Here is a 72089-nt window from a genome sequence, read left to right as displayed (position 1 = left end):
TTAGACCATGAATCACTACAGGGGTCCTCTAGGAATAGATACAGAGGGCATGCACAAAGAAACTGATTTAAATCAACATCAGATTAACCCATTGAATGCTAACACCAAGAAACTAGCTACCTCTGCTGGATTACCCTTCCATGCATCCACTATATCCCATGAGTTAATCATGACACCTACCTTAATAAGTAAGCCCTTAATATCCGGTATGTTCTGTGTAGTGACACCTCAGAGAGTTTTATTTTAGCACATTCATTTTATTTTTGTAAATGTACTCCAATGGTTTCAATTCTTGTGTAGTTCTATGTATTTCAGTTTAATTTTTAATGCATGGCTGTCACTTTCACAGACCCTTCAATTTACCGTTATATACACTTAAATTTATGTAACTGTGAGCACAGATAAAAAAAAAAAAAAACAATACACCTGTTAAAACCCAATTTATTTGCATTCCAATGGGAAACGGTATGCCAACATTTTTTTGTGTATGTTAATTTTCTTCCTATTATCTTACCTCTGTCTTATTGTTTCTGATTCATGTTATTTAAGGGTGGGTGAGGGAAACAACGTCAAGACAGGATAATGGTTAGATGATGCTGGCCCTGCCACAGACTACCACCAGTCTCAACTTCCATTATGTGAGCTATATATACATACAGTATATACACACAATATGGACAGGGAATTTTATGACATTGTATTCTAAATACATAGCCATTAATATGTAGTTGGTCCCCCTTTTTAAGCTATAACAACTTTCTCTTTTTCTTGGAAGGTTTCCACAAATCTCTCTTTCCTTTTCGTCCAGTAAAGCATTTGTGAGGTCAGGCACTGATGTTGGACAAGAAAGCCTGGCACGCAATCTCTGTTCCAATTCATCCTTAGGTGTTCAATGGGGTTGAGGTCAGGGCTCTGTGCGGGCCAGTCATGTTCTTCCACACCAAACTAATCCAACCATGTCTTTATGGAACTTGATTTGTTTGCTGGGGCACAGTCATGTTGGAATAGAAAAGGGTCAACTCCAAACTGCTCACACAAAGTTGGAAACATAGCATTGTCCAAAATGTCTTAGTACGCTGAAGCATTAATATTTCCCTTCACTGGAAGTAAGGGGCAAAACCGCCCCTTACCATTATTCCTCCTCCACCAAACTTTTCAGTTGGCATTATGCAGTCAGGCAGGTAATGTTCTTCTGGCACCCTCCAAGCCCAGACTCAGAATCAGAAGTGTGATTCATCACACTACAGAACATATTTCCACTGTTCCAAAGTCCAGTAGATGCGTGCTTTACACCACTCAATCCAAAACTTGGCATTGTACTCAGTGATGTGAGGCCTGCATGCAGCTGCTGTGCCGTGGGAATCTATAACATAAAGCTATATGAATGGTCGCAACAACTAATCAATAAATTCGATTAGTTGAATTGATTTTACCGAATATAAGATGAGGGTTTTTTCAGACCGCAGCGCTGCAGGGGACCTGGATCCTCCTCTCTGGCAGCCGGTGGATTTCCGCGTGATACGCGTAGACAACCTCCGCTGCTTCCGGCACTTCTGCTAGGGGTTTCATGATGTATGATATGAAGGTGTTTAGAGAAGATTTTTTGGTCATTAAATTATTAAAAATAAAAAAAAAATTGCATTTTGTTGTTTTTATCTGATAATCAAAAACATAATCGGCCAACTAATCGGTTATGAAAATAATCGTTAGTTGCAGCCCTAGTCGTACATCTGTTTTTTTTAACAGATGGGTTTCAATGATTTAGTGAAGATGGACGCATTACATTATTCTTGGTGAATTCTGTCCACAATAAACCTTTCATTAGGGAAATGGTCTCCTTAAGGATTAAGATGCAAGTATTGTTTTTGTGTAACACATTGCAACAAAATAAATCCTTCTTCTGTTTATCTAGTTTACTGTGATAAGATTAGACCTCTTGTCATATGGAGATGACACCTTCATCCTCTACCTTTTAGTGATGGAGGATCTGCCCATTCCAAAAACTCTCCCTGTGATGGATATACAACTATATTAAGGGTAGTTTACGTTTTCGTACTTACAGTGGGGCAAAAAAGTATTTAGTCAGCCACCAATTGTGCAAGTTCTCCCACTTACAAAGATGAGAGAGGCCTGTAATTTTCACCATAAGTACACTTCAACTATGAGAGACAGAATGAGACAACAAAGTCCATAAATCACATTGTCTGATTTTTAAAGAATTTATTTGCAAATTATGGTGGAAAATAAGTATTTGGTCAATAACAAAAGTTCATATCAATACTTTGTTATATACCCTTTGTTGGCAATGACAGAGGTCAAACGTTTTCTGTAAGTCTTCACAAGGTTTTCACACACTGTTGCTCGTATTTTAGACCATTCCTCCATGCAGATCTCCTCTACAGCAGTGATGTTTTGGGGCTGTCGCTGGGCAACACGGACTTTCAACTCCCTCCAAAGGTTTTCTATGGGGTTGAGATCTGGAGACTGGCTAGGCCACTCCAGGACCTTGAAATGCTTCTTACGAAGCCACTCCTTCGTTGCCCGGGGGGTGTGTTTGGGATCATTGTCATGCTGAAAGACCCAGCCACGTTTCATCTTTAATGCCGTTGCTGATGGAAGGAGGTTTTCACTCAAAATCTCACGATACATGGCCCCATTCATTCTTTCCTTTACATGGATCAGTCGTCCTGGTCCCTTTGCAGAAAAACAGCTCCAAAGCATGATGTTTCCACCCCCATGCTTCACCGTAGGTATGGTGTTCTTTGGATGCAACTCAGCATTCTTTCTCCTCCAAACACGACGAGTTGAGTTTCTACTATATGGTCAGTTTCATCTGACCATATGACATTCACCCAATCCTCTTCTGGATCATCCAAATGCTCTCTAGCAAACTTCAGACGGGCCTGGACATGTACTGGCTTAAGCAGGGGGACACGTCTGGCACTGCATGATTTGAGTCCCTTGCGGCATAGTGTGTTACTGATGGTAGCCTTTGTTACTTTGGTCCCAGTTCTCTGCAGGTCATTCACTAGGTCCCACCGTGTGGTTCTGGGATTTTTGCTCACCGTTCTTGTGATCATTTTGACACCACAGGGTGAGATCTTGCGTGGAGCCCCAGATCGAGGGAGATTATCAGTGGTCCTGTATGTCTTCCATTTTCGAATAATTGCTCCCACAGTTGATTTCTTCACACCAAGCTGCTTGCCTATTAAAGATTCAGTCTTCCCAGCCTGGTGCAGGTCTACAATTTTGTTTCTGGTGTCCATCGACAGCTCTTTGGTCTTGGCCATAGTGGGGTTTGGAGAGTGACTGTTTGAGGCTGTGGACAGGTGTCTTTTATACTGTTAACAAGTTCAAACAGGTGCCATTAATACAGGTAACGAGTGGAGGACAGAGGAGACTCTTAAAGAAGATGTTACAGGTCTGTGAGAGCCAGATATCTTGCTTGTTTGTAGGTGACCAAATACTTATTTTACCGAGGAATTTACCAATAAATTCATTAGAAATCCTACAATGTGATTTCCTGTATTTTTCCCCCCATTCTGTCTCTCATAGTTGGTGAAAATTACAGGCCTCTCTCATCTTTTTAAGTGGCAGAACTTGCACTATTGGTGGCTGACTAAATACTTTTTTGCCCCACTGTATGAAGCCGGGAATATAAAATGGGCAAAATAGGTTGAAGGCATGACCTACAGCATGTTAATACATCTGAGATCCTTTTGGGAATATCCAGGACGCTGAAAGATATCTGCTTATGGTGGTCCAGGAGCACCCACTGCATTATTTGCATCAGCAGCTGTTAATGTTCCAGACCTGTAGCTTAGCTGTTTTACTGTGATACTGCACCATTAGTGTTTCTTATTTATATGTTAAGAATTGATGGAAGTTAAGATATTTTACAGATTTGTTTGTTTTCACTATCACTGTTTTTTCTCTCTCCCTTTACATATACTGCCAAATATATTGTGCACAAAGACTTTTATGACCCTGATTAAGTCACTTTCCATGAAAAAAAGATCTCACAACACTTGTGCAGCATGTTCAAGACACACTACATGATAAGGACATTGCATGTTGATCTACAACACCTAGATCACAGAGTCACTGAATTAGTGCAAGACTTCCCAGACGACGTCAGGGTCCACGACAGGCGCCATGGCGGCATCTCTCCGCTGCTGTCATGGCGGCCAGGAACAGGAGTGTGAGTGTGCGTATAGGAAAGCTGACTCAACCGTACACATGCCACAGTAATTTTTCATGTCTCAGGTGATAAAATATATTTGAGGATTTAGATGGTGTAAACTGCTATACCAAATTCTTACTTAACAGAAACTATGAAGCAGTTTGGGTCTTTCCAACTTTCAATACTACCACCATTCTGCTCTACTACCTAGGATTGTTGAGTAGGCTCTGTGCTACAATCTCATGCGCAAATTATGTGACACTGCCAAAAAAGCAATTTATGTTCAGAACATCCTCTACGTACAGTAATCCCACACATACATAGATTTTCTTATATTCTGGGAGTCCAGAAGTTCCCCTGTAAGGGATCTGCTTAGCAGTTTCAAAAGTCATGTTTGAACAAAAAAGTCATGTAACTATATAAACTACAGAAATCTGTTTTCGAAAGCCGTCCCTGCACTCACAAGGTGGTCCTGTCAATGTTTTCGGCTTGTAAATTAAACATTTGTGAGTTTCCTGTGGATTTCTAAACTGTAGGGGAGGGGATGTTATTTTGTGCATTCTATATATATAACTTGTTACCAACATAAAAATAAAATAGAGCAGATTAACTAATGGGGGAAGGGAATGTGATTATTAGCAAGAGAAAGGAGGACCATAAACTGAAAGGGAATTATGTTTTGCTTACTTTATAAGATTTCAAGCTTTAAGGATATCAGCTTTAATGGCACAAAAGTGCCATTAAAATGGTTATTCATATAGCCAATGCCGTATTAATGAACTTTGTACCCTGAAGCAATTATACAGGAAGGGCAACCTTATCTGGATTTCCTGCTTTTTTTCTGTGTATTCTGCCTCTTGTGTTTTCTGACCCCTTCTGTTCTATTCTGTCTTTCTTTCCTCCCTCTTTGGAAATTTTGCCGTACAATTTGCTGACATGTTTTCCTCACTTTTTTTCTATTGTTTCTCTTTTTTCTTCAATCTACCCTTTACATTTTTCATCCTTTTTCTAACTTTTATTCTGCCCCAACCCATACATGCTGTATGTATATATCCACACACATACATATAGTTCCCTCCACAAATATTGGCACACTTAGTAAATATGAGTACAGAAGGATTTGAAAAACAGTCTTTATTGTTTAACCTTTTGATAAAAAATAATCTGCTCTGAATATCAAACAATTGCAAACACAACACAGGTTTATGCAAAAAAATAAAAAAAAACTTGGGGTACTTTGATATTGTGGCAGGCTAAACAATATATGGCCATATAGTGTGATGGAATCCCCAATATTTATGCCTTAGATAGGTGTTTTTTTAACCATATTCACTGGGCATGCGCTGAATTCTTACTTTGTTTTGTGTACTTGCTACACTGTCTCTGCAGATCAAAAGGGGACTGTCAGAGTCAGCCCTCCTTCTGACCCTAGCATCACTCAGACATCCTCACAGAGCAAATGAATGTGGGTCCAGTGAGTGATCCAAAAAGGACGTGTGAGTAGTGATCAGGGCTAGCTTTAAGTGTTCAGGTGCCCTGTGTGTGGACCACCCCCACGGTGCCCCTCCTACATCATCACCTCCAGAGTCATTTTGTTCCTTCCTTCCCTGTGCCACGTCTCTTTTCCTCCCTCATGTTTGTAAAGATCAACTGAATAAGACATACAAACTCTGTATTCGTAAGTATTAATAAATAACACATGGAAACATAACATTGCAGGTATAGAGCAACAGAATGACACACAAACTCAACCTTGCAGGTATAGATCAACTGAAAATCACATGTAATCTCAGCAATGAAGGTATAGATCAAATAAATAAGAAGCTTGTCTGTACCATCTTTGTTCCTAAATGGCTTTTCTCTGATGTCTTTCTCCCCCAAACATCCTGCCTGAGCCATCTTTGTCCCCCAAACAGCTTGCTTGTGGTCACATAACTTAATGTGACCCTTCTGTGTTCTTGCTTTCCCTGGATGGTAAAAGGGAGGATGCGCAACACATAGATAACCTGTGCGGAAGTGGTCACAGGGGTCATGCGGGCCCTCTAGAGTCACAGTTGGCACCCATGCCGTGGCTTTTTGCGCGCCCCTTTTTCACCGCGTGAAAGATGACCCTGTATCATGTGCAGATATATGATGGGAGAATTTGGCTTGGCTATTGAAGCTCAGTGAGCCCAACTAAAGTATAATCCACCCCTGATTCACTCCATGTCACTGACTTGTTCACACACCCCTAGTACAATCTATAGCCTCTTGATCTGCACAGACTGATATTTTTTCATTTATTATTTTTCTGAGGCAAACGCTAGTGATAGCACATCTGAGATATGTATTCTTCTGTTCCCGGACAGAGTGTAAGTAGATAGAGCCTCATACGTTCTCACTTTTTCCAAATAACCTGTCATTCTGGTAACTGCCTTTGCTTCCACATACCTGAAAACCACTGGAGTGTTTGGCCTGTTTTAGTTTGGGTTTTGATTTATGTCTACATGTTTGCAGTTGGTGCACCAAGAAACTTCTAATGTAAGGTGGCATTAAACTTATTTTTTGAGTAACTGGATCACTTATGTGAGTTTATACATTTCACTCACTGCAGGACACATATTTAATATGTGTTATTTTCTCAATATGTGAAATGTATGTGTATCCTGTAATAATGGCTGAATGTGATCACTGCACCCAGGGCTGCTGACACATTTGCCCCTTGTTGCAAACAGTCTTGTGTGTAACTAGGTAGGGCATTCAGAAAAATGAATAGGAAAGAAACAGAGGGACAGTAATAGGCTGCTATAGAAGGACTGTCCGGTCTGAACAGAGGCAGTTAGAAGGTGTGTTTGATGGCGTACCAGTGAAAAGGTAATTGACCCCCTAAGGGAATGGTAGTGGGAAGGGCTATGCATTGCTCCCCCACCACCCTCTAGTATTGGAGAATACTACTTGCCCTGAGGGTTGTTAGATCTGTAGGAATTGAAGGTATGTAGGATTGGCTCTCTAGTTACATTTATGACATTCCTCTCTGATATTTTTAAATATATATTTTAAAGAAAAATGAACTGGCTTTTTGAAAAGATTATAAAAAAAGGTGTTTCTTTATTATCAAAAGTCCCCTTGCCTTCATCTAAATTTTAGCAAAAACCTTCTAATGTGTGCTTTTATTAAAACTAGTTTGATTTTGGGCTTACTAATGAAAGAAAGATAACTATTTTCCCACATTTTGATAATCATTTTCAATTAGCAAGAACCCTCATAGTCTGACACATTTTGATAACGGTAATTAGCGTTGGTTTCGCTCCATCTTTAGGGTTTATATTTCAGGGGTGCTCTTCTCCACAAACTCTGAAACAATTATGGTGGGTGGAGTGAATAACAATGCATTGGGCGAGGGAGCTTGTTTTACCTGGTCTTCAATGCCAGAACATGTCTACCTTTTTAATTTGTGAGTTTTACTAAAGTGTTTTGTTGATGGCTACACTCACCTGTGGAATCTAGTTTGCAGTGGTTTAAGTATGAAATGTTCTTAACTAGCAGAGTCTACATTTTATGCGTTGTATTGATTTAATTACATTTATGTGTCCGGTATAATGTGGATTAAAGGAATGTTGACACGTTATCACAATATAAATGAATACAGGCATTTTGAATGTTGCTGTTATGATGAGATTGTTAAGAAAACTGTAGCTGTTTATTACATTTATCCGCATTCTCTTATATGGTTTAACCCTTAAAGTTGCACTACAATCAAATATAGATTGCAAGGCTTTAAATGTAGAAAAGGACAATGAGAACAATTCAGTTTTAGGGCATTCATAGCAAGGGTGTTAATAAGGAAAATCAATGAAATAAGTCAAGTATTAATTTCACTTTTACTATTCCGTTTCAAGGCAGCTTTTTCACTTCTTCCTGCTGCAAGGGTGCGGTCATAGTACCCTGTTTTTCAAGCCTCAGCTTGAATTATTTGAGCTGTAATAGCTGGTCTGAAAGTGATCCCACGCTGTATTAAGCAATAATGGTTAACTCTTAGGGAGTTTGCAAGGGAAATATTAACTCATAGGTGTTCCATCATATAGGTTCTGCATGAAGGTTTCTCGCCGTGTTCTCAGACTTCATTAACAGCATATAAAAATTAGTGAAGTAGAAAAAGGTGCACGTTGCTGTGTACAATTGTTGAATTATATAGGTATAGCCAAAATGTTAAATCATTTTAAAATTCTGCTTTAAGAAAGGCGCAAAAAATCAGTCAACGATCCAGCTTTTAAATACTAAACAATAATTTATTAAGGCGTTTGTCATCTCAATTAGGCACCATACAGTATCTTGCATACTCATTTTGTCGCCGTTTAGCAGCTAATTGTTACAGCATTTATTGGTAATCCCTGTGTTTCTAGAGTATTGCACTGTAGTATATTATGTATTGCAGTATCTATCTAGGGGCAGTCTAGTATCCAAAACCCTTTTTTGTATGCTTTGTAATGTATGTCTATTTTGTATGATTCCTTTTCTAAGCAGTTATTGTAACTAGAACATTTCCTTTTTTATGTTGAGTGGTTTGTCATAAAATATAATCTCTTTGTTTTAGATCTCCTCGAAAACCTTGCAGATGCTTCTAAGAACGCAGGTGGGTGAGGTGTATTTACTTCTGAAAACCCTCAGATATAATGGGGAGGGGAAAGCAGGAAGAGCAAGAGGTTTATTTGTATAAATAAATGTTCAATCTTAGCCAGGGAATGCAAAGTATGCTGCAGGATCTGAAGACAAACCACTTTGTGAAACAGAGGCCAGAGTTAGGGAGGGGGAGAACCAGGAAAAGGGAGGAGAAAGAAAGATGGTAATAGTCTCATTTGGGGTGGGGGTGGAGAGTCTCATGCAGTTTTTAGCTCATGGCGTGTAATTCATATACATCTACGCTGGATTTCCAATGTCAGCCATGTGAGCTTAATCAAAACCAGACTTGGTTGGAAGCCACTGAGGGTAGTGATTAACCTCCAGCTCAGTCAGAAAAAAAGATATACAGCATCCCTCCCACCAAACTGAAATTGCAGAGAGTAGAAACCTAGAGAGAACAGATTAGTACCATATGAGAGTAGTTTCACACAAAGAAGAAACTATGGAAAAGTTGACACTCGTACTCTGATCTTTTTTTCCCTACAAGCTCTTCAATCAGAAATCAAACTGCATTGTATAATATTTACAACAAACTAAACAGTTACAGTTTAACATTATGGATGCAGGAAGAACTGCATAATAATAATTAAATCCGTGATAGTTCTTCAGATTCTTCTTACCTATTGTTTTTGGATTATCCATTATACAGGCCCAGCTCAGCTCTATGTTGACCCTTCATAATGAATAATAAAGTGAGGCAGTTGAAATCACAATTCTGCTAACTATCCTTTTAGTCAATAGACTGCAGAATGTGATGTCTGCTCAGGCAGTATTAAAGGAGTAAGTTGTTGCTTTGAGAAGATGTATACATCAAATTGGCCTTGTGTGTGGGGTTTGCATCTTTAATTGACGTTAATATACATTTTATTTGGCCAACATAGAAAAAGAAGTAATGTTACTTAGGCTTTGAGAAGTCTCTTCTTCAGAGGGACATGTGAGGTTTGCAAGTTTCAGCTGATGAACCTAAGCGAAGGCCGCTGTTTGTAGCAAACATCAAAACTACCAAGTTACTAACCATTTCAGACTTAAACATGGCTTTCTTGGTTATATGACTTGATGCTCTCAATATATTGGGTCCTACACTAAAAGAGACATTGTTAGGGTGCCATCCTGTGTATGATAATCACCCTATGTTTTGCTCAGTCTGGGTTTGACATAGTGCATACTGTGAAGCAGAGAACGAATGATGGTCTACGGCTTTTGTTTAAGGTTTGGGCTAGACCCCTTAGTTTCATTTAAGGGTAAGATTATTGAAACAGCCAGGGCTGGTTTTAATGGCGCCTGATGACGTAAGTGAAATGCTACATTAAGCTGGAGGGGCAAATGGAGCAGCAGATCGGGTGATACTGCCAGCCAAGTGCTGGATATGCCTGGCTGAGTTCTTAAAAAAAAAAAAAAAAAAAAAAAAAAAAAGTAGCATGTGGCTGCACATTTTAGACAATTGTATGCTACCAACTTTCCAACTTTTTGGTACCAGTTTGGGGAAGGAACTTTCCTGTTTCAGCATGTGTCCCTGTGCACAAAGCAAGGTTTGTAAAAGCATTTTTTGAGTTTGGTGTGGATCAACTCAAGTGGCCTGCACAGAAAATGGGCACACTTTGAGCTGACCTCATGTGGAGCAATCTGTGGGATACATGCTCAAATAGTGTAAGAATGGTGTAAAATGCAATTGCATTTGTGTCATTTACATTTCTGTCTGAGAAGGAGAGAAGCTATTTTCTCTGAGAATAAATACAATTAAAAAAATATATTACTGTAGTGGTCTGGTCAATATAGCTGCTAACCAAGGAAATGTAAAATACTAAAAGGACCAGAAAAAAAGCCTGCTACCATGCAGGGATTAGGGATTGTGAAATCCAATTTTCACCCGAACCAAACACAGGAACAAATATTCATGACGAACATGGAGAGTCTAGTTGGTACGGTTGTCAACAGAAGCAAAAATAAGAATATTGTCCTGGTGTCTTACGATAGAAATGTGCCGTGACACCATACTGAGAAAAATAAAGTTTATTATTATTGTTTTATATAGTGCCATAGCAGCGCTGTACAATGAGTAGACAAGACATAAGTAGCTCAAACAAATTTACAGTCTATGCATATAACTCCTTTTTAAAAAAGCTCCCAGATTTCACAAAATCTGTTTGCCATATAGTATAAGTAACCTGATACCCCGCAGGATGTGGGATATATACTCACAGAAGGGAATCTGTTACCCAACTATATGTCCAGCCGTGAATTGGCTGCATACCACAGAATTGTGAGAGCGTGGCCACATGTATACTGTGACTGGCCCTCATACATCATCTTACCAGGCCTTAAAAGTTTAAAGGGCTGATTATACTTCTCAATCTGTTCCTATTCACAGGGTAGTACTTCACATGTTTTTGTTAAAATTAAATACGTTTGTCCTGCAAAAGCAGCCTATAGTTACTATAATGGCGACATCAGTTATGTTAACGGGCCATCAGCATGACACCGCTACTGTGATAAGCAGATAGATATTGTGTTTGTGCAGTTTAGGTTAAAAGTTACTGTTTAGCACTTAAAAGCGCTTCTCTGCCCTGGCACTGCTACTGTCGGTTGCTAGTATTTATAACATTATACTCCTTAGAATGCAGGTAAGTCGTACACAACTCATGTACTTTACTGACTGAGACCTGTGCCTGTTCTGAGGGACGGGACTAACACCGATGTGAGCGTGGCTATCTGTGATGACGCACCTCCCTTTGCTCAGGTTGGCGGGAAGGCAAGAGGTGGGAACTGGTTCCTAAGGCACCTCCTGTTCCTGCTGAAAAGCAGCTCACTCAACCAATAAGAGTACGGTATCCGTGCGTCACCAAACCGGTCGCCATTTTATGTGTATATGAGGCGGCTTCCCTGGCTCGTTTGGTTATTGCGGCGCCTCCTCTCCGTGCCGGGTGGTTGTTGTGTGTGCCATGGAAGGGTAAGTGATCGGGTAGGTAGGGTAGGAAGTTCGAGGGTTTAATAAGAATCTTCTAAACGTATATGTCTTTTTATTTACTTATTCAAAACGGTTTCTGCACTTTTTCGATATGTGGTGAAATAATATATATTTTATGTGTGTGGCGATTAGTTAGGTTTTAAATAACGTATTAGCGTACTGAACGTAAGAGGCAGCTTACTGGTGTTTGTCTTGTAAACTTTAAAGCCTTCGCTGTGTTAGTGTCGTGTATGTGTTGAGTTGGCACTGGGTGGGGCGTTTAATGATGTGGGGCAGGTTTTAAGTGTAATTGTCGCAATCGTAAGGGTATACTTGACTCTCCATCTTTAACGCTACTCTAGGAGGGGGTGACTTGAGGTTTCCTTCCCGGGCCCCAGCCCGCGTGCTTTACCTGTGTGTTCAGAGTTTACCTGGTGCCCCCTCTGGCTGCCCCTGCATCTAGATCACAAGCCTCGCCCTCCCCCTATGCTGACTGGTTTACTTTTCTCTATGCGTGGTCCTAGAGGTTGTCTGCGTGAGCTGTTTTGGCCGCTTTAATTTCTGCGCGTTTTCGCAGGCTTTAAATTGTAGAAAGCCGCATTAATCGTAGTCAAGGAGGCGCTAGAGTTAAGGCTGTGGATTAAAAAAAAAAAAAAGTTTATAGTTGGTGTTTGCCTGCGTGTACAAAGTTCAGGTCTCTTTAGAGTCGCTCTTTTGTGGCTTCCGCCTGACTCCATTGTCTTGTGAATATGCCTCCTCCTGCTTCACAAAGGGGAGTGAGTTTAACTCGTTGGAAACTAGGGAGACGACGCTAGCGGACTGGCTTTATTTTTTGTTTGCGTCTATTTTTTCTGGATGGATTTTCTTTGTGTGGCTTTCACTAGAGCTGCTTTACATACGAATTTGCATAGACAGTGTTCAAGGTTTTATGAGGAATTTAGCCATCTTGTTCTCCCAGCAGATGTTCCCTGCTGGCTTTTGCATGTGTCCACAACGCATCAGTGCCTGTGTTGCCCATGTTAAGTGCCCATCCTCTATGATAAGGTTAAAAAGTGGACAGATTAGATGATTCACAAGTTCTGGATGCCATCAAAATCTGTTTTAATACTTAAAATGAGCTTCAGAACCGAGCCGGAATCCCGGTGTCAACAGTTATGTCGTGTTGCCTTGTCAGTGACTGCTTTTATGCCTTTGACTTGTCATGGTATTAATGCGTTTTCAACACAAGAGCCAATGCACGCAACTTTATAGACTGCTAATGTCACTTTTAATGTGTGTTGTGACAACTCCAGTTTTGTATATCTTATGTGACTTCATCATAACAGTAAACTGTATGTACATATATCTGCTGTCTATTGGGAAATCAATCCAATAGAATTTGGCATAAGTGGTCCATAACATCGGAATATTTTGTCTTTAAATTGAATAGAGGTTTGGAGCCTGTACATGGCGTAATGCATTTGGTTTGGGCAAATAGTTCCCTGCTTTCATTTTAACAACTCTGGCATGGCACACCTTTACTTTTTGTAGCATGTAATGTCAGTTGTACTCCTTAATACTTTGACTTCATGTGTTTATTATTAATGCTTGGCATTTCTGTGGAGTATGACTTGCTTCCACAAATTATATACTTTTAAATGTCTGGCCAGGCGTGAAGCTGCTGAACAGTTCTTCATATCCTTTATCTAACTCTACTAGTGTGCTTCCATGTATACAGAGGTGGTTTAAGACAAACACGCCTTCCATTTTGTGGTGGTGTGTGTGTCCGTTATAAACGATGTGCATGTTTAAAACATCCCTGTGTGAGCAGAGAACCTGTTTGACGAGTACTCTGTAACATGGATGACAATAGCTTGGCCAGGAGCATTTCCTGTAAATTTCAACACACACTGCTCTGGCTGCTGTGTAATGTTTCCTGCGCTTGAGGCCCTGGGAGCAGAGCTTTAAACCTGATATCGCATTACCCCCATGTTTTGTACTGTTCTCTTGCTCTACTATTGCAGAGGGTGACCCACCTAAACTGTATCAATCTATGATGCTTTCAGAGTGATGCCCTCCGCTGTAACATTACATTTTCTTTTTCTTCCACAGAATTGTCCAAGATATAACAGTTGGTACAAAGGTAAGACCTTTCCACTTGTGGCAGATTATTGGTTCAGTAGTTTTGTAACCTTTCATATTCTTTGTACAAGTCTGTTTTAGTTTGGATGCCATAAAAACCTCAGTCCCCATGTGTAGCTAACCAAACTATATTGGGAAGGAAGACCTGAACTGTAACTTCTGGCACACATACCTATATTGGAAACAAAAAAGCAGTTTCTACTCTCTGCAAAACTGCACTTTTTCCCTTCTCTTTCCTCTTGGTAAAGGGGGTGGGGGTGTGTGGTATTTAAGGCTGCCATCCTTCACCCTGGTTGTGTTTACAGCACAAAACTGCCTCGTAGAGTGATGACTGGCCCTGTTACCGTGGCATTGGTAATTATCACTTCGCTGTTTGCCAAGCTAGTTCTTCGCTAAAGTAGTACCGGCATGCATGCAGTTTGAGAAATGCATTAACGCACTTATGCTCTCCCTGCAAGTGTGAACCCAGCGCTGCCAAGGGTAAACAAAAGGTAGGGTTTAACCCCAAAGTAGTGTTTACCAATAGAAGCAGTATTTCAGTTTAAGTTGAATGATCGCTTTCTTCATTCTAATGCAAAGTCCTGTAGAATTGTTCTACAAAGTTTCTTTCGGATGATAATGGCCCAGTTAATGAAGTGTTATGAGGGCGTTTTGTGTGGGAGTGCCTTAATTACAGCAGACGTTTAATCTTGGTTAACTGACACACATTCCAGACTGCCCCACCCTGTATTTATAGCACCGGTTTATTTTTCTAGGTGTTGCCATAGCACAGCCTTAAGGGGGGAGGTGCACCATTAAAGTTTAACCACAGCCTTAAAGTTGCTTACCTAACACTACAACACAAATTCTGTTTAAAATGGCAGAAGCCATATTAACGTCTGTCTGCAGAACCTTCCTTGAGTATTCCGTCCTTAACATTTCTCCTTTGATAGATTGGTGCTCTAGTTCAGGCAGTCTGTGGTGTGTGTATAACAGAACTTGATTGCATGGACCAGTGGTGCATTGAGACACAGATCTCTGCGTCAGTTAAGTCCTTAACTACAAGAGCGTGCTACATGGAGTTTATTAAAGAAATGTATGAGTAGTAACAGATGGGTAACAATGGTACTTTACATGTTAGAACTCTTTTTATTCTGTATCTCTTGCATATATTATTTCTAATTGTTCCTGGTTAGAAATTCCATACTAGACCTGTAACAGATGCTTTGACAATGGCTATATGTATCTTGCAACGTAACCCTTGTAGGAGAAGTGTATAACCTGATAGGGTATTGTTAGTCTGTAACTTTATGCCTGTTCTGTTATCTGTGTGCCTCTGGTGATCTCATTGAGAATGGATTGTAAATAATTAAGGTGCTGGATTTTGCCCTAGCTTGTATGTGATGTTTACTAATTGATAAGAGCGCAGTATATTTTAACCCCTTCTTCACTGAGTTTTGTGCCCCATAACCTGAGACTTTCTAGCACCCTTACACTGTCTAATTTGGACCAATTGGCTGCCCACCAGCTCAAAATACTCCCAAGAAAGTTGATATTTTTGTAGAGCAGACAAAGAGATGTAACATGTTCGTTGCATTCCCCCCCCCCACCAGCCATGACTTGTTTAGAATGTTTAGGGGAGTGCACAGGTTACATGTAACTGCTCAGAAACCCACCAAAATGTATTCAGCTGCATCTCCTGACTACAGAAATACCCCACATGCATCGGTTTTTGTATGTTTTAAATCTACAGGGCATGTCAATATCACTGCATCAGCTCACAGAAATTAAAGGGTTGAGTAGTAGTTCACTATTTTCTCAAGAATGCTAGCCTTTGCTTCTCGTGCATCTACTTTTGTGGGTTACAACTCCCATTACCCTTCAACGTGACTGAGGGTCCAGAGCCATCAGCCCATTAAAAAAAAAAAAAAAGGGGGGGGGGGGGTAATGTCTGATCCCCCTGCATGACAAGAGGGGTCAGACGGTTTTTTCCAATGTTCCAGCCTATCTGCCTATAGATCAGCTGGCAACCTGTAGGCACATATTTTGTGTGGCACTTGTTACACATGAGTGGAAGTCTTTTGTAATTGCACAAATTCTCCGATGTGAGGGAGCATGATTGGCGGTTCCTGAAGACTGCCTTGAGTGCGAGGCGGTCCCCAGCAACAGTCAATTTTTGTTATTTAATAAACTTTATGTAGTATCGTGTACGGTCTCTGACTCGGCTGCACTTACTAAACATGAATGGATACTCTCATCATTGAGAACAAGAGATGATCCATTTATAATGGAAATAACAGTGTCTGTCCCTGCTCAGTGATAAATGACTCCAATGCAGTAAGTGGACTTTGTCCCCGCTGGCACGTGGGGGTATAATTTGAGGTTCCTATTGTACACTGCCTTTACCTCAAACTTTTTTGTAAGTATTGCTTTAATCTGCTAGTCAGCAGGTAGTTGCAATACCAGATGTTATAATTTTTTTTTTATTTTTAGGTCCATCTCATTCAACTCCTTTTTATCCCTCAACCTTTTATAAGGCTTATTTTCTTATCAAAGATGTAACACCTGCTTACACTAACAGCACTTTTTATTATTATTATATATATATATATATCAAGTAATTGCTTACATTTAAAATCTATATCTTTTCTTTTTCTCCAGCGGGGATCTGACGAGCTTTTTTCTTGTGTTACTAACGGACCCTTTATCATGAGCAACTCTGCTTCTGCAGGTAAAACTTCCTTTCTCTTTGGTGTACTTTTCAGCTTCTTCATAGCCTCTAATCTACATGGTTGTGGTATTTTTTTGTCTACTTCAATGGTACTTGGCTTTTTACTATACAATCGATCATTTGCAAACAATAAAAAAAAAAAAAAAAATCATTCTCAATAGGAGTAGGTATTGAATGCTGGCATGGTATTCGTGGCCCTGTAGGGTTCTCAATGGCATGGCAAGCCATGACCATTATATGGGATGACAACTGATTAATGGCATTTGCTGATAACATACTTTAGATCACTTCACACTCTTTAACATTTAAGATACCCTGACCTGGCAAGCAAGTTTTCTGAAGTATCTTACTACTTGCATTGATAAAGCTTTTCTCACTTAGTGGGAACACTTCAACAATCATGTTCATTTGAATGCATGTGGGGGCAGGACAGCATTTAAAGAGTAAGTGCCATGGGGAAATCTTTGACTGTAAAATAAAGTTCTGTATACTGCTATATAATCTTTGACTGAAACCTTGCATATATTTTAATAAACTATATGCATGCCTGGAAATTGCTGTTGTCACTGGTGATGTTTCGAGTGACTTTCCCCACTCACACTGAACAAGTGCTGTACTCTCCACCAGGCAGACTTGTGTGTGTTCCCATATGTTTACAGGGCCAATCTGAACTTCAGCACGGATGTTCTCTTGTATTAAATGAATGCGTTTTTTCTTACAGCTAATGGGAATGATAGTAAGAAATTCAAAGGAGACACCAGAAGTGTAGGTGTTGGCTCTAGAGTTATACATGTCCGCAAACTACCAATAGATGTTACTGAAGCTGAAGTCATATCCCTTGGGCTTCCCTTTGGTAAAGTTACCAACCTCTTGATGCTCAAAGGCAAAAACCAGGTACAAATTGACAGCAAAATCTTTGGATACCATAACACAGTTGGGGTAGCCTAACTTTCTTGTTGGAGCTGCTCAGTACTCTTCAATAAGTTTGTTTGAATTCCTTTTATTCCTATTTATATTCTTTAGGCATTCCTGGAAATGAACACAGAAGAAGCTGCCAATACCATGGTGAGTTACTTCACCACAGTCACTCCAGTCTTGAGAAGCCAACCCATCTACATTCAGTACTCAAACCACAAGGAACTGAAAACGGATAACTCTCCCAACCAAGCGGTAAGTAAACAATATTAACGTTTGGAATACCGTATTGGCTCGAATATAGGCTGCACTTTTTCCCCCCACTTTAAGTCTTTAAAGTGGGGGTGCGGCCTATATTCGGAGTCTAGCGCCTGATGCCTGGTACATGCAGTCCCGGGCGGGCAGCGGGGTTAGGATACAGACCCCCCTCGCAGCGGTGCAGGGGACCTGTATCCTTCTCTTGGATGTGCCCAGACAGCCTCCCCTGCCAGCACTTCCCACGGGGGGAGTGCCGGCACGGGAGATTGTCTAAGCGCATTGCGCAGACGTTCACCGGCAGCGACGATGCGCGTTAAGAGCCTCCGCTGCCGGCACGTCTGACGTGCCGGCAGCGGAAGTTGAATAGGTGTTATGTGTAGATATCCCCCGTGGAGTCTGCACCGGTAAGTCTGGCGGGGGGGGCATCTTGGGAACAGAGTGGCAGCATATCTCGGGGGGGGGGGGGGGCAGCATATCTAAGGGGGGCCAGAAACTTTTTTTCATTAAAAAAGCACCTAACTTTTAGGGTGCGGCCTATATCCGAGCCAATACGGTATATCAACCAACAAATTTTTACTCTTAAGGTTTCCCATCTATGCAACCACCATTAGATTTAGTCATATGTCTTAAGGACAGATTTAAATGGAGACTACATTCATCATGCATGCTCTAATGGCTTTGTTACAAGTGCTCTTGCATTGAGGGGTTGTGCAGTATTCCCCCAGCTACTTGGCTTGTAGAAGATGCGTTCGGCCAAACACATCGCCTTTTCTGGCCCTGAGGTGTTATCTCAGTCTTCTGACACAAGTGCTGTCATAGTGTAATGTTTAAAAGCCAGCCTTTTCTGTCATTTTCTTATTCTCGGTCTCTTGCACACATTCTTGCTTTGTCTGTCTGGTGTGCATATTCTCATTTTTGTTTTTCTCTCATTCAAGAGGGCACAAGCGGCTCTGCAAGCTGTGAATTCTGTCCAGTCTGGAAATATAGCATTGGCTGCTTCTGCAACAGCGGTGGATGCTGGCATGGCAATGTCAGGGCAGAGTCCTGTATTGAGAGTTATTGTGGAAAATCTCTTCTATCCAGTAACACTGGATGTATTACATCAGGTAAGATTGCTAATGATTGATGTGCCAAGAGCTATTTTAAAGGTTATATTTTCGATTGGGAATCTAAATATTTTACCATTTATCATAGATATTCTCAAAATTTGGCACTGTATTGAAAATAATCACATTCACAAAGAATAACCAGTTCCAAGCGTTACTGCAGTATGGTGATCCTATGAGTGCCCAGCATGCCAAAATTGTAAGTATCTAAACTTACCGCTTAAATTTGTATCTTTTTGTATGACTATAGGTTGGTGTCTAATTCACAAAGAGCAAATCAGAAATGTATTTATGCAGCTTTAGAACACCTTACTGCGCTTGTCATTCTTTTCTAACGTATTTTCTCCCTCCTCAGACACTTGATGGACAGAATATATACAATGCGTGCTGCACGTTACGAATTGACTTTTCAAAACTAACAAGCCTTAATGTAAAGTACAACAATGATAAGAGCCGTGATTATACACGTCCAGATCTTCCTTCTGGGGATGGACAACCCTCCCTGGATCAGACCATTGCTGCCTTTGGTTAGTGAATGTGCACTTTGTTTTTCATTTTTCAAACTTGCACGTCTTGTATAACATGCTTTTTAACTGTACGTATTTTAATCTTATTCCATGGTACCAACATACTTTTCATCTCTGTACACCAACAGGAGCCCCAGGGCTGATCTCTGCCAATCCCTACGCAAGCGCTGGTTTCCCTCCAACATTTGCTTTCCCCCAAGGTAATCATCTGAATTTGTATGTTTTGTTTACAATGTGTTTCAAATTACATTGTTCACTGGACCAACACTGGCAGCTTCTCTGCAGTATGAAGGGCGGGCAGGCTTGTATAATTCAGCAGCAGATGGAGGAATTGTCCTTTCACAATGTGAAGTGAAGGAGTTGAAACACAACTACTCCAAATCCTCCCTTTAGCGTGTAGACACCATTCCCCCATATAGCTGCCAGTTTTTCCTTTTTTTTTTTTTTTCTTCCAGAAATCCACTGCACAGATAAAGGCATGCATTCATTGGCTCCCAAAATATTTCTCGCCAGGCTACAGAATTGAAGCCGGGTAGATTAAGGCTCAACAAACCCTCAGGGTTTTGTGTTGCTGCCATCATGAATCCAGTGTAGTGGGTGCCTTGAGGCGCCCAGCGGGTACACAGTACCCTGCTGGTCACCTCATGCCTCTTGCTAGTGTCTTACATAGTGTTGGTGTATGGCAAGACTGGACAAACACTGGTGCCAGGTTCCATAATAAAGTGTGTGTATAAAGGAAAGACTCCTAGGTCCAAGCCAAATTTGTTGACCCCCCCTGCAGTTGAAGTCCATGCACTTCAATAAGATGCTATCGGTCTGGCAAGGCTAGAACCAGACTGCTTAGTGTTTCATACACTGCAGAGCTCTAAATTGGTAAAAGACCAACTATATGGAATCTTTTATTCTTGGTATTGACTTGGTTATATCTTTTGAAGGGAAACATAGTTACTGAACCAAAGGTATGTTAACGAGAGGCTTGAGCTTCCTTTAAATAAGGCTTGCTGTAGTATTGTAAATGGAATCTAGAAATGTTTCTGCTATATAAAATTGCTATAACTGTGTACCTCTGCCCTAGGTGTACATGGTACTCTTACACCACTGACCTTGCCCAGTGCTGCTGCAGCCGCCGCAGCTGCTGGGAGACTGGGTATTCCTGGTCTAGGATTACCTGGGAACGCTGTTCTGCTGGTTAGCAATCTAAGTCCAGAGGTTAGTAGTCTTTTAACTTGAAGAATTTACTCCAGGAAATGAGTAAAGTACCATTTTGCTTCTACTGTAAATGATTTCTTTTTGCACTTTGGTGTTAGCTGTCCTTGTTTTCACTCTGTTTCTGGCCTTGCCACAAACACTCACACGCTAATGTTCTCCAGTGCTTTTAATTACTTTTGCAACTAACATATTTAACATGCCACTTTAATAGTAAATGTGAACCCAGTATTATGTGGACAGAATGTGATGGGGTTTTCTTTTTTGTTCCTGCATGTCTACAGCTTACTCTATTCTTGATTAAGCATATCCTAGCATCTACCATTCAATTCTTCAGAATACATTTCAGCTTTAAACAAATGTGGGCTGACTAGTTTGCTGGCATGCATGTTGTCTGAATTTCTTGGTAGCTTGTAATATATACTGAAGCCTGTCCATATAAGAAATGCTTCTGCCTCTGGGGAAAAAATTGGCATTAAGTGCCAAATCTATAATCAAGAGATGTTTATTGAAATATATGCAGTGGACCCTTGAAATTAAATGTAGTCCCATTCTCAACTGCTAATTAAGGGGCGTGGTGCATTTATTTTGAGGGAATTCTACCCTGGAAGTTACTGAACTATAATGGCTTTGGTCATTATTGCCCACAAAAAAAATTCCTAAGTAGTCTTAGTTGCGAGGTTAAAGAAACAATATTGACCTCTCACAGGACTTTTAAAATGGAAGCATGGGATGTTGGTAAAGACCCTTGTCATTTTGTGAAGCATTAATCTGAAGTGGTGCATTGAAAACCATTTATTCTGCATGAATATTTTCTGTTCTACAAACTTAAATTCTTTTCAGTGTGTACAATTCTTCATCATATTAAACAGTCACTGTCTTAATACATTAGAAAGCTTTTAAGCCCTTTAAACTTATGAACTCTACATATTTCTTTTTATATATTTACTGACTTGTGTTTTGCAACTTTTTTTTTCTTTTCCTCCCATTCCTTTTTTTTTTTTTTTCTCTCCTTGATCCGGAATTTCTTTGCCAACTGACTGCACGGCAACCTCTGCTTCCTGTTGTGCTTGAAACAAACAAAAAAAATATAAACTATCCCTTCCAAAACAAACCCAAACACCCTGCTGTCTGGATCCAAACTATCCTTCAAAATATTAACCACCTTGAATATCATCCGTCAACTGCTCCTACCACTTCTCCGGTGACACCTTCCTCGTGGACCATTTCTGCAAGCTGTGCTCTCCCCCTCGGCTCCCTTTCTCTACCCCTGTCCCTTCGCTGCCTTGCTCTGCTGTTCTTTAAAGAGAGTTACACCCCAATGCCTCTTTATTCTTTTCGGTATGTTTCGCACTTTTTTTATTACTATTTTTCATTTTGTGTTCAATGTACATTTGTGGGTGGGATCAGCATGCACTTTATTTTGTTTGGTTGTTTGCACATTTAAAAATATATATACATATCAGTTTATCATATTTTATACAGGGCATAAATATGTGCCCTTTTACCATTTTAAATGCATGTTTGGAACTGTACTATATTTTTTGTTCCAGCATGCCGGGTTTTTTTTCTATCTCTTTATTGGAATTGTCTCTTAGGCACTACTTGATTAACATGCCCAGTGGGCTGTTAAAGATTTAATGACACTGGCTGCATTGATATTATGCATTAAGAAATGCCTTGACCAGTACTGGCGTGAATAGATACACAGAACTTTAACATTAATCTCTCGAAATACACCTCGGTTGGTAAAATGAACACAGTACATTGGCTCAGGGGCTAATAGCATTTCACTGTTCCTGTGCTATGATAAGAGAACTTTTCTAAAGTTTTGCATGTTAATATTGAAGCAACGGTCAATAACAGGCTGCAGACAGCTATCAATTTTTTAGCATTGAGTTTTGAGTTTGTCAAATTATTTAATTTGCGTTCTCAAACCCTATCTCCCAACCATCCCCCATGCTCTTCAGACATTAATTTTAGTTCGGAGGAAAGCTTGCAGTTTTGACTTATGTTTGTACTTTTACCGTGTGTGTGTGTGCGCATTCTGCATAGAACACTTGTAGTGCTCCAGCATGTTACAGAACTTGAACTATGATTTCATCAAAAGCCTTAATTCTCATAAACCAAGCCATTTCATAGCTGCAAACATATTTTTTTCTGCAGTTGCACATATGCTTTGTGGTGGGTGTGTGCAGAGTCTGATTTGCTGTCAGTGTTAATTGGTGTATAAAATGAATATTTGCAATTTTTCTTTTTAAGGGGTGTATGGTGATGTACATAGAGTGAAAATTCTCTTTAACAAGAAGGAGAATGCCCTTGTGCAGATGGCAGATGGCAATCAGGCTCAGCTTGGTAAGAATATTATGGGTACAGTCTTACAGAAAAAGTAAATGTGCACATCTAGTATACTTATCATAGTCGTATACTATGATAAAGGGGTTGGATAGAAATATGCATTTAACATGAAAATAGGGCTGCGGTGACCTTCTGGTAACCGATAAATTGTTAATCTTATGCTTTTTAATACAGCCATGAGTCATTTAAACGGTCAGCGGCTCCATGGAAAACCTCTTCGTATCACTATGTCTAAGCATCATACGGTGCAGTTGCCCAGGGAGGGACAAGAAGATCAAGGCTTGACTAAAGACTATAGCAGTTCCCCTCTCCATCGCTTCAAGAAACCAGGCTCCAAAAACTTCCAGAACATCTTCCCTCCCTCTGCAACCTTACATCTTTCCAACATACCGTAAGTGTTTTATTTTTAAAAATACTAGTAGATGTGTGCATGTAGAGATTGTAACTGAGGTTTTTTTTCTTGTTTTTAGACCCTCTGTTACAGAAGAAGATATCAAGATGCTATTTTCAAATGGTGGATTCACAGTTAAAGGATTTAAATTCTTCCAGTAAGTTACATCCTAAGCCTGGAACTATGTTGATTGTGTGGAATTTTTATTTTTTAAATGTATGACTTTTTTTTTTTTTTTTTTTTTTTTTTTGTAGGAAGGACCGTAAGATGGCTCTTATCCAAATGGCATCAGTGGAAGAGGCCATAGAATCTTTAATTGAACTTCACAACCATGACATGGGGGAAAGCCATCATCTCCGTGTGTCCTTTTCTAAATCCACTATTTAAGGAGACAGTGGAGTTTTGCTAGACTTAATCCTGAGGAGTGTGGCTTCTATTTGCAGATGTCATTCTCGAGGACCTACTTCCATCATTCCAGAAAAGAAAAGCCACTTTATTGAGGAAAACGGCTCAAGTGTCCTTGCATAACCGATTTTATTTGAACTACACCACCACCCCTTTAAGAAATTTAACTTTTATTTTTATATACTTATTTTTTTTTTTTTTATTGTAAGGGCTGCATACTAGTTTACTAGTGGTAATGCACAGTGATGTCGTCTGACTCGAGGAGCATGCAAGAAAGCCTGCAGTGTAAAGTCCGACTTTTTTTTATATATATATATATTCCTGCAGTAGATCTGGTAATTTTGTTTGTAACCAACTTTTAGGTTATGCAGTGCCTTACTGTGTGAAATGTATCAATTTATCTAGCCGATATCTATATAGAACTTGTGTGTTGGATTCGTTGTGGCATTTCTTATATTTTTTTTTTATTTTTTTTGTGCCGCCGTGAGACCTACCAATATTTGCACTTTACTGCAAGTATTAGGTGGATGGTAAATGAGGCCATCGGTAGAGCTGTGTCTTGACAACCTCTGCAGCAATATGGCACAATGTTAATTGCAGTGACTTGGTATCTCTAGAAAAAAAAAAGCAGATGTCCTAGCATCTGATTTATGGTGGACTTCACCCCCCCAAAGCTAAATGGCTTTATTAATCATTCCTGGTAAATATAGACCAATTTTTTTTTATTTTTTTGGGGCTTGTTTTTTATCTGATTTCTCAGATGTGCAAATTGTACTGAGCTAAAGTGGTTGTATTACTGGCTCTATCTTAATTTTTTGTTTTGTATACATTCCTTTTTCGTGCCTTTTTTTTTTAGCAATCCGCATACACAAACCAGCAATGCCTTAAATCACTCCAGTGGGTGTGTAGCAGTCTGAAAACTTCAGGTTTATATTGAAATGATCGCGGACCAAATATAAGACTTAGTATGTACTGAACAATGGTCTTAATGCTCAGAACGTTTCTAGTACCTCTCACCAATCAAGAAATGTGGACCATAATCCCGTGAGCAGCAACAGGCCTCTATTACCCTGTTTTGTTTTTTTTTGGTCTTGTTATAATTCTTTGCAATATAAGAATAGGCAAGTACTATGTACAGGAATTTGAAATGAATTTTGTACTGTTTTTTTTTCATCCAGTCTTGCTGGTGGTAGGTGTTGCTTTTCAAGGGTTGGCTACCAAAAATCAAACTTGTGTAAGATTGTAGGCTTACAGCTTTTCCCAGTCCTCCCAGATTTAGTGCCTTACCAAACTAATTGTGTGTTTGTTTTTTTTTGTTTGCAACAGATGTTTAAGCCATGAACATTTATTTAAAGGTTTATCAGCAGATAGGACTGTGCCTCTCAGTATACTCTGGTTATTCATGCTATATACAAGAACTGTAAATATCTGTAGCCTTTTATATACATGTTAAACTGCAAAAGCCGCAATCAATTTTTTGATGGTTTAAAAAAAAATCTATTTTGATAACTTTTTGGAAAGATTACAGTATTGTGGGAAGTTGAGATGAGAAACGGCTAAAGAATTCCATTACCTCTAATCAAATGTTTGTATGGAAAAGATAAATTAAAAGTATTTTATAAGAAACATTTATACTTTCAGTAGATTATTCAATTATCAATCTGTTATCAGCCAGTATGTGTATGGGATTATAAAAATAAACTACTATATTCATTTCATTTATTTCCTATCTGTATGTTTTGATTCCCACGCTGGCTTTTTCATTGCATGCAGCTTCAGATCCTATGTATGTTTTACCTTTTTTTTTTGTTTGTTTTTTTTTTGTTCTGAATAACAATTGCAGAATCACAGCCGCATGAAAGCCAACACCCTTGATGTAAATGTTGACCCAATTGATGATCCCACTCTCTCGGATTTGTTTCCCCCCCCCCCCCCCCTCAAACTACCTTATACGAAACACTGGTTTGGGGGGTACACAAACTATTTGAAATTATTCTGTTTATTACAACGCAGGATTAGTTTTTCCTCATGTTTACTCATGAGCTGCTCAGAAAACTTTTCTTGTGTGATACTGAGCAGTGGCTGAATTGGCACCATGAAGTAGTGCTTAGGGGTGTGTGATATAATATATTATATCATATTTTAATCCCCCAAATACCAGTGAGGAGGAAAGCTGCTATCCGTAGCCAGGGCTACGTCGCCAACACCAACTGAATCTTCCACGCTTGGCAAACTTTTACCTCCTCGTGGATGGAAATCCTTGTATCTGTAGGATTGTCAAATCTTGACATTCACAGGTGATTAAGATGTGTAATATCCCACATGTAAGAGGTTTTTTATTTTAGAAAGGATCCCAACTTTTTACAGTTCAAAATGTGTTGGTAGACTTAGTAGGCCCTAGTGATCTTGCAACTCTAGTGTACCAAGTCTAGGGCTACCACTAACTATTATATTATGAAAATATCAATTGGGTTTGATCGAATAAAAAATAACCAGTTTTTAGCTTAAAACTTGACGAGGGGATCTTGGATGTTAATGATGGGAATGGGCACCCGGTCAGTCAGACGGGTGGGGAAGGAGTTTAATTTGGAGGGTGGGAGGGGGTTAATTATCAGATGTGCCAGAAGTCACCAGGCAACTTTTTAACAATTTGATTATCCATGGTAAAAAAAAAACCAACTCGGTAAACACTCAGTGGCCACCTTTAGGTACATCTGTTCTATTGCTTAACACAAATAGCTAATCAGCCAGTCGCATGGCAGCAACTCAATGCATTTAGGCATGTAGGTGTGGTCAGGACAACTTGCTGAAGTTCAAACTGGGCATCGGAAAAGGGGATTTAAGTGATGCTGAACACGGCATGGTTGTTGGTACGGGCTGGTCGGAGAACTTCAGAAACTGCTGATCTACTGGGTTTTTCACACACGTCTCCAAGAATGGTCCGGAACAGAAAAGAGAATATCCAGTGAGCAGCAGTTGTGTGGACGTAAATGCCTTGTTGATGTCCGAGGAGAATGGGCAGACTGGCTCGATATAACAAAAGGGGAAACAGTAACTCAAACGCTTGTTACAACCAAGGTATGCAGCGTATCGTCTCTGAACATGCAATATATCGGACCATGACGCAGATGGCCTACAGCAGCAGAAGACTAAATCGGGTCAGCTAAGAACAGGAAACGAAGGCTACAACTTGCACAGGGTCACCAAAATTGGACAATGGAAGACTGGAGCAACGTTGCTTTGTCTGAGGAGTCTCGATTCCAGATGTGACATTCAGGTTGCAGGATCAGACTGGCGTAAACATGAAAGCATCGATCCATCCTGTCCACCACTTCTGATAGCTACTTCCAGCAGGATAATTCACCTTGTCGCAAAGCTTACATCATATCATACTGGTTTCTTGAACATGACAATGAGTTCACTGTACTCCAATGGCCTCCAGTCACCAGATCTCAATCCAATAGAGTGTCTTTGGCATGTGGTGGAACGGGAGAGTCGCATCATGGATGTGCAGCCGACAAATCTGCAGCAACTGCGGGATGCATCATGTTTTATATGGACCAACATCTGAGGAATGTTTCCAGCACCGTATAGAAAGTATGCCACCAAGAATGAAGGCTGGTCTGAAGGCAAAAAGGGGTCCAAGGTGTATCTAATAAAGTGGCCCGTGAGTGTATACTGAAAATTCGTAAGGTGAGAATTGCCTTTTATGTGTTATGTCACATAATATATTCCATATCCAGTTATTGGGGATACAATTGCCTGTAAATATCAATATAACAGACACTCTATATATTCCCTGAAAGCATATCGTCTGGGTCATATATATATATATATATATATATATATATATATATATATATATATATATATATATACACACACACACATACGATGACTCTAGGACCCTAGATGGGGCAGAAAAAACGTGTTTATGTGTATATACGCATCAGATACCTTTTTTTTTTTTGTTTTTTTGTTTGTTTTTTATCCCATCTAATTTCCTATAAAAAAAAATAAATTTTTTTTAACCCCTTAACGACAATTGCCGGTCCTGACACGGAAAAGCATGTGCTTTACGACAATTGACGTGCCAGGACCGGCACATCTTTAAACGGGTGCAGAAAGCGATCTGTTTTCGCTTTCTGCACCCAAAAAACGTTGCTGAATGCCTCGACCTCGAGGCATTCAGCAACGCCGCGATCGGAACGAAGGGGCCATCTCTGGCCCCTCCACGGGGCGTCAACATCCGCCATACTTTGTATGGCGGCGGACGCCCGTTTTAAAAGCGTTTAGGAGGCGATCGACGATCGCCTCCTAAACTTAAATGGTGTCGCTGGAATGCCTCGATCAGGAGGCATCCAGCGACACCAAACACTTACCTTTCGATGGGCTGTGACCGCTCCGGAGAGCGGTCACAGCCGCAGCTGCCGATGATCTTCGCCATCAAGCAAGATGGCCGCTGCCCTGTAACAGGAACCAACAAATTTTAAAAGTTCGCTAGATGGTCCAGACCATCTAGAGAACTTTGGCTCCACTTGCAGGTTGAATACAGCTACTGCATTCACCATGCAAGTCAATGGAACCCAGCTTTCTAATCACAGTGTGATTAGTAAAAATAAATTAAAAAATAAAATTAATAATAATTAGAAAAAAAATAGTAAAAAACTAGTAAAATGTAAAAATCATTTCCCACTGATGTCACTATCAGGGGAACCTCCAAGTTGAAAAAAAATGTTAATTTTTTTTTTTTAAAAAGACAAAAAAATATATATATATAAAAAATATATTTTTGTGAGCAAGTCCTAAAATTAGCATATTAGCTTAAAACAATTCTCGCATGGAAAGAGTTAAAATACTGGCATATTAAATGCCCGTGGGGTGTCTACTTTTAAAAAATGTATGATTTGATGGGGTAAATTGAATTGGCCGGGTTCAACAAGGTCCCAATTAACACGGGGGGAAGGATGGCCACATATCTAATTTCCAATTAGAAAAATGCACACGTACCAAATGTGGCCTTTTAGTTCCCCCCAAAAATGACAAACCCATGCATGTGGGGTATCACTGTACTCAGGAGATGTTGCTGAACACATATTGGGGTGTCGTGTGACAGCGGCATATACCAGGAGCTGTAAATTCATACATAAAGTAGGTGTGTGTGGGAAAAATACACACACAAAAATACTACTGCAAACTTTGAAAACATGCTGGTGGTAAAATGTGTGCATGCAAAGAGTTAAAATACCAGCATTTAAAATACCCTGTGGTGTCTAGTTTTGAAAAATATATGGTTTTGTTGGGCACACTGAAATGGCCCGGCTCAAAGATGTACCAAATAGGGCATGGGCAGTGGATCCCCAAATGCCAAAGTTCAACATTGAAAAATGCGCATGCCCCAAATGTGGCCCTTTTGCCCCCAAACAGCCAGGCAAAATCATTCATGTGAGGTATCGCTGTACTCAGGAGATGTTGCTGAACACATATTGGGGTGTTTTGTGATAGTGACATATACGAGAACTTTTTAATTCATACCTGGAGTAAAATGTGTGTGGAAAACCAAATGCAAAAAAATGACTACCACAAAGTTTGACAAAGACTGGTGGTAGATATGGTGCATGGAAAGAGTTAAAATACTAGCATTTGGAATACCCTGGGCTGTCTAGTTTTCAAAAATATATGATTTGGTGGGGTAAATTGCATTGGCCGGGTTCAAAGATACCCGAAATGGCACATGGGGGGAAGAATTACCAGATTTTGGAAAAAATGGCTTTGAAATAGCAAAACGCTACCTGTACTTATTGCCCCATAATGGGTAGAAAAAAGCAAAGCAAAAAAAAAACATTGGGTATTTCTAAACTCAGGACAAATAGTAGAATCCATTTAGCAGGTTTTTTCATTACCTTTTATAGATGAGTAAAAGATTTTTCAACTAAAAGTTAGACAGTCATTTTTTTCTAAATTTTTCACCATATTTTATACTTTTTTTAATAGTAAATAATATGATACAATCAAAACAATGTCATCTAAAGAAAGCCCTTCTTGTCCTGAAAAAAACAATATCTAATGTGTGTGGGTTCAGTAAACGGGAAAGAAGAAAATTACAGCTAAACACAAGCAGCGCAGAAATGTTAAAAAGGCCATTGTCACGAAGGGTACAAAAAGTAAAATCAGCCTTTGTCACGAAGGGGTTAAACACATTTTCCTCGCTTTTATTTGAAATATCTTTTACTAGTCTACAAAAGCTAATGGGGGAAAAAATAGATTCTATTTGTCCCAATAGCTTCATGTCATGTTTTGTTTTTTGCAAGTTATAGGACAATAACTACAAGTAGCGTTTTGCTATATCAACCCCCAGCTCCCCCCCCTAATCTGGTAATTCTGCCCCATGTGCTATTTGGAACATATTCGAAGCCAGCCAATGCAGTTTACCCCATCAAACCATATGTTTTTTAAAAACTAGACACCCCAAGATATTTGAAATGTTGATATTTTAACCCTTTTCATGCACTAATTGTACTACCACCCTTTATCAAACTTTGTGTAAACGTACAACTCCTGGTATGTCACTTACAAACAACAACAACCCAATTAAGTTTTCAGCCAACATCTCCTGTGTACAGTGATACCATCCAAACATGGGTTTGTCAGGTTATTTGGGGGCTAAAAGGCCATATATTTTCCATGTTTGTCAGTCTATGCCTACGCCCTATCTTTGAACCCGGGCACTCCAATTTCTTCTGTCAAACCATTCAAGTAAACACCCCTTGGGTATTTGAAATGCTTTTATTTTAACTCCATGTCAGGATTTTGGGAAGATACAGCACTAAAAAAAAAATAAACTATTTTTCTATTTTAGTTTTGGAGGTTTGTTTTACATTTTGCTGGAACTGGATGGTTACATTGATGGTGACATCACTGCATAATTTTTAAATGTTACTATTTTTTTTTTATATTTTACCAATCCCATTGTGATTAGAAAGCTGGGCTCCATTGACTTGCATGGTTAAATGCAGTACCTGTATTAAACCTGCAAGAGGACACAGAGTTCTCAAGAGGGTATGGCGGTTGTGACCACTCTCCAGAGTGCCTTGCTGAATGCCTTGCTATCAAGGCATTTCAGCTACACCATTGAAGCTTAGGAGGCGAAAGATGATAGCCTCCTAAACTCTTTTAAAACAGGAACCCGCCGCCATGCGGTGTATGAAGGATGTTGAGGTCCCGGGGAGGGGCCATGTTTGGCCCCTCCCCGGGGCCTCAACGTCTTAAGGATCTTGGTGTTGCTGAATGCCTTGACATTGAGGCATTACAGCAACACTATTTAAGCGAAGAAAGTAATCGTAGATCACTTTCTAAGCTTTTCATGCCGTGGCCCATCATAGGTTGTTAAAGGGTTAAGGTTGTGAAATGTAAATACTGCATTGGTTAACCCATTGATGACAATTGACATGCCAGGCACGTCATGGAAATGCTTCCCTTTAACAACTGATTGATGTGTGTTTTTTGAAATTGAAAGACAGAATCGGCAGATTCTACTTCAGATTACAGAAAACTACCCAAAGACCCCTTATCTTCAATACAACAAGATTTTCAGACATTGATTGACCAAGGCTGGGATCAGGGCATTCTTTCACAAGAAGAAAAATACTACTTATTATATACACCTAGATTGTAAATTCCTGTCGGAACAGGGCCCTTCATTCCTGTTGTGGAATACTTTTTGATTCAATTGGTTTATTTGGATTTTTGGCTGATTTGCATGTATTGGAAATGCCATAATGGTGCTGGGAAGGATAGCGTTGTATATCACTGTTTGTAGATGTGCTTTAATATAGATAACTGTAATATTATTTTCTTTGGTAAGAAAAACATAAAATGCTAATTATACTCTAAATTGTTGTGTGTTGGGTAAATCTTCTATGGAAAATGATTCGGATTTTGACAATAGGCACACAATAGTCCCCAGTAAACTTAAAAGGGGTAGGATAAAAGCGCTAAAAGCAAATTTTTACAAAACAAATAAATTAAAAAAAAAAAAAAAAGTCCTTTTTAAAACAGTTATTGTAGATGTAGCAGCAGAACCACTTGCCAAGGTTTCCTCTTCTTGGCTTGGACAGGTAGAGTAGTTCACATATATGAAAGAAAGAGAAACACAATAGTGTTTGGCGCCATTCAAACTGTATAAAAACATTCAATGCATCAGGAGCCTTTCTATACACTCCGAGGAAGCCTGTGCTAGGCGAAACTCGTTTGTGTATTATTTTATATTAACCCTTTGTTGGTTTTTATTACCAAAAGTTTAAAATACGTTTTTTTAAAAAACTTTTATCTTGCTCCTGGACCTTTTTTTAATTTATAAGACAGAATACGTTGTCAGCCACCACTATATCCTTGGTGGGGATTTTACCACCTATGCACTGAGGAGTGAGCAATTCTATCATTGCTCACTAAAAAGGAACTGTGGACACTCCAGACTGCTCCAAAGGCTGAGGCTAAAGAAATTCCAAGGCAAGGATTATACCACCTAAATGCACATCTTGGAGCTAACTGAAGAAACCCACATTACATAGTGCTGCCAAATAAATCTTTAAGGCGAGGATTATATCGCCCAAGCGCATACTTTGGGGCTAACTGAAGAAGCCCCCACCAAATGTGAGTAGCCCCTTGCAGCCTTCATTTTACAAAAATAAGCTTTGAGACATATTGCACTATTGTGTTTCTCTTTCTTTCATATATTCACATCCGTGAGAGCGTAGCCACTAACCCCCTCGTGAACTACACAATAGTCCCCAGTCTCAGGTGGCTGTCGCTTATGCAAGCAAGATGCTGACGTGTATTAAAAATGGGAATAGGTTTTAAGAGATCAGAACATAATTTTGCCTCTTTTATAGGTCATTGAAAAGACCATCACTAGAATATGTCGTGGAGTTTGGGGCACCAGTACAAAAATGGGCATACTGGAAATAGAAAGGGTTCAGGGAAGGGCTGCAAAAATGATTAAGGGAATGGAAAATTTCAGCTACGAAGAAAGGCTGTCCAAATTGGGATTGTTTTCTCTGGAAGAAAGGCATCTTCGTGGGGATATGATCAACCTTTACAAAGATTCTTTTTAAATCATACCTTCCAGACAACATGTGGGCATCCTTTAAGATTGGAAGAAAGGAGCTTTCGTCTAAAATATTGAGTTGTTTTGGCAAATTCGATCAATATATTCAAAAAAGGTCTGAATGTGTTTCTTGATATGAAGGGTTATCACAAGTAAAAGTGGGTAAGATAATATTGATCCAGGATAGGTCTGACAACGTTAGAGTAAGAAGGTTTTTTTTCCCCCCCTTTAAGATGACAATGTCTGTTTTTTTTTTCTTGCCTTCTGGTAATTGTATGCATTGTATGTCTTTTTAAACCTAATTAACTATGTAAGCATGTCAGATGGTTCTTATCTATATGGTTTCTGTATATTTAAATTTGCTTTGGCGCATCCTGATTTTGATATAGCACGCAAAATTCCCAAATGTTTCTGCTACACTCTGAAATGCAAACTCTTGTACTCATTAATCGTGTAAATGGTATACAAATCTAGTAAATACTGACAACTGTCTACCCAGCACCACCTTGTGGGAAGTCCTAAGTACTACACTTCTGCAACTTGTAGCACTAAGAAGCAGCATTTGTAAGTTAGGAAGGTACTGCACTCGCTGCAAGTACAAACTTTAAATCAGCAGTGTAACGATGGGGGTTGCAATTGTGATGGGGCACATAGCTCTAGGGGGCTTAGGGGACCCCTGAAATCAATTGTTCATGTCTCCTTGTGCCACTTCAAAATTGTTCAGAAAGGGCCTACTTGACCTGGACTGTGGTGATCCAGGTTGGAAGGGCTCTTTCTAAACAGCGTGCAAGACTCGAACTGAAAGCTGCAGGAGAGGCGGGGTATGTATGTCCGCATGTATTTATGTGAGCATGAATGTATAAGTGTATATGAGACAAGAAGAGTCAAGTTGATACGGTGTGTCCTGCATATGTATGTATAATTGTGCATTAACATGAATGTTTATATGGGAGCACTGACAAGCTGGGGCAAAGATGGCCAGGCTATTTGGGGTCAAGGTGGTACTGATAAACTGTGGCAAATGTGGGACAGTGGGACATGTTGCACATGCAAATTACTTTCCAAAAACATTATATTAATACTTGAACAGCTGATGGCAAAAAACCCTCTCACATGTGTCCCTTCCACACATGCACAGTACTGACGGAACTAACTTGAGCTATTAAAAATGGAGTTATGCTGAGAAATTTTTAGACTGAACTTGAACATTCATAGAATGATTGCAGTACGTTTGGAGCACTCAAAGGAAACAATATTGAACTCATTACTATGACATTTGCTTCAAATTTTGTCTTGCCTTTAATGAGACACAGAATAAATAAAATAGTACAATTTTACCCTTACAGAACAATGTTTTTTGTTTTTTTTATCTTTTCGTACATTGCTTTTCAAAAAACACTTCCCACCCCTTACCTATAGCAAAGCATAGTTGTAAGTATTCTAACGGTCGGCTCTCTTTGAGCCTTGTTCATTCTTTGCACATTTCCCAGAATTGACGTGACCTGTTTAAAGGTTTACCCTGTATCTGTGTATGGGTGGCTGGCTAATGATGAGAGGCAATGAGGTGTTTAAAGGGCTGAACCATGTGTGAACAAAGCTTTATGAAACAAATGTATTTCCGACCTTTTAGATACAGTCTTGGTTGCTTCTCACCTATTCCTGATACTCACAAAGACATTTGAGAGTTGGTTTGTTACTGGGAAATAAAGAGAGAAAATAGAGGGTCTTCCTGGCTGTTGCCAAGGAGACAATGCATGCAGTCATGTACAAGGGATTAATCAGTTTGAGGAATTTCAGTTAGCCTCATCTAGTATCTGCGATGAATGGGTTAGCCTGATTTTCCTCTAAAAGCAAAACGTTGATGCATTGTCGCAGTTACTCTTTGGATTGCGGTAACCACTTTATTTCTGGACCTGAGCTATAGATTATTGCTGTGTATCCTACACTACAAAATATTTGTGTCTGAACAATTAGGTAGAAAGCCCCTACTCCATTGTGCTGCATATTACAGTAATAAATCTTGGTTAGGAGGGTCATACTACTTTGAACCTACTATAATTCCAATCCTGTCAGAATCGGGGACCGTCCATTGGGTAGGCCGCATCTCGACCTCGGTTTAGATGTGTGCCGTGCTTGGCAAGAGTGCACGCACTCCTGGTGGCGAGGGAGCGTGGCTGTACTCCGGAGGAAGGGTGGAAGCAGGGAGGAGTAGCTACTCTAATGGAGAATCCTACCTTACGCCTATCCTTGCCATACGGAGGCGGGGAGAGGGAGGTGTTTCTGATTACTGACACTATAAAAACCCTGCAACCCCCTCACATAATACTTGCTAGTTAAGATGTGTTCCCTGTTTGTTCCGTACTCCCTTGTATAGTTGCTTTAGAGCTCTCTATTTGGATTACTGGTTTTGAACCTTGGCTACCCATTGGATTACTCTTTTTGCCTGTGCCCCTGATTTTTGACTGGGACTTCGTCATTGAACCTTTGCTGCCAGCCTTGACCCTTGGACTGTTTTTTTTTTTTTGACAACTCTTTGGCTTATCATTTTGCTTTTGTTTTTTATTTTTGGTTCTTTGTTTATTAAAGCCTTGATCACAACCCTGTGCTTCACTCAGTCTCGAGTTAACCCAAAATCAAGATGTGCACCTTCCTGGTTTAACTGTAGAACTCACATGATTTGGGGGTGTCTTGTGAATGTGTAATGCTAACAGGGTGGATCTTATACCAAGTGGCACCCCATGCAAGAACATTCTATTAAGACCCCCATTCTTTTACATAGATGGCAAAATGCAGGATGCAGGCTCAAGCAGTGAAGAATCTGTACAGAGAATGGTCCAGGGACGAGTCATGCACACATGGTGCATCATATACTGGCACGAGAATAAATTGTTCTGCCCTCTCAACACTGCTTAGTGCTCAGTTCCCTACATGTCACTCTGTGCACCAGCTTCCTGACTCATACGCTCTAACCGTAAATGCAAACACTGTACATTGACACACAAACAATGTACATTAACACACACACACACACTCTAACATTGTACATGGACACTCCAACCAGTCTTAACACTGTATACTGACACTCACCACTCTAACACTGTACACTGATGCCTAACACAGTCTAAAGACGCACCACAATGTACACTAACCAGTGTACAGTCTACATTTTACTAAATTTTAAAATGCACTCAAAACTGTAGGGGCTCTACTTACACTGGCCATAGGAACTATGTCTATTGAGTAGGTTGTATTGTAATTTACATTAAAAACTCCTTGGACCACAGAAGGAGGGGATTGGTCCCCCATTTGTGCTCATGAGACTTTTTTTACAAATGCAATAAAAATACCAAAACAACCCTGATTATAAAATCACCCCACCAAAATTTGAATATTTAGAAAAAAAGGCTGAATATAAGACTACTCTATAGGAATAAAGTGTTACTAGTAAATAAATATTAATTCACATGTGAACAATTTTTTTATATTGAATATTATTATCTTTTATTTATATAGTGTCAAAAATCTACAGAGCGCTTAATGCAATATATATATTCAAGGGGTGTGACAAGACGAGACTTGACAGACTGACACAAACCGAAACATTAAGTGGAGAGAGCCCTCGAGGGAATGGGGTGACAAACATAAGGCACAGAGAAAGGGTAAGAGGTAGTGTGGTGGTTGTATCAATGACAAGGAAAATCTAGCAGCTAAGATGGCATGCTTCTCTGAAGAAGTGGGTTTTGAGAGGTTTCTTGAATGTTGGGAGGGAGGGTGAATGCTGAAGGTTCAGTGGAAGTAGATTCCAGAGATATGGGGCAGCCTGAGTGAAATCTTGTAGAAGTGAAAAGAAAGGTTATAAGTGAGGAGGCGAGCCTTAGCCCATGGGAAGAGGGCAGATATGTATGGAGGAGAGCAGTGTTATGGAGGGCCTTATATGCTAGTACCAGGATTTTAAAGTTAGTTCTAAAGGTAATTGGGAGCCAGTGGAGGGTTTCACAGAGTGGGGAAGCAGAAGAGGCGTGGCATGCAAGGAAGATTAGCCTAGCAGCAGCATTTACGACAGACTGTAGAGGAGAGAGTCGAGACAGTGGAATGCCAGCCAGAAGAGTGTTGCAGTAGTCAAGACGGGAAATAAGTGAATGAACCAGAGTTTTTGTGGATTCTTGTGTGAGGAATGGGCAGATAATAATACCACCACAAGCTGCCTAGGCTTCTCTTTCTTCTTGATCCCCTTTTCTCCAGCAAATCCATCTCTGAGTCTGTCTGCCCAACATCTTTACTTAAATGAGCAAATTTGTCAGGATGGAGAAAATCAGGACTGGCTGTCCTCTTTCTACCCCTTCTACAACCACATCTAACGGTCACCCAACTATGTGCCCCATTTCCTTCTGACTGATCTTCTCCCTCATTGCTTGGTGACCCAGCTATGCTCTGCTCAGGGGGCAAGACATTCCTCTGAAGGTTGTCTCAATATCCCTCAGTGTTGCAATATGCCTCTCCAGAGCTTCAATCTGGAGAGGCCACTTGCTCACATCTGCCACAGTGATATGCACCCTGGAACCGCTGTTCCAAGTATGCATACAAGTGTAAGCCCCCCAACTGTCCCGAATTAGGCAGGACACTCCAGATTGCGTGGGCGGGCCAGTGGAGCACAGAAACTGCGCAATTTTATGCAGTCGCACGCCCGCCTACAATTGCCATCCAAAATTGTTTGTGCCATGCCGCTTATGCTTCAGTGAGGCTCTTCATCCTGCTCCTTTGAAGACGTGGGGGATGCTGGAGGGGGTGGTCTCACAGAGTAAATAGATGTCCTTTTGTGGCAGTCAGTCCCGTGGAGGAGAGCACAGATCAGGTAGGAAAGTCAGAAAAAAGGTAATGATTATGGTACTAAAAAAATAGGGGCTGGCTGGGGGGCATGAGTACTCAAAGCGATGGGGCAACAATACACAATGGGGAAAAGGCTGAGGCATTATATAAATAAAGACTAAAGGGACTGCTGGCTGGGAGCATACATACACTGTGGGGGAAGGCAAGGGGCACAAGGTTGTGGGGGCATTAATGCACAAGGGGGGCTGGCATCACTTACTAAAGGGGGCTGGCGGTATAAATACACAATTGGAGGGCTGGCTGTAGGCAATACACAAGTGGGTTAGGGATATCACATAAATCAGTACTAAAAGAGGGGCTGGCAGGGGGCATGAATACATAAAATGGGAAGGGGGCTGGCTGGGGGCAATACACAAGGTTGTGGGGTCACGGAGCTGGGGCCATTACTTGATAAATCAATACTAAAGGGAGGGGCTGGCTGGGAGAGATTCACAATTGGGCAAAAACACAAAAGGGGGGTTAAAGACAAAGCAGTGTGGCAAATACATTTTTATTTGTTGTAGCTTAGCCAGACCAGATGTGGGTTTCAGTGTAGCAGAGCCTGTCCTGGTGTGTGTGTGTTTGGGTCTCGGTGTGGTAGAGTCTGTCCTGGTGTGTGTTTGGGTGTCAGTGTGGCAAAGCCTGTCCTGGTGTGTATTCGGTCATCTGTTTTCTGGCACTTTACTTACTGTAGGAATAAATAGAACTATTTATTTTTTATTTATCCAGAGATAAAACGCTCTCCTGAATTTGTAATCACTTCAGAAGTGTCCCTCTTTCACATTTTGAAATGTTGGGAGGTATGCAAGTGTAAGTCCTTAAAATTCCACTGAATTTACTTTTGTTCCTTTACTCCTGTGCTGCACTAATTCCCACGGTGCACAAACTGGCTACTTACAGAAAGCAAGTCACTTATAGAAAAGCAAGCCCTTACTATGAGCCGTAAGGCCATAAGGGTTTATTTTTTGCCTACTTTTGGATCAACAGTGGAAAACTAAATTGCATAGGAAAAGGGTTGAACTTGACAGACACAAGTCTTTTCTCAACCTAAGCTACTATATATAAGACGGGTATTTTCGTCTGTAACAAGTAATCTGAGACCTATGCTGGATTCCTCCATAGCACAAAATAAAGTGCAAGGACACAAAAATACATGTTATGTCTTTATTTTAAATGGTACAATATACAAAACACTGCACAAATTGTGTGTTTGTGTATGTGGTTGAAGGAAATTTGTAGCCTGGGATATATACCTATCAATTTTAATTGGTTACACAAAATATTGTATCAAAGATTCCGTTGTTAACCCCAAATAATTCTATTTGAGTCCCTGAATGATATGTTTGGAAACAGCACCAGATTTTTCAGTATGATTATCATTGTAATTAGTAATAAGCAATTAAACTGCTTTACCAGCATCACCATAGACTCCCTTCTGAGTCTGTACTAAACTATCCATAGACCAAGAAATACATTTACTGGATTAAAAAAACTTCCAATTTAGCCCCTTCCTTCCCATCAGGTTCTACAGAACTATCCAAGATAAAATGGCAATAGACCAAACAATTCATTACAGGCTCTTCTAGAATTAAAGTGCTAAGGCACACTGTAAATTAAAAGATGCATGTTTTTTGTCACAAGAGCAAAATTAATACAGAGATATGGCAACAAGCCTCTTTGATGGATTAATCAACCTTTTGGCATTTAAAGGGATAAAGCTGATTGATAAAACTCCAGCAATTTTCCCCCACTTTGCACCCTTATTAAAACATATCTCATCCTCTCTAACTATGCCACCAATGTCTTTTTGCTTGCTATACTGACTGCCTGTTGTGTTTACATGCATTATCAAAAAATCAATGCTCCATGATGCTTTTTATATGTCCCACAATAATACAGTTTGGCCTTTCTTTGCAGTGTTAGGTGCATATGTAATCATTCAATACAATGGCTCGAAAGTGAGTCATGCCTCCTTCCATGTAACAAATTGACTGTTTATTGTAGCTACAACAGTGAGCTTAAAATAGTAACGACAGTCCCTTTAGTAATGAGGAAGAAACGCAAGGTTTTGTGGATATCATTGTACACTTAGGCCTGCGGCAAAATCTATGGTTGTAGAAATGTGGAAGGCAACTTTTAGCTTTAGAAATTTTGTTTTGAAATTTGCTTCTTATTTAAGAACTTGGCCTTAGTGATGACACATTACTTCCCATACAGAAAGAAAAACTTCTCGGATGAGATTCATTTGGGCAGTGATTTGCTGCTTATCTTTGTATCTCCACTCTTCCAATACAAAGCATGCCCATATATTTACATCCCTTTTCTCTTGTCTTAATCCTTGAACCTCTGATTCTGAAGCTTCTTGTAGAACGGCTCTTCCCCCTCTTCACTTCCTTCCCTTTCGGATACCTGGGTTTTCCTTCTGAGGCTGGCATCTCTGCTAGACGGAATACCAATACCTTCACTCACTAATGGTGTTGGGACTCCTCCAGCAACATTGACAGTAGGTCCGTAACGTGGCTCTGGGTCTGGCTCCAAGTCACTAATGGAGGAACCTGGTGACACACCAGCCCCCTTTGGGGTTCTGTAGCCACGGTATTCCTTTCCAACTTCGTACCCTCCGCCTTCCTGGGCATCACTACTCCTCTGTCCAGCCTTCCACTCCCATGGTCCATTACCTGAAGAGAGGTGAACCACAGGATGATGTGGTGCGTGTGCATCAATAGTAACAATGCTGGAACTGTCTCGTTCTGAAGGTGACCTGTACTGGGAGGAGTCTGAGCTGCTGGTGGTTGAAGAGGATGAAGTCTCTGAATGCTTGGGGGTACCGGTCCCTAGCACCACCTGCTGTTGCTGTTGCTTGGACATAGCAATGACTTGCATGAGTCTTGGTGCATTGGCTGAAGCCCGTGGTGCCCCTCCCTTTTCTGCCATCATCATCCACTTGGCTCTAATAGCAGAGCTTCCTTTAGGGGAGCCATTTGAGTTCTCCTCAGGTATATGTAGAAGTGGGGGAGCTGCAGGACGAGGCTGGATGAGTACCCTTGGACCCCCTGCTCGAGCTTGTACTGTTGGATACAGTGAAGGTGGTGCTCTATCGGGGTCTGGATCATCAAGAGCAATGGCTGAAGTCTCAGAGGCTGCCCGTCTATGAGCTTGCGCCAGTGCTACCTCTTCACCAAGTGTTAGACTGCGGCCTTCTAAGACCTTTGGCTTGAATTCAGGTCCCGTTCCTCGTGGACGGGAACCTTCAGCTGGGACATGTATTGTCATGTGGCGGCGGGCAGGGTCTTCCATGGATGGGGTGCTTACTCGTGGGAGAGTGTTACTGAAGGTCACCATGTTCTCTTTACCCATTGGACTTCTGGGTGCCAGTAAATCTACATCTACACTGGCCCTCTTCAGGCTCCCTAGAGAATTTTTCTCCCGTTTAACCTGGCATGAAAAAGGGTTGTTGTTACATATACCCGCGCATAATTTGTTTGGCGCTTAATAAATAATAGGTAATAATAATATGCAAAAGATAAACATATGCATTATGTAAGGATAATTGCTAAACGTCATTAGATCTAAACAAGTGCTCTGAAATGGTTGTGCTCCCCAATTTACAATTTTAATAATGGGAGAATGAAAGACCTGTAGCTTACCTGATGTTGAGTACCCTGGCCTCTTGGGCGAGGGGTCAACTCATCAGTGCTTGATGATTTGTTCTGGTGGTACACAGACTCATGGCCACGCTGGGTCAGAGCTCGCAGTGGGTCCTTGTTGGTTGGAAGAGTGGGAGAAGAGTCTTCAGAGGATGCCTTGAAATTACCTACAGCATGATAAGCCTAAAAAGAGAGAAAGCTACTGAGTTATTTAAAAGTATCACATCAACTTCATCAACAAAAGTCAGCTGCATTTACTATTTCTAATTATTCCCAGGGAACTATAGCCAATTTATGAAAGGAAGGCTCTATAATCTAATACTATGCCATTTTCCAAGACTTCTTGTATACAAGATTTTACAGGTTTACACATCAATGGTACTGACAGGAATGTCAGACATCAGCACATAAACAAGTTTACAATGACACATCATTGGCTGACACCCCCACTTCTCTATAGGGATGTCTTCACTATAGGGAGATTTGACAGAAGAGTTGTGGTTTCATCTCCTTTATTGTATAAAAGGGTCAACACAGTTAGCTGACTGCTGTAACAAGAAAAGTGACAGAGGAAAGGTAGGAAAGCATTCAGTAAGAGTGGATTAGTATGTGTGGATTGGTAATTATGGATTAGTAAGTATGGATTGGTAAATGTATGAGAGTGCTGGGTGTTATGCTGTACCATTTCCAATGTCTTTTTTATTATATATAATTATGCTCTAAAGTACATCATAACTCCCATCACTCTATACTGTTCCATACATTACATTATATGAATCAGTGTAGCGCTGTTACAATCAATCAGGAAAATTAAAAATCAAGTAGCAATCACACTCCTATCATGCCAAGTCAGCTAGTACATGCTGGAATCTGGGTATGCCTAGGCATGATAGGAATGTGATTACTGTTAACAATCATATATATATATATATATATATTAATATTAATATTGTTATTGAATTTTTTTTGTCCTATTTTGGTGTGTTACTTTAAATAAAAGTGTGAGAGTTTTTTTTTATGGTGGGGGGTCATATTCTGTTTCGGCCAGGTAAATGCTGCATTTTCGGTTTGTCCATAATTTTCGTTTCGGTGCATCCCTACTACTAAGCCAGACAATGAAGTGGTAGGACTACACCACATCAATGTTTGGCTTAATATATAGTGATAGGAGTTATGCTGCACTATTGTCAATGTCTGGCTCAATGTATAGTGATAGGGATTACGCTGTACCACCGTCAGTGTCTGCCTCAGTACATAGTGATAGGTGTTATGCTGTACCACCGTCATCGTCTGCCTCAGTATATAGCGATAGGTGTTATGCTGTACCACCGTCAATGTCTGCCTCAGTATATAGTGATAGGTGTTATGCTGTACCACCGTCAATGTCTGCCTCAGTATATAGTGGTAGGTGTTATGCTGTACCACCGTCAATGTCTGCCTCAGCATATAGTGGTAGGTGTTATGCTGTACCACCATCAATGTCTGCCTCAGTATATAATGATAACAGTAATGCTGTACCACCTTCAATCCACCCCAGGTGCCAAATACTCTAGGTACGCCCCTGAGGCTAATGTTAGCCTCACTCCCAGGACCCTTACACACTGCCTTTACACACACCTGCCCACACACACATGCACTGGCCTTCTTCCTTCATCATCCATCCTTCTTCTTCTATCCTTTGGTGGGAGAGTGAGGTCTGTCACTTCAGACCTTGCTTTATTGCTCCCTCATCACTACGCGCCAGCTATTGATACATCATATCCCCGAACTCATTTGCTGTCACATGGGAGCAGTAAAGCGAGGTCTGCACATCCCAAATGTTGAGCCGACTAGAGGGAGATTGTGATCTCCCAAGTAGTCCTGCAGGTGCTGATCGGACGGCCGTGCGCCCCATCGGAGCTGTGCCCGAGGTGAGTACCGCTCCTCCCTCACTCTTCCTCCTCCTCTACAAAGTGAGACAGAGGTAGGGATAGGTGGGACAGCGACTGTCCCGCCCACATCGGGACAGTTGGGGGGCATGCAGTGTGTGTCACTACCACTGCGGCGTCTTACCTTCGGGTTAAACCAGCAGCTGCTGTTTTGTCATCCAATTATAGATACTGAAGTTCCCCTTTAAGTACAATGAGCCTACTGCACCATGAAAAAGAGGATTTCCACATGGAAATCAATTATTACTTACCAGATAGGCTGCGATACCTGCTCCTATGAGAAACCCTGCATAGACATCGACCGGGTGGCTGCGGTACTGTGTGATTTGGGTCAGGCCACACACTCCCGCCGCAATAGAAAAGGAGAAAACCAACAGCGGCTTCAGAAGCTTCGTACTGTCCGAAATGATGGAATTGAAGTACATCTGAAAGAAGTTGCATTTATTTTATGCTCAGTATGTCCGGGGGTAGATACCAACATTGCTTATGGCGGACATTTACTGGGGTCTGTGGTGGACAATTGGTGGAGGTCCTGAGTATCTCCAAACTTCTACCCCCTGGCGAATTGGGGCAGAGCCTACAAGAAAGAGTGTCGCTCAAACTGGCAGCGCTACTGTACATGTGCACAATTATGTACATTATGCATTCTTCAGTGTCCCAGACACCGGAGAATGAAATTGAGACTATGAGATTGGACCCTTAATTATCTACATTGCTGTAAACAATTCATTTGCACAAAAGCTATGGATGATATACTTACTGAAACATAAACTGCAGCAAAGGCAGACAGCGTGGCATGCTGGGAAGGGAATGTCTTTCTGGGGGTGCAATGAAGGAAAGATATTAGTTTCATATTTCAAAAACTGGGTACTGCAATCACAAGCATTCTCTTTTTCCCCCCACATACAGATCTAGAGATAATGCACAGACTTATTCTTCTTACCTTCTCTTTGAAGCAGGCTTAAGTAAAAATGGGCATGAAAGAATATCTTGTGACAGTCTTTAAAATGCCCACATTTCAGTCTACAATTTTTATTATGATTAAAATAAACTCGCCTGTAGCAATATCATAATTAATTCCAGCAGTCAAATAATGCAGCTCATATTGTGATAAAGTGTAGCTAGGATACGGTTTTAGTATAGAGCATGGTAACCTAGATACGAAGGAATGATGCTACTGTTCACCTTTTGTATAGCACAGTACAACATAAGAAGAGAACTAGTATCCTGGATACGATGAGCCCAGGTCATTATATGGTATTTGAAATTCTTGCCTAGTGACCAGTATTTGTAGAGTTCCTCTAGAGGCGTAGCAAAAAACCGAGGGATCCCAATGAATGCTGTTCACCAATGTCCTCTACCTATACAATGTATATATAACAGAGCTGGGCAGGGTACTTTACTCAGTTTAGTTTGAAGGAGATCCTTATTAAGCCTTTGTCTTTTAAGCTTTTGCATCTGTCAGTGATACCAGATACAGCTACACCCTGGGGTCTATGGTATATGCAGCATAGTTACCTGGCTGACAGAATGGCATTCTGGTCATTGCCTGTGCAGATGTCCTGGGTAATATAGGGATTGGTTGCACAAGACGTACCCAATCTTGTGTAGTTAGGTTTACAGACAGTTAGGAAAAACGGTGCATGGTATCCGGTAGCCAGCTGAATGACATCAGTGACAAGTGCGGTGGCACACAGCCCAAAGACATGGACACCTAGGAAACATGAATAGGTGTCTGAGAAGTAGGTCTTCACATTTAAAATTGTCATGGTGCATTTCCCCCCCCTGTGTCTTACCTACAAAGCGTACTGTCCGGCGCAAGAAGGAGTTAAAGTTACAGCCACCCGCATTGATGCTCCCCTCAGCGCTTCCACGACCCTTCAGTTTAGACTGAATACAGTACAGTATTCCTTCACCAAGCATAATCTGCGTCAGGATTAGAAAATTATGTTAAATAAAGGCAATACCGTTTTATAACATTATCTGAGATTTCTCATCCCTTTTCCTGGTAGCTCAGCCATGCACTGTGATGTACCTTCAGTTCTCCATAACCACTGGTTAATTTACTCACTGATGCAGCGGGGGCGGCAAATGCAAGACTGAGAAGCATCAGAAGTGGGATCAGCTCCTCATTACTTTCAACATATGGCATAGAGAGTGCACGATCATGGCACTGGAACCCGCCTTGTGCTGGCCGGAATATATCAGTCAATTCCAGAAAGTAAAGGGAAACAATGGATGATGCCACAATTGGGAGCTGTAGAAGAAACAAATGTAGACTTGTATGTTGTTGGCATTTAAAGATGCTATTCCTGCTATACAATCTTCTTTAATGTGTTGAAAGCTATTTAGAATTTTAATATGCAAAGACTCAAAACATCAGTGATTTAACTTTGGGCGACATGATTAGTGCTGGTATTAATTAGCCCTGGTGAAAATATCAATGCTGCAGAATTCCCCCACTCAACAGCAACCACTTCATCATAAATTTGGCTTCAACACTTTCTCCAGTCTTTATTAAGCTTTAGCAAATAGAAATATACAGACAAGTTTAGATCTGGATGAGTTTTCAGTTCCCCCCATTGACAGAGTTGTAAATAATTTTTTACTTATTTTCAGTAAAATTTAGGAGCCAGAGTAAAAAAGAAGAGCCAGCTTGATTTCTCTTTGGAAGCCAAAGAGAAATACAGCCACGAAAGATCAATATAAAATAGTGGGGATTCAGTTCAACCTCTAACATTGCAATGGGCAAAAAAAGTCTCTGATCGCAGGCGAATCATGAAATGCCAGTTTCAAAACTGCATCATGGTTGTGGAATTATTGAAGAGAAAACACATGCAATGATACCATACAAAAGATTCAGCTTGATACAGGGTCACTGACCATTGCATATGTCCCTCAAAATCTGCAGCTTCTTCAACCAATTGTTTCACTTAGCAGTGGTTGCATTTCTAGTAGACTTGTGCATTTGTATTTGGGCAAACATGAAAACGAACACGAAAGGTGCGTTTTCATTGTTCAGCCCGAATACAGAAGAAACGAACATGGCGGCGGCAAAACGTACATGAAGATAAAGACACACAACACGAAGAATCTTCGTGTTCGTCTTCATTAATATCTCCAACTAATCTCCCTGGTCCCTTCCCCCTCTAGCCTACGTTATCTAAGCAGCAGCAGGGGTTAACGGGAGTGGAAATCCGTAGGATCGCGCAAGGAGTTAAAGGTCCATGTGAGCGACTCTATTGGTCACCTGCAGGGGCCTCCTCTGACATCAACCAATAGAGTCGTTCTTATGGACCTTTAACTCTTGTAACCTCCCCAGGAGGGCAAGTTTCGGCATGAACCAATGAAGGAGCTCCCTACCAGTGATAGAGTCGCTTGTACAGACCTTTAACTCCTGGAGCAAGGAGACCTCCCCAGGCCAAGTTCCGCTGTCAGGTCGTTTAAGGTCTGTACGAGCCACTCTATTGGTTGCCCGTGCGGACCTTTAACTCCTGGAGCAGGGAGACCATTGTCTCCCCAGGCCCAGTTTCGGCACCAGGATTTCAAAAGTCCGTACGAGCAACTCTATTGGTCGCCAGCAGGGGGCTCGTCTGACATCAACCAATGAAGAGCAGCTGCACTTCATTGGTTGATGGCAGAGGAGGCCCCTGCCCGGGACCAATAGAGTTGCTCGTACGGACCTTTAAAATCCTGGTACCAAAGCTGCTGCGTACCGCTTTAACCCTGTATTAACCCCTTCTAAAAAAAAATTTGAAAGACAAATGGGAAGAATGTACACGAATATTCGCCCGAACTGAACACAGGAACGGCCAAATATTCGTAGTATACAAAGATTTTTTTCCCCACGAAGACGAACATGAAGAGTTGGCCGGCACCAAAATCTAGTTTCTAGCATTTATCAGGAAGCTTGAGAACATGCAGCTACATCAATTCTATCTCTAATCAAGATGCAATGCAGGAATTTTCTTAGAATTTTTATATACCTAAATAATGATGCATAACTCTGGTGATCCTAGTTTTTAGCACATGGCAAAATAGGCAGATACTCAAGCCCCCAAAAATCCAATGTCCCATTCATCTGTGTGCCAGAACATCTTTAGAGGTTGAGAAACAGCAAAGGAAGTTTGGGTAAAACAGAGGAGAATTGATTCTACCATTCCTCCTCCTCAAGTGGTTTGTTCCTTATTTACTTTTCTCTCTGCATTCTAAATACTACCTGTTGGAGGAGTAACTAGAAACCACCGGGCCCTGGTGCAAAAATTGCCCTGTGCCCCACCAAATTCAACAGCTGGTCTGTGCCGTTTACCCCAAATACCTTGTCTGTGGCTTCTTTGCTCCTGGGGCCATTCTTGGGGCCATGCAAATAAATGTGTGGCTGCACACAGATCTCCCATTTTCTGCGTACCTGCTCATCAGCACCGCTGGAAATAAGATAGTAGCAAGGATGACTGTCAGGGCCGAGCCAAGACATAATGCCTCCTGGGGCAAAGTTTAAAATAACGCCCCCCGCCGACACCAGGGGTCATTATCTACCCTCTCCCTCCCCCCTTTGTACTTCACTTACCTTTCAGCAGTCCTGCGGCGAGTCTCCCTGCTCTGCCACGGTGCACGCTGCTTTACTGCTGAGCGGCAGAAATTACATCATATTCCGGCGCTCAGCATTACAAGCCGGCACCGAGACCGAGCTAGGGGGCTCGCCAAGCGGGTAATGATAACTTGATAAGCGAAAACCACTCGGCGTTCCTCTCTCTCCTCCGCTTAAAAAAAAAAAAAAAAAAAAAAAAAGCGCTAGGGGCGGCAAAGTGCCGCCTCTTCAAACGTGCCGTCTGGGGCAATTGCCCCACTCTGCTCCATGGTAGGGCCGGCCCTGATGACTGGCAGACAAGCAGAGCAGAGTGACAGCCGCAGACAGGAAGGTAAAGTGATTCACACACACAAAAATATGAATTGGTGCATGCAAGGGGAAGATTATGATGGGGAAATAATGCTGCGTATAGAGATGGAGGGGGACGATAGCAAGTGACGGCTGATAAGAACCATTCAGTTTCTGTAGTCTGCCCAACCACTGAATATATTCCTCAGTCCCTGGCCTTATCTTATATCTAGCTTAGCATATCCAATGCTTAATTAAGCTCCATCACTGCATTAACCTCTAACACTTTGGCTGGAAGGCTATTCCATGTATCCACTACCCTCTCAGTAAAGTTATATTTCCTGTTATTACTTTTACACATACATACATATATACACACACTCTAACCCCATACACATACATATAAACACAATCTAATACCTTATACTTTCATACGTACATACACAGCCACTACAATCAGCAGTCCAGCATCCAACTGGGATGTCAGTACAGCAATGAAGACCACCCAGTCAATAAATTTGATCAATCCGGTGTTTTTTCAGGTTAAACCAAATATTTGGTTGTACTGGCCCTTGTTTATCCCACAGCAAATGGTCCCTTTCTTCCCTCTAGTACTCAGCTTATCCCAGGTGCTTTGTGGAAAATGGAAGCATTTTTGGGTCAGTGTTGGAATAAACTTTTTAACAAACAAAGTTTCCATTGCACAGAAAGAAGCATAAATTACTTTGTCAATAGGTAGGAGTCAGTAGAGAAAGGATGGAACTAAACAATGACCCCATTATTAATGCCATGGCTTTCAAAAGTAGCTTGTCGCAAAGGGGCGTTACCTGCTAAAAACTACTATATGGTGGTACACCACAATACTTGCATATCTCATCACACAAAGAGTTATTAGGACTGTTATAAATTAATTCTTGCTCTTACTCTTACTTCTAAAGAACCATTTGCACTGTTTTGCAGACTGTTTAGCAAACCATTTTGCACATTGTTAGCTCTATTTTTTTTAGGGGATCTACAAGTTTATTTGGGTGTTTATCATCTACTGTGACAGTGATTTCTGTGTTTGAAATAACTTTTTTCCAGTTATTTTTTTTAAAAAACTTGAAAATGGTTAATTTCATACTTAAAATATTATTTATCGTTATTCAAACTATACCAGTGCTCTCCCTGTTGGTCCCAACCCCTTGAACTATATCATGGACCACAGTGATATTAAGAATTTTGTGTTTTCATATGTATTATTATTTCTTATTAATACATCAAATATACTTTAAAAATGCATGATTTGCCCTAATTTGAACAAAAAAAACATCTTCCTTATTATTATTATTTTTTACTTTGGCATAAAAAGAGTTTAGAACATTTATGATATCTGTTTAACCATTTCCATATTTATTGTTATGGAATTTCTCACACTCATGTGATCATTCTTGTGGCCATTGACCATCAGGCGATCATCATCTACACAAGTAGAATCACTCACCTCTACAAAATAGAAACATGGCAGGAGTGTCATGCTGTCCTTTGGGGGCCGAGCTTTGTTCTTCTCTTTGGGAGATATCATGGCCCCCACTGGGGTGACTAAAGAGAGACTAAGGTCCTTAGGACACCTGTATCGACATATGTAAAAAAAATAAATACAGTAAACCATTGTCCGTGGTAGACACATAGTAACAATCTATGTGAAGGCTATGAACAGGTAGAAAATGCCCTTCTTCTCCTGCCCTTTAGCTCATTCATTTAAATGAATATTTGGAAATGTAATCCCTTAACATTATGGAATTTACAGTATAAAAGAGGGATTACCTATGATATCAACTAAATGCCCCATCAAAACTTAAAAATGAAACAAAATTTTAGTAGGCATTGCACAATATTAAGATTATCTATAAATGTGTTACTGAGATGGAACAGCACCCTTAAAGTTTTTGTCTTACTGGAACAACAGCTTCAAAGCATGTGACATAGGTCTGATATACTGTGACCAATCCATAATAGTGAAAGATTCAATTTTATTTTTGCTTCTATGAAGTCAACATGGATACTTAAGTTAGTAAAAAATTAAATGCATTATCTTAAATGACTCTTTCACTTGCCCTTTCTATGAATGTTAAGATAAATGCTAGACAAAAGAAAATGTGATCTGATTTTCAACATATATAACAGCAATTTCTGGACCTAGGGTACCATTTTATTTCTTTATATCGCCTGGTGCTTGGAAATCACATGGACTTTTAACTAAAACACCATACAATTATGATATAATAATAGACACTTGACATAATACCAAAAAGAGCATCAACACCCGGGCCAATTACAGGTGTATTGTATAACCTTCTAATTTGAAAATGTGGAGTTACATAACTACAGAGAAACAAAATATCTGACACATAAAACAGAGATGCATATAACCATCCTCGCATACACATTTTAAAAATACACAAAGCATTTACATCTATGTTGATAAAAAGTGAGTTAAAAATACAGATGTGTATTATCCCAAGTGACAATATGATTTGAAATGTAACACACAAAGAACTATACAAATGATCATAATAAGATGTAGAAAGATGGCACAGAACAATGGGATATGGGAAGCAGGCAGTGACATAACTGCATGGACTGATATACAATAATGTACCCTAAGGTATAATATCACAGTTATACCCACATGTATATAATGTACTGAAATATAACACTGTAAGAATCATATGAGCAAGCAGATATCTAACAATGTACAGATCCTAAAAATCTTAGTGGTTAAATATATTTCATATTTTCATATTTCCAAAGAGTGCTGTAATAACTAGAAAATGTAGATGCCTCATTTTCAATATAACAGTATGCATAGTGAGTGATTAAAATGTAACAAGGGATTTTCTATGTAATAATGCCATGCAATGTAACATGCAGAACAAAATATCATGTCAAAATTTGGTATACTGTGATACTTAATTACCGCATTTAATCAGCATAATCCATGTGACATTACATAGAACAATATGATCAAATATACAATGACATAATGCAAATTTAGAATACTATAGGTGAGTAATGATATGCTATAAATTGTGCATTAATGCCATGTGCAGTGCTTGACCATTTTCCCAAATCAGAAATTCAAAATATTTAAATCTTTTGTGCTATCAACTAGTGCTTCATTCAAAGAAAATAATCTTATTCATGTAAGAAAGAAAAAATAAATAAATATATATATACTGTGTTATACTTCTTCGATGCCCAGCGCATGCATTTACCTGTCAGAGGACGAAGATGGACAGAAGGACGCATCAAACCAACCAAAAGAGGAGAAGAAGGAACAAAGGCGCTGAGATACAGACCGACAGAGGAAGAAAGGCAATGCTGGATGCAAATAGAGGGGAAAATGAATATGGGGTGGAATGAGACACACATAGGAGGAGTATTTAGGGCAAATCTATATGCTCCGGTCTGACAATGGAGAAATAGATGAGTCCAGGGTAAGCAGAACACTGCTTAACATCTTGGGAAAGACAGAAAACGTGGGATTTTAAGAGCGCTTTCTAATTCCTCATAATAACCCTAATAGGTCAGTTTCTTGCCAAACTAGCCCTAATGGGCGAACACAATAGAGAGCAGAGAGAAGGAAAGGCGTGGAGATTTGGGGAGAAAAGAGAGAGCGCAGAGAGAAGGAAAGCTGGAGGGACAGACGGAGGAGGAGACAGAAATGTAGAGGCAGAGTCTGCAGCTCACACAAGAGCAACGACGATGATGGAGTGCATGTGTGTGCATGAGTGAGTATGTTCGTGTACGTTTCGGCGATAGTGGGTGTGTGCAGTGTTCTTTGTGCCTAAGTCTGGTTAGAGGCAGAGGTGTGTGTAGTAAGCACATGGGGCCAATAAAATACTTCTCAATATAATTTTCTAATCAGTAAGAGACTTACAGACATAAATGCCATGCTGCAAATACCTATACCGTTATTTCGGTAAATGGATCAATCTGATTTTTTTTTAAATCGCCTTTATTTTAATATTTTGCCTTGCACTACCATATTTTAAAAGAAAATAAATAAATAAGCAAATAAAAATACACTCCGCATAGATCATCTTTTCACAAGACTTTAATCCAGACATACATATAAATACCTGCACATAGTTAAGTCTACATGCTTTATCACAAACTGGACTACATCTGTGTCGGCTGAACCTCTGACAGTATGTACAATACATATTGTGCACACACGATCAACCTCTTCTCTTGTTTCCATAGGAACATCCAGGATTTAAGAGGAACAAAAGAAACAGAAAAGGATTGTGAAAGGGGTGGGGGTAGCAGAGGGGGATCGGTTATCGCTGGCATTGGGATTGAAAAAAGTCAACATTTGTGATAAAAGATGTGAGTTCATGTAGATGTGTTTTGATTGTCACACTATGTATCCTAGTTACCTAGCAACAAGAAGAACGGCCCGTTGCTGCTTGGGTACCCATGCTCATTCCCTCACCTTATTCCCAGGGGCATCTCCTGTAAATGCAGACCTGGCATACAGAGAAAAACACAGAAGAAACGAAACCCTTTTATTGTGATGTTCTTTCCAGATTGCATGTAAAACAATGCTGTGGGTTTAATGTGTTCAGAAGGCATCAAAATAGGTTGTCTGTGGTATTTAATGCATGGAGAAAAAGGTTGATCTAGCAGAATAAGTATAACCCTAGCTTAGATCTCCATTCATGTAACTTGGTAATACATTTATAGAGTCAGCAACATTGTATAAGCCACTGAATATGTCACAATCATACACTGGGGTTGATTCACTAATTAAGTTGCTACTTCCCTATAAAGCCCACGATTAACACATTTTACAATAGTAACATAATACAATTCAAATGATTATGGAAAGAATGAATCAAAGCTAAAACAGTCACCTTCTAATGTAATAACGTTTTTATGTGGAAAAGTCTTCAATCAGACACAGTGGGGATTAATACAGCCAGGGGATTTAAGCATGCATGGTACATGGCTAAATCTGTACTGAAGGACCAAGTAAGGTTTGGGGTAGGTAAAAATGGCAGGCATGATAAGCTAGAAAGTGTTTATGTGCTGTGAAATTCTTAAAAAAATGAACATGTAATAATGAGGGAGAACTTGCACAACTACTTGTGTAACTTTGTTCTTAAATAAATTTCCAGATTTTTAAATCTGGCGCTTGTTCTGGACCCCACCTCCTACATCCTGGCTGCACCTTCAGCCGTCCATCAAAGCCAAAGCTCTTTGCAGACCTGTCCTCCTGCCTCCCGTGGTGGGGACCCAAGCCGCGAGTGGGTGCCCGGTGACAGGACCCAGGACCGTGACAGGGACATGATTGATTGAGCTGATGTTCGTTTGTCCAATTAGCTCACTGTTACGGTCAGGTAGACGAGGGATCCAACAATGCAGGTAAGCACAGCTAAAGAAAGTCCAGAACACAGTCCGAGGTCGAGGGCAACAGCAGGCAGCAAGGTCAAAAACAATCCGAGGTCAGGGCTGGTAGATCAGGTGCAAAACAGTAAACAGGTCCGGGTTCGTAGGCAGGCAGAGAAGAATCGTGGTCGTTAAAACAGGCAAGAGGTCGGTACACAAGGCAGAGATCAAAATAGAATGAGAACTATAGCACACCCAACGCTAGAGAACGTTTAGAACGGGCAAAGACAAGGCAAACGAATGGGGTTTAAATAGAAAAGGAAACACTCACGTCATCAGCCGCGCCGTAGAGCGTGTCGCGCCCTAAATTGATTTTAGGTGCGTTATCTGGAACCACCACCAGATGGCGCACTTCCGCCGTGTTCCCGGCGTGTGCGCGCGGCGACGCGTCTGGAGCGTGAGCGGGTGCGCGCGCCCGACGAAAAAGGACCGCAAGCCCCCCGAGAGACCGCGGCAGCACCGGAGGCGGAGCCGCCGACGTCGGGGGACCCAGCGTGAGCGGCCAAGGTACGTGCAGCGGCGGCGCGTGTAACCCGTCGGCAACCCGCGTGCGGGGCGGAGGTGGGGTTGCCGACGCCCGGCGAGCCGGCATTAGCAGCCGGAGAGGGAGCCGCGGCGGAGCGCGTAACACTCACTACTAACTTTTAATTAGATAACAATTAGATAATTATAGATCTTTAATCAAATTGGTGAACTTCATTTCAGGCTTCGTGAAAAGGCTGCCTGCAGAGGCGGTGAAGACGCTGCCTGGAGTCTTCCCCTTGTGACGAAGACGTCCAAGGCGGTTGGTAAGGCAGCGAACTGGAGGTGGTGACCGAGGGGGAGCTCGGGGAAGAAGTTTCCACGGCTGAAGTACCGCGAGAAGAGATGCTGGATCCAGGAGAAGGAACTTCACGAGATTTCTGCCTAACATTTGGAGGATAACGGGATTTCAGCACCTGGAAGTAGCAGACAAAGCAGAAGACTGGATTCCAGACAGAAGAGGTCCTTGTCACACTCAACAGGTAAGTCATCAAGAAGAAGCAGCAGCAGCATGCAAGCCGGATAGGTGACGGGTGCTGGCATCACAGGAGGCTGCACGGCTGCAGAGGTACCAAAGACTCAAGGCAGAGCTGGAGCTGGTGAGTGTAACAAATCTAATACGGATAAGCTTGGTGAGATAGTTGGTTCCTTGAAGGAATTGCAGTCTCCCAGTCCAGCTCAGGGTTGGGGCGATGGTGTTAAAAGTATTGTTAATGAGTCTTGTATGAAAGAGTCTTTAGCTTGTGAGATGTCTGCGCTTGGTTTTCATTTGAATAATGCCATTACGGAAAAGATTTGGAATGGTGATTTTATGGGCATTTTGTCACTGTTACCCACATCTAAGGAGTTTTTATCTAAACACGAGTAGGACGAGGATAGGAGAAGACCCGTTCCCAGGTCATTTAATAATTGGTTGCAAGCCTTTTGCATATTTGCTAGTGTTTATTGTGAAAAGCATAGTAGTTTGGTTTTAATATACCGATTTTTAAGGGTGGAAATCTGAGCTGGGTTGATAACCTTAAATCGGTGGAAGGCAATCACAATATAGTTGAGAAGTAGATTAATAAAGAAATTTTGCTTGGCAGAGTTGCAGGCCCCTTCACTGTTCCTCCTTTTTCTAACTTTAGATTGTCACCATTGGATTTACTTCAGAAAAAGGAAAAAAAAGTTAATTTAGGTTAATTCAACATCTATCCTTTCCTAAAGGTAGTTCTCTTATTGATGAGATTGATACGTCTGATTTTCCTGTGCATTATGCAAGTTTTGAAGATGCATTAAAGTGGGTCAGAAGATTTTGGAGAAATGCTTTGTTAGTTAATGTGGACATTGTGGCAGCTGTTAGGCTCTTGCCGATTAACCCTGTTTGTTTTCCCTCTTTTGGTTTCCAGTTAAATGGTGAATTTTATTTTGATAAATGTTTGCCTATGGGCTGTTCTATTTCATGTTTTTATTTTGAAGCTTTTGCATCCTTTTTAGATTGGTCAGTTAAAAAAGTTTCAGGTTTGGATTCAGTAGATTATTTAGATGATTTTTTTGTTTATAGGTAGGGCTGATGGTACAGAATGTTTAGATTTGTTAAATTCATTTTTTGTCTTAGCTTGGTATTCCGTTAGCGCTTGAGAAAACAGTTTTTCCTACCACATCGCTGCAATTTCTAGGTATTGAAATAGATACTGTTAACATGCTATTTAGGTAACAAGACAAATTAAAGAAGATTTGGTAGTTTGGAATCTGTTTCTTAAAGATTTCAATGGTACAGCTATATGGCAAGAAGAATTTATTGATAATGATGATCTGGAATTTTTTATTGATGCCACAGGGGCATCAGGTTTTGGCATTTTCTGTCAGGGTAAATGGGCAGTAGCGAGTTGGCTGCAAGAATGGCATGAAGCGGGCTGGACTAGGAATTTGGTTTTGCTGGAATTGTTCCCGGTAGTACTGGCATTGGAAGGTTGGGGACATTCTTGGCGCAACAAGAGGATTTTGTTAAATTGTGACAATAGTTGTTTGGGTTATTAATACTTTAAGAGCAAAGTCTGTGCCAGTAATTCATTTATTGAGGCGTTTAGTCTATATTTGTCTTATTAATAATATTTGGTTGAAAGCTAAACATATTCCTGCGAAAAAGAATGTTTTAGTTGATGCTTTGTCACGCTTTAATTTCATGCTTTTCAGGGAGCTGGCACCCCAGGCAGAGAAAGATGGGTTGAGAGTTCAAAAGAGCCTATGGGAATTGACTTCACCCAGATAAGTGTTTCAATTTCAATTATCTAAAAGTACCTGGGATAGCTATAGGAGGTCTTGGGAATTATGGTCGGGTTTTGTTAATATTAAAGGTGTGAACCTGATCAGAGCATTTATATAAACACAGTCAAGTTTCAAATGGAAATCGCATCATTGAAACAGTACAACAAAATGTACAGAAATACAGCCGTGTATATGATAAATCGGTACAATGTTACAGATTCAGAAGCGTCTAGTGACATAGCGCTGGCAAGGACATAGCAATCTGCTCAGGCAAAGAAGAATAACGAGCTTCACAGAAGTGTTTTTGTGTTATGTGAGTAAAGGAAATCATAGAAAGAGAGAAAAAAGAATCCGAAAGCGGGGAATGAGGAATGAGGAATAGGAGATGACGACCGTCTCAGGATGCATAACTGTTTAGAGATGAAGTAGAGCAGACCTGGCTGTAATATCTGTGTGCATAGCGAGCCAAGGCTCCCAAATGGCTTCAAATTTGGACATCTCATCTTTCAGTTTGGCCGTAAGGTGTTCCATGACAATGAGGTTCCATACAGCGGTCTGAATTTCGGTATTGGTAGGTGGAGACCCCTTCCATCTCCTCGCAATCGTTAGTTTAATCGTTGCGCAGATGCGATGGATGAGTTTGTTATTGTCTGCGACGTCCATCACCAACAGGGCCACTTCCGGCGTACCCCTAATCGTAAGACCTAAAGCTTGGGAGAGCTTGTGGAAGGAGTCCTGCCATATAGACTGGACAGACGCACAACTCCACCATGCTTGCAGGTAGGTAACGGGCAGGCCACAACCCCTGAAGCAGGACACATGGACCGATTGAAATATATGGGATAAACGTGTCGGAGAAAGGTACCAGCGTGCCATGACCTTAAAAAGCCGTTCTTTCACAACCGTGCACACGGTAAGTTTATGTGTGGTGGATGCCGCTTTCTCCCACGCCTCAGCCGGAAACTCACTATTTAAGTCCAGCGGTGTCTATATGAAGGCGGGTCGTTGTATTTAAGCGCTAGAAAATGATCGTAGTATGTAGAAATTGCATGTTTTAGGCGTTTACGTGTGAGGAAGCATTTCTCAAACAGTGTAGCATCGGCCAGAGGGTGCTTTGACAGTAGTGAGAGCAGAAAGTGCCTGATCTGGAGATACCGAAATAGTTCCGTAGACGGGATACTCAGCGTCTCACGCAATGTTTGGAACGGCTCCAATCCCACTGGGAAGGCAGGGTTAAAGAACACGGGAGTCAGGGGGGAGGTATCTCCGGCGAGGTTCAGGACAGAACGGCATGACTTCCAAATTGAGAGGGAAGCCTTCATTGACGATAGAGAAGTAGCTTCGGGTAGAACTGAGGCGTCCGTCCGGAGAAGATGTTGAAATTGACGATGTGGTACAAAGTCCCGTTCAATGTCTACCCATGGGAGGGTGCCTCCGGGAGGGACCAGGATTCCAACTGTGAAACTCTAGCCGCCAGATAATAAAGGTAGAGGTTTGGCGCATTGAGGCCTCTTTTGCGTTTGGGTATGTACATTGTGCTTCTGTTGATTCTGGCCCTTTTAAAATTCCAGATAAACTGGAATATAAATGATTGGAAGACATCCAGTTCGGATTTGCGAATGGGGGTAGGTAAAGCTCGAAATAAATACAGTAGTTTGGGTAAGATGTTCATTTTTATCGCGTAAATTCGTCCAAGCCAAGAGATGGAGTAGTTTTGACATCATTTCTGTGCGTAAAGTGGTCAGCAGTGGTGAGTAGTTTGCTTGGTACATCATCGTATGCGAGTTGGTGATATTCATACCTAAATAGGTGAGAGACGTGGATTTCCAGGAAAACTTAAAAGCAGCCGCGATAGATTGTATTACTGAGTCACCCAAGTTTATGTTTAAGGCCTAGCATTTAGAGTCATTGACTTTATAGCCTGAGATACTGGAGAATACTTGTAAAGTTGAATACAAATTCGGAAGTGAAATGAGAGGGTTCGTCACGGTAAGATATCGTCCACGAACAGACTAAGTTTGTATTGATGACCTTGAATCTCCCCTCACATCTGGAGTAGACTGTATCGCGATCACCAGTGGTTCAAGGCAGATGGCGAATAGGAGAGGCGATAGCGGGCAACCTTGTCTGGTGCCATTTAACACCCGAAAAGGTAGTGATTCGTGCCCCATAAGTGCAATTGTCGCCAACGGGGAGTCATACAGTGCTCGAACGCCCTTGAGAAAGCGACCCTCCACATATAGTGCCAGTCTATGCGGTCGAACGGCTTTTCGGCGTCCAACGCTAGGAGCATCATCGGTTGATCTGTAGATACCGCTACTTCAATCAGGTCTAGGGTTCGTCTGATGTTGCCTGGAGCTTCCCTTTGGGGTATAAATCCTACTTGATCCGGATGGATCAAAGTCGAGATGATTAAGCTCAAACGTGTCGCCAATATTTTCGCATACAATTTTGTATCTGCATTAATAAGGGATATGGGGCGGTAGCTCCCGCAGTTTGCTGGATCCTTCCCCTCTTTATGAATTACAATACTCCTAGCTGTAAGCATTTCTTGTGGAATCTGCTTTCCATCTAAAAAGCTGTTAAAGAGGGTGAGTATTCTGGAGCCCCGTATCGAAGAGAATTTCTTATAATGCGAGCCCGGAAGACCGTCTGGACCAGGAGCCTTAGAGGATTTGATGGAAGAAAGCGCGCGTTTGAGGTCCTCTTCCGTGAAGGGGCTGTTTAAAAAATCTGTGTGTTCCGTGGATAAATGTGGGATGGCAAACGTCTCGCCAACATCGCACTTGGCTTATTCGCATTCTCGAAAAAATTTTGTTTCGCAAGGTTGAGGGAGTAAAGTACCGCTTTACTGAGGAGTAAGTTAAATTCGCCCCGTGTCTGGACGATCTCACGAAGCGTCGAGTCACACAGGGTACGTTTATGTTGAGTTTCGAGCTGAGTGAGCTTTTCGGTGAGTGACTTCACTTCTAGTCGTCTTGCTCGTTTACGTCGTGCGGCTATTTTGAGGAAAGACCCCCGTATGAAAGCTTTATGGGCCGACCAAATCAGAGTTGGATCCACGTCAGGAATCTCGTTGAAACGAAAATATTCACAAAGATCTCTTTGAACTTCTTCCAGCACCGATGGGTCGGACAGTAAGAATTCATCCAACCTCCAAGTGTGATGAGTAGATGGAGCGTCTGTGAGTACAATCAAGCATTCCACCGCACCGTGGTCTGACCATGTGATGGGGTGGATTGTGGAAGACATGTCAGATGTGACCATGTTCTGGCTCAGAAAAATAAAGTCAATGCGGGAATAGGAGTTATGAGGGTGGGAAAAAAAGGACCTACATTGCCAATGGTAGGTGGTTTCGACCTGGCCCCTTTCATGAGCGCGTTTTTGATGGGGAAGTCTCTAAACTTTACAATTATGTCCCTCGGTCTGTCACGAGTAGTAGGCTTAGGTCGTAGAGCTCTATGAGCACGTTCAACCGATATCTGGTCCACCGGCGTTTCAGGAAGAAGTTGCCGAAACAGGCTAGCTAGTATCTCATCAATGTTCAGGTAAGTCTCCGGCACGCCACGGATATGAATATTATCCCGTCTAGATCTGTTCTTGAGATCCTCTTGGTCATCATGTAGGGATTGTAATTCTCATCGTAGTGATGCGATCTGACTGCAACATGTGTTGTACCTGTTGCATCGAGGATTGTGTGCGTTCGAGTGTGTCCGTACGGTGCCCAATATCAGAGATGTCCCTCCGCAGGTCCTTCAGCTCGCCCCGAATTTGGTCAATGATATCTTGCTTGACCGTGAGAACTAAGTTCTTAAGGTCGGCAATATCCTGTTTGGAGCATGCAGTCTCTGCGGCCATGTCCTCAAGTAGGCCCAAGTGTGCAGATGGCGAGGAAAATGTCCGGCACCGATTACTTTTTTATAGATTTTCGAGTGCCTCCGGGCATACTGCAGCACTTGATCGTGTTGCGGAGAAGATAGAGGTAGGTTAAGTCGCTAAAATAGATGCTTATGTAGGGCTTGCAGGGAGAGCAGATAGACTACACGACCATCTTGTCTCGTGGCTAGCCACGCCCCCCTTGTGGAGAAAATTTTAAGCTATTTGTAAGATCATCAAAGACGGACAAAAAGGCAAGAGGGTGCTGGATAGTCCTGGAAAGAGTTGATGGAGATGGCATTTGCCCAGTGAGGATGTCAGAGGCTTTTATGGCTCTGCGTCCTAAGGTTTCAGGTAACTGGCTGGTACATGGTTCAGGTTAGCCTTCGATAAGTTTTCAATTTAGAAGCTTGTTAAAGAAATGTTTAGTAGCACTTGGTTTGGAGAAAGAAAATTATTCCACGCACTCCTTTCGGATTGGTGCGGCAATGGAGGCTGCAAGACTAGGCTTGGATAAGTCAATCATTAAGAGACTTGGGAGATGGGAAATGGACCGTTTTAAGATTTATGTTAGACCTAACCTTTGGTAAGATACTAATGATTTTTTCTTTTAGGTTGACATCCAAAAGTGGTGTGGATTGTTGTACATTCCTTTATTTTCTGGGCTCAGAGAAGAGCAGAAATAAGGAGATGTGGAGGAAACCTCGGGTTTGAGAATAATGATGTTAATGTTTATTGGATAGGTATTCGGGGTATGGGTTGTTGTCAGCTGGAAAGTATTTTATTTGAATATGTTAATGTCTTTACTTTGCCTAATATAATTATTATACACTGTGGCGGCAATGATCTGGGAAAGTTAAATCAATAGAGCTATTGCTGCTTTTCAAGGAACTTATAATTAATATAAAAAATTATTTTAGTGAGGCGTTAATTATCTGGTCTGAGGCTGGTGTGGCTTGATAGACCAGAGTTTAGCGCACTAGAAAGGGACCGCCCATTGTCCTTAAGGGGTTAAACTGCTACCGCTTGGGGTCCCCACAGCGGTTCGCTTTTTGGGACCCAGAGCTATCCATTGGTACCCAGGGATCGCGCCGCTTCCTCGGGATCACCCCAAAAACAGTGGTTTGGGGTTATACAGACATTGCAGAGCTTGTTGTCCTGAGTTTGGTGCCGGGCTGTCTGGGCAGGGAATTGATATGTTAATGTTATTATGTCCCTTTCATTGTTAGAGTGGTGTATATATATATGGCTGTGTGTTTCCCGATAAAGTGTTGTTATTTACCTGGACACTAGTCTTGTCTAATGCTTCAGGGATCCGCTATATCACTCATTGTGACAATTACAGCACCGTATTTGGCTACGTCTCGGCGGGCTATGGTGCTACCACATCGAGGATACAGAGCCGGTTCCTGATCCCTTCCTCGTCTGGCACTGGAAGAGGTTAACCCTTGAGGTTCCAGGAGGAAGCAAAGAGCAGCTGACAGGTGTACCCAGTCAGAGTACAGGGTGTCCCGTCACAACCTCCTCTACGGGGTCTCCCTGGTCAGGGGTGAGCCTATGGTTAGTAGCGCCTGGACGGACTGTGTCTTCGGTTCACATATTACTAAAACACACACATATACAAACATGCAAACTTACTCTAACCCCCCCCCCATTCATCATGGACTGAAGAGGGGGCTCATTTATATCACACTTGGATGAACAATCTTTACTTTTTGGACATGTGTGTGACAGAACCTTCCGTCACTGGGGCTTTTGGAGGAGACTGATAGCTAGCCTCCTGAAAATGGGCCCTGACATTAGAAGGGGTTCTGTTCTTGTGGAAGGGAGTACAGGGACCCACTTTCTACTGATTTCCCCTATTATATGTTTTTACCACATTTCCCACATAGAGACTCAGAACTGAAATGCCAGCTGGCCATCCTGGTGTAAGAAGGCTGATTATCTGGTTTGTGAAGAAATGTGTATTCATGTGTTAGGTGCTAGGTGTTAATCCTGTTAGTGTCTGTTAGCTCTATGTCCTAAGCATTGTTTATTTCAATTCAATTATATGTCTGTCATCATTCTATGTCTACCTCCTGAATTAATGTTGTCTCATGTAATTCTGTCCTTCCCCGGATATTGTGTTGCAGGATGTGATATAATTCCTTCCTTCCTGACATGGTAATTAGATCCTGTGACATTTGTTTTGCCCCTTTCTTACTTGTATATATAGTTCATGTGTTTGGTTCAAATAAAGGAGTTCCTGTTTTACCTCAATACGAGTCTCGTCTTGTTATTGGGGTAAGCCTCGGTGCTGCCCTTATCAGGGCGGTAAAGCACTGGATTGCTATGCTTCTGTATACTATAGTGCTGCCGAGGTTCCCGAACAGCTATGATTCCTGCTGTCTCCGACACTAGTGCTGCCTGACCATGTTCCTGGTGGCCATGGAGAGAATGAAGAGAAGCATTGTCTGGCGGGTGTACCCAATCGGGGTACAGGTCGTTCCTGTCACATGGCGGTTCCACTAACAAACTGTGTCCTATTAGAAGTTTCCAGCCATTTGGGGCTATATATATTTCTGTTTTCCACACCACTAGTTGGAGTACCTTTATTTCCCGTAAGTGGTTTTTACTAGACTTGTGCATTCGTCTTCGGGCGAATATGAAAACGAACACGAAGAGTGCGTTTTCGTGTTCGTTCCGAAGACACGCCAAAGAGAAGACAGCGGCGGTAAAACGTAGGCGAAGACGAAGACACACACCACGAAGATCTTCGTGATCGTCTTCATCTACCACTCTCCCGGGTCCCTTCCCCTTCTTACTTACCTTGGCATAGCGGCAGTTCACGGAAGTGGAAATCCGCTGGTTCGCCGTCACGGGTTACAGGGCAGTGCGAATGAGCCTATTGGTCGCCTACAGGGACCTCATCTGGCATCAACCAATTGGTTGATGCCAGAGGAACATCCTGGCATCAACCAATTGGTTGATGCCAGAGGAAGACCCTGCAGGTGACCAATAGGCTCACTCGCACGGCCTTTGTAACCCCTGACAGCGAACCTATGGATTTTCGCTCCCGTTAACCCCTTTGATGCTGCGTTAGATAACAGGAGCGGAAATCCATAGGTTAAAGGGCCGTGCAAGCGACCAATAGGCTCACTCGCACGGCCCCTTAACCCCTTAAGGTGCAACAAGTGCACCAGGAGCCTAAAAGTCTGTACGAGCGACCAACAGAGTCGCTCGTACAGACTTTATAAAGTTAACCCCTAATGAAGCAACTTGTCCGGCAGATCCCACTGGTCTCCCTGTTCTATCATTTATTAACTGATAGAACAGGGAGACCAGTGGGATCTGCCGGGTAAGTTGCAGCACTGGGGTTTTAAAAGTCTGTACGAGCGACCAACAGAGTCGCTCGTACAGACTTTAGAAAGTTAACCCCTAATGAAGCAACTTGTCCGGCAGATCCCACTGGTCTCCCTGTTCTATCAGTTAATAAATGATAGAATAGGGAGACCAGTGGGATCTGCCGGGTAAGTTGCAGCACTGGGGTTTTAAAAGTCTGTACGAGCGACCAACAGAGTCGCTCGTACAGACTTTAGAAAGTTAACCCCTAATGAAGTAACTTGTCTGGCAGAACCCACTGGTCTCCCTGTTCAATCAGTTAATAAATGATAGAATAGGGAGACCAATGGTATCTGCCGGACAAGTTACGGCACCAGGAGTTTAACAGTCTGTACGAGCGGCCCTATTGGTCGCCAGCAGGGGGCTCGTCTGCCATCAACCATTGGCAGACGAGCCCCCTGCTGACGACCAATAGAGTTGTTCATACGGACATTTAAACTCCTGGCGCCAGAGCTGCTGCAGTACGCGTTAACCCCGTATTAACCCCTTTACCGGAAAAAACTAAGAAAAACCGAACACGAAGAATGTCCACGAATATTCGCCCAAAGAGAAGACAGGAACAGGCGAATATTCGCTGAATACGAAGATTTTTTTTTTCCCGAAGACGAGCACGAAGACGAACACGAAGAGCCCCGTGGTGCCCAAGTCTAGTTTTTACTATATATATATTCCATACACGATTTGGATACTGCACAATGTGCTTTTACTCTTTGTTTTTATAGTAATTATTAAAAGAAGATGTTTCCTACACAGTGGCGACTCTAGAAACAATATATAAGGGGGGCACACAAGATACCACAGTCAAACTGGGGGGGCATTAATAATTTCCACCATTAAATCATACCACTGAAAAAACACACACACACATATATATATATATATATTGCCAAAAGTAATGTGCTATGGAATGATACGTTTGTTATTGGACAATACAATACTTGATCATTCAACATGGGAAGCCTGAAGCCACAATATAGTACGACTAATCCTTGAAATCCTTTAAACACAATACCTTAACTTTTCCACTAAATGATTTCAGGGCCTAATATTAGTCCCTGCTGCCGATATATATATATAAATATATATATATAAATATTAGACCCTGCTGCCGATAGCAGGTATAGATCAACACATTAACACACAAACCCAGCTTTGCATGTATAGATCAATTGAAATTCACTTGTGATCTCAGCACTGAAGGTATATATCAAATAAACAGAATCAGACATACAAATCCTGTATTTGCAGGTATACAATAATAATATATGAAATGTAGCATTGCAGGTATAGATCAAATCAATACATGGAAACAGCATTGCAGGTATTAATCAACTGAACAAGACATACAAACCCTGTATTTGCAGGTATACATAAATATGTATGGAAACATAGCATAGCAGATATGGATCTACAGAAGAACACACAAACCAAGCTTTGCAGGTACAGATCAATTGGAATTCACATAAAAACACGGCATTAAAGGTATATTTAAAACCCCCTAAATTACAGGGATAGATCACAGGTTGCACACCCCAACCACGCTGCCCACATAGAACCTGGCCAGCACCCAGATAACACACATAAGATTTGCCATCTTTGTCCCATATACACCCTGCCTGTGCCATCCTGTTCCCCAAGGCTCAAACATCCTGCTAGTGCCATCTTTGCCCTTCCACAATTATACATCTATGATACACACAATCACATTTACTCATGCTCTCCCTCATTCAGACAAATCATCCACATATTAACTCATGCTCTCCCTCATTCAGACAACTCATCCATTTTAAGAAACTACACCCCTTGGAGCTTAAAATGAGGGGCTACATGTATTTCTAGGACAAAAGTTGAGTGCACAAATAATGATGGAATATGTCGCTTTGGCTTGAAAATGTTTTTTCTAACCATAACGACATGTTCATTTGTGTCTTGCGCACTCCAGGTTTGTACTAGATAAACATGCAGCCCCTCATTTGATGCGCCAAGGGATGTCGTTTTTGCAAATGTGTACTTTTTGTGCCATAATTTAACTTCCTACGTGAGCAGTAATGCCACGTCAAGGCTTCAACCCTAATTACTGATCATTCACACGCCTTTCATATCTCCATTCACTCACAGAAGCACACGCCATTCTTTCCATACATTTACTCACAGTAGCACACACCATTCTTTCCCCTTACAATCCCAAAGAAATGATGGTAAAGGGAGAAGAAAAAATCACTTTTACAGCAAAAATAAGTTTTGCAGTAAAAATGCAAGGCGCTCCAGGGATGATATGGTTACTCACGTACCGCACAGGCTAAATGGCTGATTTTAATAATATTTGCAGTTCATCAGGATTTCAAAAATTGCCTCCCTCTACCGTTGGCTTAATTTAACCCCATGATCAAAGGGATCATAGGATTAAAAATTAGTATTTTTAAAAAGGGAATGTGACTTTTTATAGCTATATGATCGCTGTGGTAACATTGGCTACCACAGTGATCATTTAGCTAGAATACTTAAACTTTTTTTTTTTTTTTTTTTTTAAAGTTAAACTACTTTATGTTTAAATAATTTAATTTAAATCTTTTTTTTATCTGCCTTTAGAGACCCCCAAATCATTTTTTTTACATTTTTATTTTTTTTAACTTATTATTTTTACAATCTATATACCGTTGGAAAGGTGAGGCAATTACCTTTTTCAATGGTATATGTTGGGGGTATGTAGCTGCTTAGATGCCTGAGATACAGGCATCTAAGCAGCATGCCCCCATACCTCTTTAACTGACAATTGTCAGTTGTTAATAAAGTTGCGCGGTGACGTCATCGCGTCATTGCGCGAGACGTCACTGGGCAGATCGGGTGGCCCCGGTGATGCCCTTCAGTGTGAGGGGCAGATCGCCGGGGTAGGTGGTGATGGAGGTCCACAGACCTCCATCAAGGTAAGATAGTGCTAGTGACGGCATGGTGCCGTCGTTAGCACCTGACTGGGACTGATAGCGACGGCACCATGTCCTGGGTGGTTACAAATCTGGCCCCCCTTGCCCCCCTGTAGCGACGCCACTGTTCCTACATGATTTGGATGGGCTCATTTACCATGGAGGCTCTGTGAGTGCAATATTTCACCTTTACTCTCACTGCTTTATATTTTTTGCATTTATTACACAATTGTGTTTCTATTTGTTTTTGTTTCCCACATGTTCTGCGTTCCTATCCGGGCCACATAAACCTGGGTTTGGATGATGCCAGGAAAAGTCTACCTATTAAACTGCACATTGCCTACTATAAAGATTGGTGATTGGTGAATAATGGTTTGTGGCTGTTTTTCAGGATTTGGGCTAGGCTCCTTTGTTCCAGTGAAGAGCACTGTTAATGCTACAGATGCAGTCTTCCTCGAAAATCCCAACCTTTATAATTAGTACTAAGAGTAACCAACTCTAACAAAAAATGCCACTTGTGTATCAGTGCAGTGTATGCAAACGTAATAAATTCACAGACACAACAGAGAAAACTCGGTGGGAAAAATAAGAAATGAAACAGCAACATAAACAGATTCTCAATAATGCCATCTGCAGATCTGGCTAGCTTTGCACACAAACACTGAAATATAACTGCCAATCTCCAATATTTTTATATATAATTAACATAACTGAATCTGTACCAGTCACTATTACCAATACCACAATAAGGTAGAGTCTTTATGATGTGGGCAGAGGCGTAACACAAATGTGTAAGGTCTACCAACAAACCCTGCCCACAACAAATCTTATATTTATGTCACACCTACAAGACATCTACCATACAAGAAGACAACCCAGCATTCACAGACTAAGAGACAGACAGCACACAAACAAGAACACAACTTACATTCATTCCTTTTTTACCACGCACAACCAGGGCCGGCCCAAGGCAAAATGCCGCCTGGGGCAAATGTTAAAATGCCGCCCCCCCCTTATCTACCCTTCCTCTCCCTCCGTCCCTGCCGCCCCCCTCCCCATTATCTACCCTTCCTCTCCCCCGCCCCCCCACTTGTACTTACCTTTCAGCAGTCCTGCGGCAAATCTCCCTGTTCCGTCTCGGTGCCGGCTTGTAATGCTGAGCGCCGGAAATCTTCGCCGCAGAGGAGGGAGAGAGAGAGGGGCGCCGAGCGGGTACTGACAGCTTGGTAAGCGAAAACCACTCGGCGCCCCTTTCTCTCTCTTTCGCTTTAAAAAAAAAAAAAAAAAAAAAAAAAGGGCTTGGGGCGGCAAAGTGCCGCCCCTTCAAAAGTGCCGCCTGGAGCGGTTGCCCCACTCGGCTCCATTGTCGGGCCGGCCCTGTGCACAACCAAGGGCGGATCTAGAGCACACACCCAGACACCCGCACTAACGCACGCACCCAGACACTCACACCAACACAACCAGACATTTAGCACACACAGACACACTAACATAACCAAAGACACATGTCCACACACTAATACCCACATACACACACACCCCCAGGCACTCACACTAACATAGAGACACATGAGGATGATTCCCCTGATGGCGACATCACTGTGTAATTATTTTCCATTTCTTATTTTTAATATATTACTAATCCATTGACTTGCATGGAGCCCTGAGTTCTCAGGAGGGTCTGAAGAGACCCTCATTGAAAGTTGTTTATTTTTTTAAAGGGACACTGCCATCTTGCGAGAGGCAAAACCTCTCGCAGTGGCACTTGTGACTGATCTTTGGAGTGGTCACAGTGCATCCTGGGGTGGGTTTTCGATGAATGCCTCGCTATTAAGGCATTTCAGCAACACCATTGAAGCTTAGGAGGTGATCGTTACACATGGGGCCCTTGATGCCGATCTCGGTGTTGCTGAATGCCACGACATTGAGGCATTACAGCAATACTGTTTAAGCGAAGAAAGCGATTTCAGATTGCCTTCTAAGCTTGATTTATGCCATGATGTGCTGACTGTTTTTGCGTGATGTGCCTGCCACGTCAATGGTCATTAAGGGGTTAAAGGAATTTAACAAAGTAGAGGAGGCAAGCTTATTTGAAAGGAGGAGCAATGTTAGAACAAAAGGTCATGGTCTAAAACTCTGAGGGTCAGAGGCTTCGATGTGACGTAAGGAAGTTCTTACTTGAAAAATGCTTGGTCCAGGACCCCATACATATGCAGTGTGCACAATAATGGCACCTTGAACTATGGGACTGGCAGTGGCGGATCTACCGGGGTCGCAGGGGTCGCGACTGCGACCGGGCCCCGGCGGCAGGGGGGCCCAAGCCAAGGGGCCGCCCGAAATCTTTTTTACGTTTTTTGTTTTTTTTTAAATAAGGCAGGGGCGTCCAACATGCGGCCTCGAGGGCAACCTATCTTACACGAGCCGCACCTCAAGCCCTGCTACTTACTTGTGGGAGGGTCTTCTGGACAGCACAGAGGAAGCGGAGTTCACGTGACATCCTACTTCCTCTGTGCTTTAGCAGAGAGGGCAGAGGGAGGCCGCGCCCCCTGCTGAAGTCTGTGAGCGGCATCGAGGGAGCTGCAGTGCAGGTAAGGGGGTGGGGAGGGTCTTTGAATGAGTGTGTGTGATTGAGGGAATGAATCTGTGAATTAATGATTATATGAATAAATGAGTGTGTGTGTGTGTGTGTGTGTGTGTGTGATAGCATGGATGTGTAAGTGCTGGAACCTAGGCATGATGGGACTGTGATTGCTGTTAGCAATCACACTCCTATCATGCCAAGTCAGCCAGTACATGCTGAAACCTGGCCAGCTGCCCCCCTTGTGTAGTGATGCTGCCAGCAGTATGGGGTCTGCACTTACAGCCACCCTGTACCAGCATGTACTGGCTGACTTGGCATGATAGGAGTGTGATTGCTAACAGCAATCACAGTCCCATAATGCCTAGGTTCCAGCATTTACTGGATGGATGTGTAAGTGCTGGAACCAAGGCATGATGGGACTGTGATTGCTGTTAGCAATCACACTCCTATCATGCCAAGTCAGCCAGTACATGCTGAAACCTGGCTAGCTGCCCCCCTTGTGTATTGATGCTGCCAGCAGTATGGGGTCTGCACATCACTTACAGCCATCCTGTACCAGCGTGTATTGGCTGACTTGGCATGATAGGAGTGTGATTGCTAACAGCAATCAGAGTCCCATCATGCCTAGGTTCCAGCATTTACTGGATGGATGTGTAAGTGCTGGAACCTAGGCATGATGGGACTGTGACTACTGTTAGCAATCACACTCCTATCATGCCAAGTCAGCCAGTACATGCTGAAACCTAGCTAGCTGCCCCCCTTGTGTAGTGATGCTGCCAGCAGTATGGGGTCTGCACATCACTTACAGCCACCCTGTACCAGCATGTACTGGCTGACTTGGCATGATAGGAGTGTGATTGCTAACAGCAATCACAGCGAGCACAGTCCCATCATGCCTAGGTACCAGCATTTACTGGTTGCCTGGGTATGATAGGAGTGTGATTGCTGTTAGCAATCACACTCCTATCATGCCAAGTCATATTGCTAATTTTGTCCAATTGTGTGTTACCTACTTTTATTAAACATGTGAGTTTTTATTATTATTTTTAAAGATGGGGGTCATTTTCGGTTTTGGCTAAGTGAACCCTAAATGTTTTGGTCCAGAATTTTCATTTTAGTTCATCCCTAGAATAAATCTAGGGAATCCTGAATTTGTAGTCGCAAAACTTTCAAGGCCCAGAAATCAGTGAGAGGAAGAGTAAAGGTTTTGTGTCATTTTACTTTATTTTAATCTGCATATTTTATTAAAGGCCATATTTTTTGTCACAGTGAAAAATGAGTGCGGCCCGCGCACGTATACAATTCTGATGAAGTGGCCCACTGCAGAAAAAACTTGGACACCCCTGGATTATGCCCTTTGTACATGCGCCCCTTTTTCTTTGATTTTTTTACAGATATGATTCAATATGTAAATTGAATTTGTTGAATTAGTTGAAAAAAAATTGTTGGGTAAAAATCATGTTTTTTGGGGGGGTGAGGGGGTGGGGGGGCCCTTAACAGATTCTAGCACCTGGGCCCTGAGGCGTCTAGTTACGCCCCTGGGGACTGGTATTCAGGTATTTCCAGGGCTGTTTTTTTCGCAGTCCAACCCTGCTCTTCCCCAGTTGTTACCAACAACAATGTAACACCCAATGCTATAATTGGAAATTATTCTAGCCTTGGTGCACGAATAATTATAATTTTAATAAAGACAGGAGGCGAGTATTTTGCATTACTTCCTTTACTCTCACAGTAGCAGCAAAGAAAGAGTTAACATCATAAGTGGAAACAACCAATAGAAAAACATTACATAGGAGGTATATAAACCCCTAAGCCATCCTCCTCTTCCTCTTTCGTCGCTGTGAACCGGACTGAAGAAACGTCCCTCAAAACTTGACGACCAACTCAGAGATCGATGAAAACACCACCGAACTGAACAGGAACCAGAATCCTCCAGGAGGCAGTGACAGCACATCGAATGGAGCCAACGGAGCTCAAACACGGGCAGCCAAACCACTAACCCCGGATGGTAAGTTCACGCTGAAATAAAGAGAGAAAACGTAACAGGACCAGATTCCAAATATCTAGGATAAAGGCACAAACATCTGGAAGAATCAACAGATCCGTAATAGCATCAAAATGAGCATACTAAAACATAGAGAAACATGCACATCAAGCCATAAAACCAATAAAAACCTACCTACTCACCAGATAAGGGAAGGGATGGGAGGGAAAATACTCGCCTCCTGTCTTTATTAAAATTATAATTATTCGTGCACCAAGTTTAGAATAATTTCCAATTTTAAGGCAAGACAGGAGGCTTCCTATTTTGCATTTTTAACGCCAGTAATTAGAGCCACCGCCGCGGAAGATACTGGGCGAAAATAAAATTCCCGAAACGTGGAAGCTCGGGACCAATCCGCCGCCTTGAGGATATCATCTAGCGCTGCCCCAGACCGAAGGGCGCAAGATGCAGCGGCACCCCGAACCGAATGAGCCCCGAAACAAGCATCAACTCCTGCTAGAGAAAGGAGCCAACGGACCCAACGGGCTAAGGTCGGGGAAGAGACGGCTTTAAACGGCTTCACATAAGAAATGAGAAGCTGGGACACAGAAGGAGGACGTACCATAGCAGAGCGTGACAAGTATGACTGAACACATTTGGCCACGCAGATCCTAGGGTCATCCCGGAAATAGGGATAGGAGACCGACGAAGAAAAGGTCTTAGTTCTCCTATGAATCCGGAACACCAGACCCTCCGGGGAAAAAGAAATGGCGTGGGTATCAAGAGCCTTGACGTCTGAAACCCTACGAAAAGAGAGAAGACACAACAAGAGGGTAAGTTTTGCCGACAATTGACGCAGAGAGAGAGACTCGTTGTCTGGCCAGGACCGCAGAAAATCGAGTACCACAGCCACATCCCACAGAGATGTATAGCGA

At 41.6% G+C, this 72089-nt stretch overlaps 2 protein-coding genes across 8 annotated transcripts; one reads left to right on the top strand and one right to left on the bottom strand.

The window, feature by feature from the left end:
- The first annotated feature begins 11781 nt into the window (after window positions 1-11781).
- Window positions 11782-23765, top strand: LOC149289485 (polypyrimidine tract-binding protein 1-like). Of its 7 annotated transcripts, none has more exons than XM_089490481.1 (16): window positions 11782-11789; window positions 13878-13908; window positions 16548-16617; window positions 17339-17511; window positions 17641-17787; window positions 18726-18896; window positions 18985-19095; window positions 19252-19423; window positions 19552-19639; window positions 20211-20215; window positions 20499-20636; window positions 21941-21970; window positions 22892-22984; window positions 23162-23378; window positions 23458-23535; window positions 23633-23765. In XM_089490481.1, exons 1-16 carry the CDS (start codon window positions 11782-11784, stop codon window positions 23763-23765), a joined length of 1665 nt encoding a protein of 554 aa, XP_089346607.1. The 7 variants fall into 7 exon arrangements, with proteins under 7 accessions (XP_089346607.1, XP_089346605.1, XP_089346608.1 ...); XM_089490479.1 differs by having other exon boundaries at window positions 16548-16638; XM_089490482.1 differs by lacking the exon at window positions 20211-20215 and having other exon boundaries at window positions 19561-19626; window positions 20481-20632; window positions 21937-21970.
- A 16321-nt stretch (window positions 23766-40086) lies between these two features.
- Window positions 40087-49770, bottom strand: LOC149289484 (phospholipid phosphatase-related protein type 3-like). The gene is made up of 8 exons (XM_089490617.1): window positions 49690-49770; window positions 45402-45587; window positions 45127-45256; window positions 44849-45044; window positions 44091-44148; window positions 43582-43755; window positions 41403-41585; window positions 40087-41190 (listed from the first exon to the last, which is right to left on the bottom strand). Exons 1-8 carry the CDS (start codon window positions 49768-49770, stop codon window positions 40087-40089), a joined length of 2112 nt encoding a protein of 703 aa, XP_089346743.1.
- Between the last annotated feature and the right edge of the window lie 22319 nt (window positions 49771-72089).

This window comes from Sceloporus occidentalis, unplaced genomic scaffold, assembly GCF_023333645.1.
Source record: "Sceloporus occidentalis isolate IW3139 unplaced genomic scaffold, rSceOcc1.0.p SCAF_45, whole genome shotgun sequence".
Lineage (NCBI taxonomy): Eukaryota > Metazoa > Chordata > Lepidosauria > Squamata > Phrynosomatidae > Sceloporus > Sceloporus occidentalis.
The sequence above is the reverse complement of the archived record's forward strand: the minus strand, read 5'-3'. Positions and strand labels throughout refer to the sequence as shown.

Bases quoted from the DNA above. Each gene is read 5' to 3' on its own strand.
- LOC149289485 (XM_089490479.1), top strand. The intron at 23,379-23,457 runs GTAAGTGTTTTA...TCTTGTTTTTAG, and splicing joins TTACATCTTTCCAACATACC to ACCCTCTGTTACAGAAGAAG. The intron at 23,536-23,632 runs GTAAGTTACATC...TTTTTTTTGTAG, and splicing joins AAAGGATTTAAATTCTTCCA to GAAGGACCGTAAGATGGCTC.
- LOC149289484 (XM_089490617.1), bottom strand. From the start codon at position 49,770: ATGATATCTCCCAAAGAGAAGAACAAAGCTCGGCCCCCAAAGGACAGC. The intron at 45,257-45,401 runs GTGAGTAAATTA...ATCCTGACGCAG, and splicing joins TTGCCGCCCCCGCTGCATCA to ATTATGCTTGGTGAAGGAAT. The intron at 41,586-43,581 runs GTAAGTAATAAT...CTCTCTTTTTAG, and splicing joins CAGGTATCGCAGCCTATCTG to GCTTATCATGCTGTAGGTAA.